The 57,210-nt window shown below is 45.5% G+C and overlaps 1 protein-coding gene across 2 annotated transcripts; it reads right to left on the bottom strand.

Moving 5' to 3' along the window:
* Positions 1 to 7,439: 7,439 nt before the first annotated feature.
* olfml2a (olfactomedin-like 2A) lies at positions 7,440 to 34,487 on the bottom strand. Of its 2 annotated transcripts, none has more exons than XM_048988834.1 (9): positions 34,180 to 34,487; positions 18,963 to 19,226; positions 16,326 to 16,433; positions 15,686 to 15,868; positions 15,101 to 15,359; positions 11,683 to 11,952; positions 11,373 to 11,558; positions 9,035 to 10,616; positions 7,440 to 8,956 (listed from the first exon to the last, which is right to left on the bottom strand). In XM_048988834.1, exons 1-8 carry the CDS (start codon positions 34,246 to 34,248, stop codon positions 10,012 to 10,014), a joined length of 1,944 nt encoding a protein of 647 aa, XP_048844791.1. In that variant the 5' UTR covers positions 34,249 to 34,487; the 3' UTR covers positions 7,440 to 8,956; positions 9,035 to 10,011. The 2 variants fall into 2 exon arrangements, with proteins under 2 accessions (XP_048844791.1, XP_048844800.1); XM_048988843.1 differs by having other exon boundaries at positions 7,440 to 8,742; positions 9,171 to 10,616.
* Positions 34,488 to 57,210: the final 22,723 nt, after the last annotated feature.

The following is a 57,210-nucleotide window of genomic DNA, read 5'->3' as shown; positions in this document are numbered from 1 at the left end:
AAGCTATCTCAGTTCCCAAAATCAGGGGACACCCTCTTCCTGTGCTGTGTGTGGATAACATAGCCACCCTAACTCGCCACACCCGCTACCTGTCAGTGCTTTTCATTCCATGTCCTCCTGGCTGGCAGTAAGTCCTTCCCTGCAGTAGGAGGCTGGTTTTCTCACTTATGACCTGGTCAGGAGGGCCGGACGCTTTGTGATGGATGTATATCGGCATCACACAGAAGAGGACAGGACTGCTGTCCTTTAGCGTTTGTGTTAATTAGTCACTAATTATGTTGTGTTCATTCTTTTTAATCAGAATTCTTGATTAAAATGTGAACATGCTTCCTGGTTGCGTAGACTATAGCCTCTGTTTTCAGAGTGACACTTAATCACATCGGTGCTATATTTGCATATATAAATGTATCCGTCTGGTTCACACTATAGGCAATTTTGTGGCAACATTTAGGTGTGGTGATGCTTTTATCCAGTCGTGTGTGCAGGTGCCACACAATTTGCTTAATCACAAAACAATCCACTTCCTTGCATATACAGTAATGATAGCTTCCCCTCAGTAGACATTATGTTACTGCACCAGGCCATGCAAATTGGGCAAAGTGGTAACGCTTTAGAATCTGGTGAGCAGTGTTGACACACCACAGCACACAGTGCACAACAAAGAAAGGTGTCCTCTGCATTTAACCCATATGTGACATCGTGACAAAGCAGGGGGCAGCTAATTCAGCACCCGAGGAGCAGTTCTTGCGTAAAACGTAAAAAAGTCTTACATATATACTGATCTCATGTTAGTTCATCATTAATGAATCATGACTCATGTTTTATCTCAAGCTGTTAGTTTATTTGTTACTATATCTGTGAATTATGCGACCCTTTGTGAACTACTGAAGGATCAGCTGAAGGAGCAAGTCATGAATAACACAAGTGAAATACTGATCTCATGATTGTTCGGCATTCGTGAACCGTGATGTGTCTTCTCAAGTAGCAACTATATTTGTTCATGATATTTTCATAACTTGTACTTCAGTAGTAACTGAGTTATTACTAAGTATTTGTGCCCCGTCAAGCGTTGTGATGTGGAGACCTGACGGAGCTGAGTGCTGCTTTTAAATGACGTATTACAGTATGTAGGATTGACATCACTGGGGATCCCAGCAGCGCAGGTATATTAAGTATCAGCTGTGTGTTCCATCCTTGCATTTGTTTGCTCACAGACAGTCACTGAACGTGGGGGAGGATCCGGCGCGGACAGCTGGAACACATCTGGCACGGCAGATGGGGGAATCTGAGAAAGCCGTGTCGATGTTTGCAATTAAGCGGCACTGGGAGGGCTATTAAAAATGAAAAGTGAACTATCGCCTTTGGGGGGAATGTGGCTGCCGGCGTCCTCGCGTCACACGAGATCTTTGAACGTTGAATGATTGCCGTCCTTACTGTGCCAGAAGAATGTTAATGGGATTTTAGCAATATTAATTATTTAGAAATGACTTTCTTGTAATTATGTTTTTTTTCTGCCAAGGAATATATCTTGTTAATAAAGGAAAGGAGGAGGATTCTATGTTTAAAATGCAGTTCTTTATTAGTTTATTGGGTAATGTGTGAAATGAGCTGCACCTTCATAATGCATTCATAGAACATTCATAAGCAGCATGTAAGGATACCTTAACATCCTATCTTAACAGCTTTAATATACATTAATTAATAATTAACATTATATGATGAGAAAATTATACCCATTTAATTGTATCATATTTGTTTTTAATTTAATTATAAATGGGGCGGCATGGTGGTGCAGTTGTTAGCACTGTTGCCTCACACCTCTGGGACCCAGGTTCGAGTCTCCGCTTGGGTCACATGTGTGTGGAGTTTGCATGTTCTCCCCATGTCGTCGTGGGGTTTCCTCCAGGTACTCTGGTTTCCCTCCACAGTCCAAAGACATGCTGAGGTTAATTGGAGTTGCTGGTGTGTGAATGTGCCCTGTGATGGGCTGGCCCCCCATCCTGGGTTGTTCCCTGCCTCGTGCCCATTGATTCCGGGATAGGCTCCGGACCCCCCACGACCCAATAGGTTAAGCAGGTTGGAAAATGGATGGATGTTAAGGTATGTCAGGGAATTAAGGTGCACGTCCATGCTGCATATGAATGTTCACTTCCATCATGAAGGTGCAGTTATGAAAAGCATTTCACTATATTTCCCTTAACTGAGACAATAGCTTACATGTGTCATATGGGCAGAGGTGCAAAGTTCAGGTCCAGAAAGTACAAATCCAGACCAAGATTTTCTTCCAACCACCCAGTTGAGCGTAACGAGTCACAGTTACAAAGTGCTCAACTGGTTGGTTGGAACAAAATCTTGGTCTGGATTTGTACTTTCTGAACAGGCAATTTCCACCTCTGCACATGCGTTTTCTAGGTGGCATTTTACATAAATCCACAAACTTTGGTAAATCCTTCCACTTACCTTCTCAAAATCTTGTTTATAAGTGTGTTTTCAGGGTCTATTCGTACTTGTACATGAAATGAAGCGTGAGATGCCTCATCTCTGATGCTTGTATAATGGTTCTGTGATTCAGAAATAAAATATCAAACGTGCCGTTCTTGTGACCAGCTGTGTCCCGCATCTGTTGGGAACCCAGTGAAACACACGTTACATTTTAATTTACGGGTGGTTTCAGTGGCGGGGGTGGCACGGTGCTTTAATGGTTAGCGATGTAACTCCACGGCTCCCGGGCTGTGGGTTCCGTTCCTGGCCCCCTGTGCTTGTAATGTTCTCCCTGTGTTTGTGTGGGTTCTCTTGGGGTGTTCTGGTTTCCCCCCACAGTCCCAAAGCACCTGTTTCAGGGGAATCCCCTATCTTAGGAGAATCCCTAAATAAATCATGATGAGTTTGTCCTGTGACAGACTGGTGTCGCATCTTCAGTGCACTCCAGGCTTCCTCCTTGTGTTGGATAAGCCTTGGATAAGCACTTATAGAGAATACATGGATGGAATATACTACTCTGGTGCTTCCTGACAGACTCTTCCAAAGACACTCTGGACCGAAACATCATGAGGCCACAGTTGGCCAGAAACCAACAGCATGACTGGTTTCGCCTTTTGTCTTGGGTTTTTGCAGCATCTATCCAAAAATGTTTCTCTGCTTAATATTACAGTAAAGAGGTCGGGCAAATAGACCTCGATGGAACCATATGGTTCTCAATATACTGTGGGACTGGGTGGGGTGGCGATCAGATAAAGGGAATTTAGTGTGTAATTGTTTGATGGATGAGGCAATAGCTGGAAACGTTGTTTAGCTTTCAGGTTGTGCTAAGAGACTGTTGTGCTTAATGCAGGTTAAGTGTGTTGGTTTCCTTTATGCGTGTTTTAACGCACATGTAAGGAAGGAAACCCCAGTAATCCTGACCAGGCTGAACGAAGATGACAGAGCCAGGATGGTGGGGCCTTTTAATGAATGATGATATAGAGATTTACCTCCAGAGAACAGAGCCTTCATTTTTTTCCCAATAGCATGATGTAATGAATGCAGTGCTTAATATCTGAGGGGCACGTGAGCGCTTTGGCATGTCGGCCGGCTCCTTCGCTAAGGCCCATGGCTGTAGCTGTGGACCCTCTGAGCATCTCAGATTTTTCCCTTGCCGCATGCTGCTGGTATCGTCCTGCAGCCTTTTCCGGCACTCGGTGAGGAACCCGTGTGGTACAGATCTGGGAGGCAGGGCACTGCAGGGGAACCTTTACGGGAGATCATTTACGGCAGCCGAGACCCCGCAAGCCCTATTACTCCAGCACCTGCCTTCCGACTAACTAATAATTACTAGCTTCTGTTTCTCGATTCTGAGCCTTAAGCCTTAATTAATGGCCACCCACCTTCCCTTGCTGGCTAGTATCAGGCATGAAAATCCTTACCTTACATTGTGCCGTACAGGTTTGTCGAGCTGAAACAGCAAGAGAAACAATAGAGTCTTATTTGAAGTTGCGAGTGTGGTACCTAATTCTGATTTTAGTTTAAATGCATTATGTTTTGGCAGAAGCGAGGTACATGTTTACTTTGCATGAACAAAACTCCCCGCAGCGATGGAGCCCGGTGGGATTGTATTACTTTTAGATGGTTTTATAGGGAGTGAGGGTGTGTGGGGCTGGGAGAAAAGCAGGATGACCTTCACATCCATCCTTTTTCAAATTCCCTAACAAATGTAATAAACAGTAACAAACAGGAATGCTTTAATACTGGAACAAATGGTAATACATTAACTGTACCTTTATAATGCGTTCATTTATCATTCATAAGCAGCACGTAAGTATTCCTTAACATGCCTTAAAGCATTGCATTCATAATACTTTCAATGAACAAAACATGACAGCTTTGATGTACATTAATAACGTCATATTATGATTATACGATTATAATGTGTGGTATTTATGTACATTGAAGCTGTCATGTCCTGTGTTACTTAAGGCTTACTTACATGCTGCTTATGAATGATATATGAATGCGTTATGAAGGTGCAGATAATGAAACGTCTCAGCAAACAAACGATATGCACTATTTGTACGGATCATGGCGACCTCTCGCCTCCAGGGCTGTGTGATAGAGTCGTCCCGGGCTCGGCGTGTGTGCAGTTTCCAAATTCCCCCTTTTGTTTACGCAGGTTTGCTCCCGAACAGCCTGGCTTAAGGCATTTGGTGTCTCTAAATTGCTCTTTGCGTGGGTGAGTGTGACTGGCCACATATGATTTATTAGCGGTTGGTCGTGTCTCCTGTACTGCCTGGGAGGGGTTCCAGACTGGATAGACTAACTGGAATAGGCTCGACTGGGATAGGCTTAGTGGAATACGTTTCCTGGGATAGGCTCCGCATCCTTCCAGCGGATAAGAGTTCCTGGGAAAATGAGCGAAATAAGCTTTTTATAGAGTTGCACCCTTTATTAGACTAATTGAGAGTCCTTTGAAAAGTAAAGGCTACAGACTTAATTATTAATCTGGCTTAAAAACAAAACTTACCTTAAAACTAACCATCAGAAATGTGCTTAATGTGCCCCATGCCTACAATGGAGGCATGTAAGGCGACTAATGTGTTGAAGCTTAAGGGTTGTGGCTGAATACCTCATGCAAAGCCCTGGGGGAGGTGGATCGGAACGCCCCTGTTGTGAGGTCAAAGGTCAGGTCAAGGTTAACGATGAAGTTAGGGCATTACCTCACCAGGAATGAGCACGTCTCCTCTTAGACAGCCCTCAATGTCATATGTGGGGCTAATTTAAAGTCGTCATTTAGCCAAGTTTCTTTCGTGCTGAAAAAAACTTGGAAGTGTGCAAGGCGATCATTTTGCAGTGGCTTTTCCCATAATGCAATGTGCTTGTCGGCTGAGGATCTGTGGATAATTAAGTGCTTTGTGCCTGTGGATGTTGTATTTTTTTCCATGTTACGTGGGAAGTTTAATGAAGCATCATGGGATAGCATGGATAGCACGACATAAAAGAGGGCCGTGAGAGATTGACCGCACCCTTCAAATAGGTCGCAGCCCCTATAAGATCACCGCCTGAAGACTGTAGCCTTTGAATTACAAACAGACGTGCCACCCCCCGAAATTTTCCTTGGTATTCACATACAGATGGACTTGCCCCTTCTAAACAATTTGAGTTCCTAGTCAAATATTGTTTAGTGGGCCACAGTGGGCGGAAAACTTCACCGACACCCTCAAGCACTGGATTCCGTGACAACTTTAAATTAAGGTACTACTGGGCAGAATTAATGATCATTCAGCGACTCTCTACATACGACTGCCCAAGATCACACGTATAAAGATGGTGTTTAAGAGAAAAACAAACCATTAGTGTAACCTGGGGATGTGGGAGCATTTATTAAGACAAACAAGCTTGTTTGTGGCATTTAAAGAGGTGAAGTTTCCATGAGTCAAAGTCGGCCAAAACTCACGGTGGCCCCATTGTCTTGTTGAGTCCAGGCTGCTTCTCACAGCCAAACGTTCTATCTTCCATAGTGAGATTTTGGGCCCAGCTTTGGTTAAGAGTAATAAATAGGTGATGTGTGCCAATGTAGAGGAAATTAGTAAGGGCTGGAAGTAAGTATTAAAACGGTAAAACTGTAGGTACCAATTCATGGGAGGTAGGAAGCCAGTGAGAGGCAAGGCAGTTTGTACGATTGTGGTTAAGCATCAGCATTTTGGTCAGACACTTATACCTCCGTGCATCACAGCATTGTCACGTTTCACTGTGTGATTGGACGGCCCGTGCATTCAGAGTGATGACTTATATGGGTAACTGTTTACCTCACAGTTTGTTATGCTTATTGATTAGTGACCTGTAGAGCAACCCGGGGGAAAATGGGGTGTAGAGCTGATATCAGAGTTTTGACGGGTGAACGTGTGGCAGCTGAGGATTGTTTTGGATGATGCACGTGGACCTGGGAACTAACGGTTCCTCGTTTGGACATGAGGGAAAGTGATCGCAAGGCAGCGGCCTGGACATTTACGAGACCCTAGAGGCAAAAAACTGGAGCTCTCCAAAATCGAAGGCAAGGTAAAGTGCAGTGATCCACCTGTGAAAGACGGTTATATCCAACCTCTGTGAGTGTGCAGGACAGAAGCATCTTTCCAGGTTTGTTGTGGGCAGGGGGAGTGAGACACCACTTGGTTTGCCCTGGTGGGGAGACCTGCACTTCTTGCCCCGCTGGAGCAGAAATACATCAACTCTTGATCTCGATTATTTACAGTAGTAAAAGAACATGGAATATGGGACAGTCTGACAGAAGACCTACTCCTTACGCAATACTGTTTCCAGGGAGGTTCAGCACATGTCCAAAGAATCAAATAAGCAACTGTGACTTGCTAAATATACATATTTTGGTGCAGTTTTACAGCCACTCGGTTTACTAAAAAACAAACAAGACTGTCGTAAGGTTTAAAGGCTGCGCTACGAAGCCAGCAGAAATGAGGCCAAGTTTGAGTCTTTTGAGACTTATGAATAAAAGCCAGGAATGTCCGGCCTGTGAGAGAGAGGCTTTTTAAGCTGGGCTGAGAAGGATCCCAAAAGAAGGGAAACTACGTTATAAACATCCCTCTGCTCCTGACACTAGACAGTTAAGTCAGAAAAAGCCTTTTCAAATCGAGTCTATTGGAAAGTCCCCCTCTGTAATCTGCTAAATCCCAACCCTAGCTGCCTTTCACTTTGACACTCACTCTCTATTGGTTAAGCAACCAGGAAGTGTCTGTATTAAGTGAGAGTTAGAGGAAGAATTGTTTCATAAGGCATAAATTGACGGCTTGCACACAAACTCAGGTTCCGATGCCGTTTCAGATGTGCATGATGTTCTGTGTTTCCTGCATATTTTCCTGCTGGATGTCTGTTAGCAAATAACATGTCTGCATATTCCTAGGAATCAGCTTTATTTGGTGCTTGCATGTGATGCAGTGATTATGACTCTGGACAAATTATCTTTAATCTTTACATTTATTCTCAAGACATCCAGAGTGTCTTCAGGCGCCTACAAGCCAGATATTTTACAAAAACACAAAACACAGAATATGAACCTAGGAAAGAACATGAACATTTCTCAATTGTAGCAAAATTCAATGTCTTGTGAAAACAAGAAGTAAAATATACATTATTTCTGTCAGTTATGTGTAGAAAATACGTAGCTAATAGCTTCAGGTAATATCTGGTGCCGAGAATTTAAATGACAATTTATGTCAGTTAATTGCTGAATGAAACAATTCAGTATAGGACATGTGGGAGTTTTAGAAAGTAATTGTTAGAGTTACACATGTTTTAGTAAAAACCATACCAACAAATGACAAGTTATTTACAGACACTATTTTACAAAATAAGACATTTTGAGAATAAAATACAATTTGCCAGAAATCAATTGTAATGTGCAACCATATATATATAATGATTACTATGTCTGCCATGACGTGTATGTTTGAGTATTGCTAACCGATTCTGAAGGAACATATATGAACAACTTCATAAAAATATGATTTTGGTGGCCAGATGATTAGGTACACCAGCTGCTTACCCTGAACTGTGACTAAGCATTAGAATGTCTGAGATTCATGCCATTTCGAACATGGTGTTATTGTGTCTGTGAGACATGGTGGTCCCTGCACCTCAAAAACAGCCACCTTCCTGGTTTTTGGGGACAATAAGCAGAAGCACATGGATCCCTCGCGGTGTAAGACCCAGGGTGATTTAAAAGGCAGGAGCCTAGATTAATGCTGTCTGATTCGCTGAGGACCGGCGAGGCAAGAGCAGGGCTGCCCAGTCCTGCTCCTGGAGAGCTACCACCCTGCAGAGCTTAGGTACAGCCCTAACTTAACACACCTGATTCAGATAACCAGGCCCTTCCGTTATATCTCAGTATGAGAACCAGCTTAACTTCAACATAGCCGACTCTAATACTGAGGCAATACTGAAGGACCTGATTATCTGTATCAGGTGTGTTAAGGTAGGGCTGTACCTAAGCTCTGCAGGGTGGTATCTCTCCAGGAGCAGGACTGGGCAGCCCTGGTGTAGAGTGTACAGAGAACCATCGAGGCAGGGGAGGATCTTTGGATGAAAACACCTAGTTAAAGGGAGACCTCAGAGGAGAACAGCCAGACCCTGTAAAGCTAATAGGATGTGCATAAAGAGCAGCTCAGTACAACAGTGGTGCGCAGTAAAGTCATCTCTGAACCCACAACTAATCTACCCTTTACAGTACTAGCTAGGTGTGTCTAATAAAGTGGGACCTACCTGGTACTAACTAGGTGTGTCTAATAAATTGGGACCTACCCGGTACTAGTTATGTGTGTCTAATAAAGTGGGACCTACCCGGTACTAGCTAGGTGTGTCTAATAAAGGGGTTCTAGCCGGTACTAGCTAGATGTGTCTAATAAAGTGGGACCTACCCGGTACTAGCTAGGTGTGTCTAATAAAGTGGGTCCTACCCGGTACTAGTTATGTGTACCTAATAACTAGTACCGGGTAGGATCCACTTTATGTGTGTCTAATAAAGTGGGTCCTACCCAGTACTAGTTATGTGTACCTAATAACTAGTACCGGGTAGGATCCACTTTATGTGTGTCTAATAAAGTGGGTCCTACCCAGTACTAGTTATGTGTGTCTAATAAAGTGAGTCCTACTAGGTACTAGCTAGGTGTGTCTAATAAAGTGGGACCTACCTGTTACTAACTAGGTGTGTCTAATAAAGTGGGTCCTACCAGGTACTAGTTATGTGTGTCTAATAAATAGGGTCCTACCAGGTACTAGTTAGGTGTACCTAATAAAGTGGATCCTACCATGTACTAGTTAGGTGTGTCTAATAAAGTGGTCACTGAGTGTATATGTGTACAAGATTCTCCACTAAGTCAGTATTAATGCCTCTACTTGTCAGTCTACTAAAGTACAAATATTTGTCACCCAGATGTAGCACTGAGCATCTGAGGACATTTACAGTTGATGCAAATAGCTAAAGGCACATGTGTTGTTGTTTATATGAAGCTATTATTTTAAACTGCTTTCTAAAACAAAAAGAGCTGTTGTGATGAAAACATGATCCACAGTTTGTAAACATTTTAACCAAACTTATTTGTTTAACTCGAAAGCGATGAGTTTGTTATAGACTTCATCTGCAAAATTGAAGCATTAAGGCTGTTTCACTCATAGTAACTCGCTTGGCATTGTGAAAGCATGCTGTAGCATGTGTTCAACTGATCCATTGTTGTCGACGTTTCTTGATTGCTTAGGCTGATAACGCTCTTGACTACATATCAACGTATAACAGTGTAGGGCCTTTCTGAAGAAATAACAAATCCAAAGCATCAAACTCTTTAAAAAGACATTAATTCAAGAACATGTTACATGCTGTAGCATAGTTCAAACAGTTCTTGTTACTGCCTTGACCCCCAAAAAAAGGATACCCAACAGTATTTAAAGACATATAAAGTAAAACTAGTCAGAGAATAAAAAAAGTGCTTGGTGAACAGACGGATTTGAGTTGCGGGACAGGAACCCATGTGGTGGTCAGTGACCCACAAAGACTATGCGATAGGTTAGCTGGTGCCCATTGTCCCATGCGTACAGGACCCTCTCCTTGGGGTTGTAGTCGATTTGTGTGGTGAAGGAGTACTCATTGGTGAAGGGTAGCCCGGGCTCCGCCTCGGTGTCGGTGTGCGTGTCGTACGCGTAGGACAACACCCCCTCCTTCTGATTGTAGACGTTGATGGCGTACAGCACGCCGCAGACGATAAAACAGTTGCCAAAGGAGTTTCGCTTCAGGCCCGTCCGCCAAGTGGTCTCCTTCCGCACTGACAGGTCCCCCGGGTCCAGCTTGCTAATGACGATGACCTCCTGTTGAGAGTAGTCGTCATCAGCGCTTGGGTAAATGACCCACAGGCCGCTCTCGTCCACCGCGAAGTCGATGTCCGAGTGGCCGCGCCACTTCCAGGGCGTGGTGTCTTCATAGACCACATCGTGCAGCAGAGTCCAAGCTGCCACGTAGCGCATCCTCAGGTCGTACTTGATGATGTTCTTGGTGAAGGCCCGGTTGTAGTAGAAAGCACCGTTGTAGACCACGTGACCAGTGCCAATCCAGTTATATGGAAGCTTGTACAGGTTACTCCATCGGCCTGGAGACAAAACCAGAGCTTTACTGTCAGAATCGGGCTATTCCTGATACCATAGAAATGCTCTGAAAGATGACCCAGTGTGGTCTGACTGCTTGTGTTCAGCATTCCTTACCCTCCTGTCATGTACAAGGTACACTTCATAATCTTCATAAAATATATTTTACCTTATTAAACAAACAGACTATCCCAGCTGTATTAATGGGTTATTGGAATAAAATGAGAGGAGAACTGAAGACTTAAAGGAATGCAGTTAAGCCAAGGAATGGAGAAATGATAGAGTGGGAACATAAGCAGAAGCACATGGATCCCTCTCGGTGTAAGACCCAGGGTGATTTAAAAGGCAGGGGCCTAGATTAATGCTGTCTGATTCGCTGAGGACCGGCGAGGCCGGTGTCTGCTCTAAGCACATGACCGCAGCCCATAGGAGTGCGTCCTCACAAGGTCGTTTCCGCATTAACCTCCTTCCCATATTTAGACAAAGGTCCCTGTGTAGTCTTCAATCTGCTGTGGCTTATTTATCTGAAAATCGCATTTTTTCCCCCCCACTAGTAAGACTAATCTTTGTAAAAGCGACATCCTTTCAAAATGCGTAATTCTTGCATTCATCGAAAAAAGAACTGAAAAAAAATGGACATCGCGAGTTATTTCAAAAATAATATTTGGGTATAAAGTCCACATATTGATATTAATACATGGTTGTCTTGCCATACAGAAACTGAACTATACAGATTTTGCATCCTCAAAAGAATGGCTCACCTTGCTGGAAATTCTCCAGGTTTCGGAATTCGACGAGGTTGTTGCCATAGTAATAGTTGGTGACATAGATCTTGGAGTCCTTGGCGACAGGGTCCTTCATCCAGGCTCCTTCATTGCGCCCATAGCTGTGCTGCTTTTCCGGCGGCTCCACGGAGGCTATCGTGCCCTCGCAGTCCAAGTCCTTCACTGTCATTGGCCAGCACCACAGATACAAAGTGTTAGAGGGTAGGTGAACGTTTCATTGAAGCGTTCATGGAACATGAGCTCACGGTAACGGTAAAGCAGAGAGAGCCCCAACCAGGTGGCATACCTGAGCGGTTAGGAACGACCCAACTGCTGTTATCGGAGTTGTCCAGCACCAACACTATGGTTGGCGCTGGTCTCTCGGGCCGGGCCGTGGTGGTCATGGTGGCGGACTCAGTGGTGCCGCTGGTTGTCGGTGTGGCTAGGGTGGTGGTGGTGGTGGTGGTGGTTGGCACCGCCTTACTGGCTTCAGTGGTCTCCACAGTGGCCTCGGAGCTCCTGTCGCCGGAGTGAGCCTCTCTGGAGTCATGGGCCACGTGGACTTTGGCCGAACCGTCTGTGGGACAGACAGAGAGGCTACATCAGTAAATCCCTCTTTGGCGTTTCCCTCCTCCGAGCCACAACGGTATCAGAGATTACAGCCTCGATTCTCCAGCCAGGCATCAAAAGAAACCCACCATTAATGAAGCGGACTTCCACATTGTGCTTAAACACCCCCCCCCCACCCCGTAACCCAGCATAGCCTCATTCTGTTTGCGCTCAGCATTCCATGGCTTCCTGGGATGCTTCCAGAAAGTTCTGAATATTTCTCCAAAGACAATGAACAGATCCTGGGGGCCAAAGCCAGTGGGCTCCTCCTTCCCTGTCCTCTGTCTACCTGCTTCGAGGTCTGAGAAGAGCACGGCTGCACCTGCGCTCCACACTATGCCGGCATGAAACTAGAAGCGTGGATGGAACAGCTCAGGACAACAAGGAAGGGAAGAGAAGTGCAAACACAGCGAGTGCATGAAGGACCATCCTGTCTATGTCCCTTGTGATACTGCCGTCAAATGAAGATCTCCTAGCAATTGTACATTTTACATTTTATTTAACAGATACTTATACCCAACGTGACATACAATTGTGAAAGCAGGGTCAGATAGTTCCTGGAGCAATTGGGGGGGGGGGGTCTAGGCCCAAGGAATGAAATCAATCTGTGGACCCTGGAATTTGAAACAATGACCTTCTGATTACAGAAGTACAAATAGTACAATGGGACACAAACCGATTATCCCGTTTGTCTAGTAATGATGTCTTCTTCAATTTTGATGGTCGTCATTGTCCTTGACAATATTTGTCGATATACGTATTGGCTACAGTGACATCCGGTGAAGGTGAGAGAAATTTCCACGGAACCAAAGAAACAAATATATCGTGATAGTTTCCTATCCAAATGATATGGCATACAGACCTTGTGCTTCAGCCTCGATTAACTCTCTGTTTTACTCTTACTGTGATTAAAGATGTTCACTATAGTTACTTTAGGGAGAAGATGCTCATTTAAAATATGTGAAAGAAACAAACAAAATCAGCCACCACACCATGTGACAATAGCGTGATGGACTTGTGGGTAATGGGTGGTTCTTTACGTCACAGTGGGTCTCTTTTGCTCACCTTATTTGTGATCAGAGACTGGCGGCTCAGCAGATGTTCCTACTGATGGCATTTACTTTTTGAATAATGTCACTTTACTCTGCGATGATGAGCTGGATGTTGTTTCAAAGGTTTAACTGAATCGCAGGTAATAGTAAAGATCAGGGCCGTCGCTTGGATTGAAAGACATCAGGGACTCAGTCCAGAGACCTAATCTGTCTGAGGGTCATCATATGTACCTCGCATTCACTCTCTCTGAAGTTACGATGACAATGGCACTGAAATGTCTTTAGGAATCAGCCCAGGAAGTATGAAATTCTCCAGCTGAGAACATGGTGGTTTGGAACATCTAAGGTAAACAGATAATTCGGAGCTCGTTCTGATTCATTGGGGGTTTAGCACTCAGCCTGTGATGTGTCTAGGTACGGTAAGTTGGATTCCCACTAAAAGCTAATCACGCCATTTTCTGTCAGCAAATCACTGCCTTGACCAGAAGTTTTTAAACTGGAATTTTGCTAAATTAATTAAATTAGAACCGTAATAATCGATTTAGTCTATATTACAAAAGGATGACCATGCGACAAAAATCATAAAGATGTCGGTTTGAAAATAGTTGGGGAAACATGAATAATTTGTAAGTGTCAGCTTCCCACTGCAGGACTGGCCCTTCGTTTGCTGGAATGTTCCTCAGAACAGACAGGAAACTGTGCATCTTTCAGAATGGGGGGATAGCTGCTCTTGTGAAGCTCTGAAAACAAAGTTGACATTCTATTCGTGTCCACAAAGAACTGCCTTAAGGCGAACACAGGAAGTCACTGGAAGTCTTCGCATGAAAATATGAGACTGCATGATCTTCAGCCCGCCAAATGTTTTGTTTTCAAGAACAGCTTGTCTTAAACTCCTGTTCAATAAATTTCAGTACTGTCTATTGTTATGAGCGGTTGTACTCATTGTTGTCTTCTAAAAACACAATTTCTTTTTTACGTTCATTTTACTTCTGCTTTCTAAAGAGCATTGAAATCCACCCTGTTTTTCCATAGATCGAGATTCTTTTCCGATGTCTCATGCGCTGCTGGATTTAGGCTATAGCCCAGGACTTTGATACGCATCCAGTGTCTCTAGTCATTCAGTATCATCCAAACCACAAGGGATCAACATGGTCGAGTGTACTTCCCAAAGCCATGCTACCATGGTGACAGAGTTCCTTGCAAGGTGTTGACAGTGGGACATGTTCAAGGAAGTTCAGGGAGGCCAAAGCAAATATGGCTGTGGGTGTGGGAGCACTGAAAGTGCAGGAGAAGGCTGGCATGAGCCAAGGAGATACTGAATCGCAGGATGTTGTGGGAACTGTTTTTGGGATGGAGATCTAGTTTCCATAATCATATACCCAGTGTATGGTCTCTCTAAGCCTAGACGTCTGTCCCAGATATGGCAGGACGCAAGTCATGAGGAACTTGTACAAGTTACTTGGAAACCAGAGTGTCTGGAGGAAACAGAGATAATGACAGAATGAACATGCAAAGTCCACACACACGAAACCGATAGAAACCAGGCCGAGGGCCTTGGAGGTGTGAAGCTCATCCTCGTATTTTAGGTACCACGACAAACTTGGCTTCATGTTCCTACAAGACAAAGACTGTCTGGAGTGTTACATTGAGTGGGGGTTGGGTACAGAGTTACTTTTTTTAAACAGGAACAAAATATTCAATGAAAGAAACAGTATAGTACACATAGTGGGGCGTCTACAAAGACGTCTGTGTGCTTTTAGAGATTCTAGTATCGCCACCACAGTCAGAGTGGGGCAGTGGGAGCATTATCAAACCCCAGACAAGTGCACATCTAACAGACTCTTCTTTCTCCTACTGCCACATTAGTTTAGTCTGGGATGAAGATGGTCTCTCTTCCTGGGTCTCCAGTTTTGAGTGATCCAGTTGACCAACTGCCCTTTCCGCCTTGAATGTGTTTGTAGTCCTTGCCAAATTCTGGGACATCTTTTGAAAATTCCAAAATATGCATGAAATGTCTGGGAAAAATGACTTTCATTCTGATGGCAACCCAGAGGTCCACCTTACCTTTGGTGCTGGAGCTGTGTTTGACGTCCCCCACACTGCCAGCTTTGTAGTAGGTGATGCCCCTGATGACCCCTGGCTGATGACCTGCCACCTTGGTCTTGTTCGTAGGGTCGGCCGGCTTAATGGGCTTGACTGCCTTTGCGGGCTCCTTCTTGGGTTTTGTGGGCTTCTCCTTTGCAGGCTTGGGAGGCGGATTGACTGCTGGGACCTTTTTGTTGGAGAACTTTCCAGTCTCCTTGGAGTTTCCTGCTGTGGTCTCCTGCGGGAAGGAGAGTTTGATGAAACTCCAACACAGTGATGTCATGTACCCAGTGCCTTTGTTAAGCCCAATATTTAATTGCCTCATTTTCATGTTCATCAGATGTTGGAATGATCACTGGACTCATCATTGTTGTGTAAACAGACTCTGCTCTACAAAGAATGTACTTTAAAGTGGTTATAAACTTAAATTTGCACTTTGAAGTTAAGGACCATACACAAACAGTAATTCAGGCTCCAAGAGCTCTAAATGAAGTTGGCTCTTTGCCTTTGATTGGTTCAAATATTTGCAGGTCAATGAGCTATAGCAGGGGTCCTCTGTAATACCTGGGATTTGCCGTCATGGCCTGCAGTGTCCTTCTGCAGTAGCTGCAAGCCCAAACTGGAGATCTCCTTCTTGATGCTTATCATGATGTCCGAATAGTTTTCATAACGCTTCAGCTGATTGGTCAGATTGATGACACTGTCCTTCACAAAGTCATTCTCTCTGGTCAGGTTAGTCTTGATGGTCTAGAAGGAGGAGGCCAGACATGGAGAGCAAATTCAGGTTTAAACATTGGGAAAATAAGCAAGGCTTCACTTGTCCTCTGACCTTCTCATAATGAAATGGCAGATTTAACCCCAAAGAGAAACCTGGCAGTTTACACATTTTACAGCTTAGTAAAATAATTTGACTACTGAACTGCATTTGCATGATAAACTCCAGTCTTCCGGCAGCAGTGGTTCGTGAACCATCTGTTCTCCTTCCTCCTGACTTGGCAGAGAAAACTACTCTGGTTTCTTTGCCGTATTTCACTTTTCATTTCAATTAGCAGCAAGAGCTTTGGACTCAATGAGGATTAAATCAGTTGCACAGCCGCAGCGAGCCACAGTATTTGGAAAGGCCATGCAGTATCGAGCGGCAGGAAATCGAGACAGAACCACGACCTCTGCGATCAGTAGCCAGAGAGCATTTCTCCCGCCTTACCTCCTCCAGGTCGTTCATGCGAGAGACCACCTTGTTCATGTAGGAGTGTACCTTCAGGAGGTCCATGCTGTACAGTGTCCCCTCTAGCAGATCCACCATGGACTGAAGCTGCAAGGAGAAGCAGGCAGTATAGGTGTTAGTCAGCCAACAGAGCCTCCTGCTATTGTACCCTTGGACAGAGTCTTTCATGGCTACATTTGGACAGACTAAAAAACATTAAGATTTCTAAATGTGGCTCATTGCTATCTATCTATCTATCTATCTATCTATCTATCTATGAGACATTAGATACACATGACAAATTCACAAATCACATCCACCCGTTCACATGTACATACACACACACACACACACACACACACACACACACACACACACACACACACACACACACACGTCATATGTATGTAAAACGAAATTCATAAGTGCACAGGAAGCATAAAGCAGCATTCATTTGCACAGGATTAATTTCCCTGCCAACTTTATACGGCCAGATAGGCACGCTGAATGCGTGTCAGTGATTTCCACGGTTTGCCGGTATCCAGTTTCGCTCGGTGCGTCTCTAATCCGCAGCAGATCCGATAGCAGCGTCGCGGGTGAAAAAGCACCATCAGTTCCAGCTCCAACTGCCGCTTCAGATCGTTACCTCAGTCATCTCGCGGTTCCCTCCTTTCCCAAGAATCTGTCTGGTCGATCAGCTGCCATCAAAATATTATCACACAAACCCAAGCACTGCTTCAAATGACGGTGTCCCAAAATCCACAGAATCCCGGTTACAATCACTAATCAGAATGCTATCAAAATATAGTCAAATCCGTACATTTATGTGAATCTCGGACATCGGCGCGTCCCCTTTTCCCACGCCCCGAGCTTCTGCCGCCTTTTGAGAGCCTTAGCGACAGAGGTCCTCGGGGTCCGTCGTCTGTGAACCTAAAGTTAGTGTCGACGTCAAAGAACCCCGAGTCAACATTTCCTGACATAAAGCTGCACCTAGGAGGAGACACAACCTTCGACCTTCTACCACTGAGAAAGCGACGCATTCAGACTCGCTGAAAGAATGTGCCAAAGCAAAATTAAAAGTGCCCAGCATCTTAACTGCCCCAAGGTCTTAATTGAAATTCAGTTTACTGAATGAATTGTGGGGCGGCATGGTGGTGCAGTGGTTAGGTAGATTAGGGTGGCGGCATGGTGGTGCAGTGGTTAGCACTGTGGCCTCACACCTCTGGGACCCGGGTTCGAGTCTCCGCCTGGGTCACATGTGTGTGGAGTTTGCATGTTCTCCCCATGTCGTCGTGGGGTTTCCTCCAGATACTCCGGTTTCCCCCCACAGTCCAAAAACATGCTGAGGCTAATTGGAGTTGCTAAATTGCCCATAGGAATGCATGTGTGAGTGAATGGTGTGTGAGTGTGCCCTGCGATGGGCTGGCCCACCATCCTCGGTTGTTCCCTGCCTCGTGCCCGTTGCTTCTGGGATAGGCTCCGGACCCCCCACGACCCAGTAGGATAAGTGGTCTGGAAAATGGGTGAATTGTGGTGTAATGTATTGTAATGCAATCTACAGCACCCCTGCCTTGTGCTCTGCGTTTTATGGGATAGGCTCCAGGCTTCCTGTGACTGTGCCGGCTAAGCTGATGGATGGATGATTTTACCACTCAATTCATTTAATGAAAATTAATTATTTAGTGAAAATAAAAACTGTACCAATAAAGACACGTTAGACATGTAAAGATAGATGTGTGCAATCTGCCAGCCGATGAGACCACCTTCATATGACGGTACGCAGCAGACTGCTGTGCGACACTCATCCCAAGAAGGACAAGACGACGCTTCACGCTGCATCATTCCAGGGTCACTTCTACATATGCGATTCCCAAAAACCGATTGTTCTGGATTGTTCCGCATGCTGAATGGGAAAACCGTCCTCCTTTTTGAGAAACAGTGAATTCACTGGCTGCAGTCAGCAATCACTTCCTCTAGCTGCTGGACAGTCTCCGCAGCTACCCCCCTCCCCCCATCTCACAAACACTCACACGCCGCCCTCATTTTTGCATACGAAAGTGTGTCGAAAAGCCAAAACAAGTACATCAGCATCTGCAGTCATCAGATTTCCACAAAGGACACTAACGTCAGAGCACAACAATGACGAACCGACTAAGATGGCTGCAACCCAGCGCAATGACAGCATTAATGTTTGGGGGTAGCGCAATAAAGCAGGAAGAACGCCTGAATCAACTGCATTGTTCTGTCTTCCATCAGGTCCATCATCCTCATCCGTCTATCAGTCCACCACGCTTTTACCCGCCTGTGGAGTTTCAGAGGTGTATCCCAGTTGAGCCCTTTCCCTGGAACCGCAGAAGAGTCATGTGCATTTTTGTGACTTCGCCCACATTTCCATGACTGACCCCTGGGCATATACAGGGGCGGGGCTTACAGGGGTACTGGCGCAGGCTGAAAGCTGACTGGCCTCCGGAGTGCTCCCTGCCCTGTCACTCACCGATTCAAAGCATGTCATTGGTTAATGACTGCCCCCTCTGTACGAATTATGGCCCAAGTCGGCACAAACAGAAAGACTGAAGCAGCGCTGAGCGCGAGCGCACCACACTCTCTCTGCCAGCCACCCCCCCCCCCCCCCATCACCTTAAGCAGTTCAGGCGCCTGCTTCTTCAGCTTCTCCATCCGCCATTCATTCTCACAGGGATTGAGCGAAGACGGCGGAGCAGTGCAGGAGCACCGGCAGTCCGACCCGGAGCTGACCGTCTCCACCGCGTAGAAGTCCTCCGGACGGGCGCTGCCGCTACGCAGCCGGCTGCAGGCATCCCGGCTCAGGGGCCGCATGACGCACTTACAGCGGCAGTCGGAACCTTCCGAGGTCATGCGCACGGGCTCCGTCTCCCCGAAGATCTGCAAGATAAGCAAATTCATTAGTAATCTTTCATCCCTGTGTTACTCTTCTGTGACTTTTTCTTACCTATTTATACGCCTGGATATTTTTTAGGAGACATACACATCAAGCAGTGGTTCAGCAGGAGTGACCCCCCATTCATATCCTTAATCCGACTACCTGACTCTCCGTATTTGAAATCCCTACTTTGGAACATTACTGTAATACTCCATACTGTGTAGCCCATTTATGTGGATCTGAAGTCCCAGCTGATGCTCTGGTAACTCAAATCTATTAAAATGAGAGTTTATGCTCCTCTGTCAGAGTTCTGTTCCTGAAGTGATTCCGTAACGTTCTGTGCTTTATATTACATTTAATTAGCAGAGGATTTTGTGCAAATAAACGTACAAGTGAGGCAAAGAGCACATTACAAGCGTAAGTATAAGTGAAGCTGAAGCATTAGTGCAGCTCGGCTGAGCTTCCAGTGAGTGACCAGCTAAAGCAGGACTGGGGCAGGAGCTACAGAACATCTACCAAACAAAGAACAAACCAAGCAGGACTATTCAGCGACCAAGACAGCAACATCAGGAACATCGAGGGAATTACCGTCTTTTTTCATAGCATCATTCCATTTAAGTGACATTAACAGCCTCTGGCACGGGATTCCCAACAGCTGTGAAAAGCCCTTCTTAGATGTTCCACAGAGTTCCTGCTTACGATTATCTGCTGGGAGTGGAAATCCCGAAGCGGGACTGTGCGCAAACATGGCAACGGAGCGTCCGTCTCTTTATGCGCCACACGGCCGCGGATCCGCAGAGAAACGGGCCGCCGTTACCGTTGCAGCGGGGGGGCTGAAGGCCTGCTGTTTTTACCAGACGCGGTTCCAAGGATGCAAACTCTGTTTCCGTAGGAATGGCTTAACACAAACAGAAACGGAGCATTCAGTGTGATCATAACTCCCGCTGTAACCGCCCCCCCTTTGAAGTGAGCCCCCGTGTGCCAGAGTAGTCACCGAGTCAGACCCGCGGGCGGTCAACTCGCAGCCCCGCCAGGATGGTGCACCGAGCCGGCTGCCACCATCCTGTATTCTGCCCGTGGCCTGTACTACGAAGTGGGGTTACTGCCTTATCGGGGTAATTTGTCGGATTTAAGGTACCACAGTTTAAATGGACTTCATATTCGTTCACTTACATTTTGCCTAGACCACCTTAAATCCGACAAGTGACCCCGATAAGCCAGTAACCACGCTTCATAGTACAGGCCCCTGGATCGACATGTATTGAAGAATAAATTGTTTGGCATAATAATAATGAACTAATAATCAGAGACCCTGTGTAGTGCCTAAACCTTTTATAGTCATCAGATACAAAGTGGAAAAAAATTACAAAAATTGGGAGATGTGGTGCCTTAAATAAATATAAAACGAAAACAAAATATCACCAAATATTTGTGGCATGGGGTTGGGGAGTGGCAGAATCACACGCCCAGAGTTTGAGGTTTGAATGTTATCCATGCACTTAAATAAACAAGTGTTTGTAAAGAGCGTATTTGTGTGTGTTATGTACAGATTATATTTCGCGGGCCAAATGGATGGATGGAGCTAAAAGACAACAGTTAACAAGCCAACTAAACAGCAAGCTAAAGAGGTTAATGACCCAACATGGCAACCTTAACCCCCACCCTGCCTTAACCTTAACCGTAAGTAACCAAACAAAATACGAGACTTTTGGCATTTTTATTTTTTTGCAGTCATAGAGTTTTATGAAACTGAGCTTCCCCTTGTGGGGACTAAAAAAATGGTCCCTACAGCAACAAAATATATATATATATATTTTTTTTTAAATCACATTGTGGGGTCATTTCTTCCCCACAACATGATACTGTATCTACATGACACACACCCTGTCATCACTCAGCTTCAGGTTATCAAAGCGACACAGAGCAGGTGCAAAGACGTGGGTGGGAGAGTCACTTGGGACATGCTATTACCAGACTGAGGCTCTGAATAAGGCCGTGTAATTTACACTCTTGCTGACACCTGCCATTTATGCCATTAAAGTAACTTACAATTAAAATCGCTCCCCAACAAAGACCCAGAATTCCCTGTGCACCACATTCTTTGTGTTTCCTGTACATATTTCGATGTTCATGCCTGTGTTTAGTGTTCATCTGCAAGAAACCCTAAGAGGCTGCAGATGCATCCTTTGTGTGTGATTACCAGTTGGGTTCTGCCCATGGGCACAGCTCCCAGCATCAGCACGAAGGTCTATGCATGTTAACAGCTCAAAACCGGAGGTATTCCTGTCAGGATCGGTCCCTGACTGATGTCTGTTCCCTGTTTGGCCAGCAGGTGTCACTGGCCATCCCGCCTCTTGTGTGCTCCCCTGTTCCCCAGGCCACCGCATGACTTGATGGAAGCTGTGTCATCCAGGGTCCCCATTCAACATTATGGTCGTTGGGTTATTTTTGTGTTAGTTGTGCAATGGTGTATTTCTCTGTGGTTCCATGTTTTGCTCCCTGTTCTGTGTTGCAGTACTGTTCATTACCTTTGTTATCCTAGTCTGCCCTAGTGTTTGATTGCCCTCACCTGTGCTTTTGTTCCCAGTGCTTATTACTGCCCACACCTGTCTCTTGTTGGTCCTCGTCATGTCTGAATTTAAGTACCTGCCCTTGCTTTAGTCTTCAGTCGGATGTTGTGGTTGTTCCTGTGTTTGCTCCGGGTTATATGTACATGCTGTGTTAGTTGCTGTGTTTGTTCCTGTGTTACTCCCTTAGTTCTTATTTCCCCCCCGCCCGTGTTTAGACCCTCGTAGTCTCTTGTTTTCTTGCTTTTCCCCCCCTGATCTTACTAATAAAGCCCCTGATCTGGTAGCCGCACCGTGGACCGTCCGACTACCCAGCATGTCCCCCCCTAACGTGTCTCACTTAGCCCCACAGTACCGCTCACCCTGACGTCCTCCTCTAGGGAAGTTTACAGACCAGCCCACATGTGCCCCCACTTGCAGAACCGGTGGAATGAAGCCCAGGTCAGTCTGAACTTAGAGTTCAGCACTCAGCCACCATTATGTTACAAACATGTGGGGGGAGATACACTGTATCACTGTATCTAATTTCTTATACATTTATCATTATCTTTCTGTACTCATGCAAACCAGCATTTCTAATGAAGCCTTTCTCGCATGTGTGCACCCTGTGGCGCACTGGCATCCTGCCCAGGATGTTTGCAGCCTGATATAACACATTTTATCCCAAACGGTGTTACTATAGTAAGAAACGTGTATTTAATTCCTCAGTGACTGATGCAGCTGTTGCCATGCTCTTTCTTAATTTGCTAAATCACACTCTAATAATTCTTAAAATCTCTGGAGCTTAAATATACTTAAACACATTTTGCACAGTGTACAAACATCTGACTTGTGACGCAAAGACGCTAATTCATCTGCACACAGCTGTCCTTGGAAAGCCCGGAGTGATTTACACATCCCGCGGCCTCATTATATTTATTATCTTTTCATTACACTTTGTCTGCTTTCACGGCTGGGTGTTTATTGTGACAATTATAGTTCATTAAGTCAAGAGTATCCTGGCTGGCTCTCTATCTGGCTGGGATTTTGCTTTTAGGTCTGGCTCCTCATCCAGTAAACCTGCCAAAAAGATATTAAAACACAATTACGAACATGGCAAAATGATCTTCTGAGCTTGTTTTACTGAGGAAGGTTAGGGGTTTGTTTTGGGGCACGCCTCCTGAACGGTCACTTGTAGCAGTTCCTGTGGGATCAACCATACTTTGTTGTCAAAGGACACCTTTGTGGGAGAGCAATCTGCACTACCATAGCCTGCTATGAGGGGGGTCCACAAGTGGTCGGCCCGCTTGAAAGGACAGAGCCTTCCTAAGATTATGGGGGCTGCCCCCATGTACCCCCCTACCTTCAGCCCTTATTGTGTAATTACCCGAATGAAGGGGATCAACCTAAAGAGGTCACGCTCTGAGGTCACGAGTGGGGGTCACGTTTCGTTTCAGGTGACTGACTGTGACAGCTTGTCCGCTGTCTCAATTACCCTCAGTCTGCAGTGGGGCTAAATACTATTTCCCTGTGTGTGTGTGTGTGTGTGTGTGTGTGTGTATGTGTGTGTGTGTGTGTGTGGGGGGGGGGGGTGGAACTAATATATTAATTGTGGAAGCAGACCGGTGAAGCATCCTGCCTTGGCAAAACCGATCAGGGTCAAGAAATTAGTTGAGTTGACGCTGCAGTGTGATGATAACGATCTTCGCGGCGATTCAGGAATTAGTAGCTTCCTGTCAGTAAACGAGTTTCTGTTAAAGATATTCACAAATTCTGAGCAGCATTTCAGTAAATAAAAGTGCAATTGCGAACAGGGGGTTTCTCCATTAATGACATCACGTAAACAATAGTCTCCATTTATCATTCTGCGAGATCAAGATCTGTGTCTCGTGCTTCAAAGTGGGGCAGGTTTTCCACAGGTTAGCAGTGCTTGAAGAACTATTTGTCATATCTATTAATTTGCTAATTTAGTTTCCGTTGCAGTTTTGTGAATTACTTCTGTCGACTCAGAAAAACTACCTCAAGCAGTCAAAACTTTATTTACAATATTTGAAGGGTTTTTTTTTCCAAAATTTGAGTGTTTCCATTAATGGATTTTCAGTTTGCATTTTCAAAATGTGAAAGCTGGATCAGTGGAAATGCCTGTAGAGAAGCAGAGGCTTTGAGGGCGCTGCTTGGTGTGAGCCGGTGCGTGAGACTGCAGAGCGTCTGTGTTGTGTTCTCTGGGCAAACAGCCAAGACTGGCATGTCCACTTTCAAAGCAGGGCAAGCCATCAAGGTAAACAGATCAGCGATGTGACGAGACGCTCATTACTGCAGGAATGCAGCTGCCTTCGGAGGGAGGGTGCTATGGAAAGATGCATGCTTACAGATTAACATCCCGCGTGCTTTCAGTTTGTGAAGTCAGCACCCCCGCCATCACCCCCCCAAGAGGAATGGGAGGCAGGTCCTGTGCCATGTCAACCAAAAGATTCTCTTCATGGGCATCTTCAATCAAGGCAACTTTCAACATACTCTTACTCATACTTAAATGATCTCATTTTGTTACGAGCCAGAAACACTTTAAGTGCCTGATTCAACAACACAAAAGCAGCCCCCAGAAATTTACAGTCTCTTAGGCACACGTCTAGGTTGCCCTTTGCTCGACCCACTGGTGTGCATAAGATTCTCAGACCTGGCCCACTTTCCCTTGTCTGCAACCACGCCGGTCTGAAGCAAAACAATTTTAAGAGGCTTCAAAGGGTGTGGGATGCAAAATAATTACTCTTTGCCCTAGTGTACTGAACAGTACAGGAGAACATCATCTCAAAAATGTTTAGTTATCCAATACATAACTGAACATGCTCTCATTGCCAGTTTTCCATGATATTTTGATGATGGAGATGTGAAATCGACTGTCGATCCTCAGCAGTACGATCCGAGGTTCAGATGTCAGAGTTAGGATGTTTCCCTAACAATATAATAATGATCAGACCCAGTGACTCATTATTAACAATAAGAACGCGCCCGTAGTTATGAAACAGCATTGCATCCGTCTCCTCGGCTCTCTGAGAAACAGCTTGTGTAAACTTGTGGAAGAATTCGAGGCTGTAAAAGGCTGAGGTAAATCACATGGCTGACCTAAAAGTGATCGCTTCACTTAGGCAAGGAGTAAACAGAATGACAAACGTCATCTCGAGGAAAGATGGTTCTGAGGTTTGGTTCGTGCCCAACAGTCCCCTCCCCTGCCTTTCATTTGCCATCTATGGACCAATCAGAATGTTTTTTTGAGGAGAAACCCCACCCCTTTCTGCTATGAGACAGTATAAGATCACTGCCTGGCAGTAATAACAGTCTAATGAGAGCTGAAATAAACACCCTCAGTTCTCAGTAATCATTAAAGCCCTTGACAGGGCCCCATAAGCCAGCACCGACCCACATTCCTTGTCCTGCGCTGTGTTTTGTCACTTGGTGCTAGTTTGTCTTGGCCACAATTAGAAAACTAGAACAAATGCAAACAGTGACTGCATGAATCTCCGGAGCTTTCCTTTAACTCCCGCTTGTAAATCATCAGTGAGATCTGGACGCCTGCCTGCACTCTACAGTACATATCACGCCCCCGTGCTTTACGATTAACTATATTTACAAGCAAGCGATCCTGCACGCTGACTGCATACTCCGCCTTGCCGTAGATGTGCCTTCTACAGGACGCACTTTTAATCGCTTTGTTGATCCTATATCATCACAAACTCGGCGAGCATTTCCACCTACAGAAGCAGGACCTTGCAGGCGTGTCCGTGGCGATTCTGTCTTCTCGCTTCCTTCAGGCTGCGGTGGAGCTTCACTCTGTTCCTACATACTGGGTAATTCAATCATGTCATTAGGAACAGGCCTGATCGTCATCCTCAGACCCCTCACCCCCGTTGTCTTCTTGGAAGGCTATTTATGTAGCGCTCCGGTGGGAGGGAGCTGCCTCTTCATTAAAGTGCTGCTTCACTAACGTCGATGGTCGTAGCATTTCCGCATCAGAGTGTAGATACTGACCCTGGGCGCAGACTGTCCATCTGTGAGGGGGAAGAACGTCCGTCTTCCCTCGGCACCTTCAAGACCCGTGGTTCTCAAACCCGGTCCTCAGGACCCACTGCCCTGCTTGTCCTCCAGCTATCCCTGCCCCACACACTACTGATTACCTGGATCAGGTGTGTTCAGCCAATCAGAAGCTGAAAGACAGCTGGGACTTGTGTGTGGGGCAGGGATAGCAGGAAAACAAGCAGGGCAGTGGGGCCCGAGGACCGAGTTTGAGAACCACTGTCCTAGAGACTCTGTGCTTCATGCCATCACATTCACAGAGATTCAACTGACTGGGTGAAACAAAACCTTGGTCTGGATCTGTACCTTCTGGTCCTGAACTTTCCACCTCTGGTGGTTACCTGACGTTTAGCCGCTTAACATGTTTTATATAGAAATCTATTTTTTAGTCAAAAGAAATCCAAAACCTACCACCCCCAAGTGCACCTTCGCGGAAAAGGAAACACAGAATGACAAATACAGCCAGTAAAGCATGTTGCTGTGATAAAAGGCGAAATCGAAGTCTCTGCCACATAGAAACGCAATAAGTCTTATGTCCAGAAAGCATTTTAATGCGCGGTGGAGGATCAGAGCGCGTGTAATCCCACAGGAATTCGAGCACGGCACCGTGGAGATCATAAAGCGGCAGCCAACCCGATACGGGTCACTGATCCGATGGCGGTCTCAAATGGCGACCGGCTGTCCGTATGTCAGCATTCAGCAGGACCGCTCCCCCTCTTAGGACCGCCCACCTCTCACCAAAATTTACATTCAGTTTGTGTCAACGCTGCAAATGCAGGAACAAGGTGCTCTGACTGTGTTTCAGTTCTGAAGAGAACAGCGAGGTCAGTGAAGGAACCCACAGCGTGAGGAACCCAAACTATTTCTTCAAGGGCAGTAGATCGAAGGGCCATGAATGTTCAGATGATCTCAAACTACCCTGTGGGGGATCTCGGTGGACTCCTTACACATTTTTTTAGTTGATCAGACTTATCTTAACTCCTGAATTAGGAAGCTCCATGTCCTGCCAGAATGTTTCACTGGAATTTGGGTCTGGTCTATCAGGGCCTATCTGTGCTCATTCATCTGGACATTTCCGTGCCATTTAGGATCATCATCCTGCTGTGGAGATCCACCTTCTGCTCGGTTTCAAGCCACAGATGGGAGGCCTTGATATCCTTCTGCAGCATCTGCCGACGCAATGCAGAATTGATGGTTCTGCCAATGACAGAAAGCAGCTTCAGCTGCATGCTGGACAGTCTGGAGAAGGCCGAAATGCCCCAAAGCACTTCTCATCAAAACCCAAAAGTTTGACACCTCCCTGGACCATCCGTGCAGTCTGTGGTGTAGTTTGTGGTCAATCATTTCATTGTGGTCTCATCCAATCCATTACAACCTCTTTTGTTCAGTGTGTCTGATACTTGGATCATGAACATACATTTTAATAAATGCTTTTATATAAAGCGACACACTACTTTTAGGAAAACAGTGACCAGTCTCTAGTCTTTTAAGGGTCTTGCTCAGGGGCCCTATTGTGGCATCACTCTACTGACCATGGGATTTGAACCACAGACCTTCCACTCACAGACCCAACGCCCCATCATGCTGAAGGATGCACCACCTCCAGAGGATCAGTAAGCACAGCCTGCAGAATCTTTGTCCATAGATAACCTGTTTTTTCCGGTGGTAAAAGGTGGCCTTATAAGTCTCCATTTCAAGACATCAGTGGAGCCCCAATTTCTGGACCCATGAGAACCAATAAGCTTTTGTTCGTTTGGCCCGATTTAATTGTCGTTATTTTGATTACATCTGTCTGGTGCTGGAATGAGAAGCTTCGCTCAGTGTGGTCTGTCGCACCAGGAAAAGCTGCCTGATTTTTTGACACCCAATACTAAAATTGGTTATTTTTATGATATTTTGGGTTGGTGTGGTGGCACAGTGATTAGATCCTGATTAGAACCACCGGTTCGCACCTCGAGAACGGGGGTCTCTGTTTTCACTATGGTTCCATGTTTGTGGAGTTTGCAGGTTCCACCCATGTCATTGTGGGGCGCTTCAAAATTCCCCCTATAAAAACATGCTACGATCTTTTAAAGGCAGGGTTACTACAAATCCCAAAGATAGACAGTGGTGTGTGAGTTAGGACCCTGTGATTATGATTAGAAGGCCATTAGTTTGAATCCCATGGTTGGCTGAGTGATGTCACCATAAGCTCCTTCAGCGAGGTGCTTAACCCCCAGTTATTCCAGGCACTGGCTGACTCTGCTCTCTCAGTTCTACATTCTACATCTACTACATCCGCTACATAAAATATCATTTCCATAATTTAAAACAAGACAATGATGATGAGGTTAAAGAATTTCATTCACTCTGCTCTCTCAGTTCTACATTCTACATCTACTACATCTGCTACATAAAATATCATTTCCATAATTTAAAACAAGACAATGATGATGAGGTTAAAGAATTTCATTATCATCAGGGCCTGCGATGGGCTGGCCCCCCATCCTGGGTTGTTCCCTGCCTCGTGCCCGTTGCTTCCGGGATAGGCTCCGGACCCCCCGCGACCCAGTAGGATAAGCGGTTTGGAAAATGGATGGATGGATGGATTATCATCAGGGCAAGCGATTTTTCTCTGTGAAATGTAGTGCGATACGTTTTTACAACTCTGCCACTGAGCACGGTGTAAGTGATGTACACCATGGAGAAAGACAGGAAACTCACTTTGGGGAATGGGTCATGCAAGAGTTATTTAATGTAATTGTACAGGAATTCCAGCGCGGGCCAGATGAAGGTTTCTGGTAGACAGTGACCTCAATGAAACAAGCAAGCAGATTTAGAACAAACTATGACAGACGAGGCAATTCGCAAATTAAAGAGAAGGCAAAAGAGCACAAGGAGTTGAGATGAGATAGTGGTAGAAACCATGAATATGATACAATATGTCATATGGGCGTTTCTATATGATGTCACGTCACACCGAGTCCTGGGATTTAAAATGGTAGTTAATCAATGGCTTCTCCTGACCAGGAAGTGCGTAGGTAGCTGCTAATCGCTGACAGTCGTGCAGCATATTTGTTCTCCGCTCTCTAATTGCTTCATTTGTCACCATGGAAATGAGTGATGCAGGAATGGAGTCCATCAGCAGCAGCGTAGCCACTAAGAAAGCTGATTAAAAACCTACAAGGTTAGAACCTGCAGAAGCTTCTGTGTCACACTCAAAGTAGGGATGATTTCACACTCAGTACAGGAGCTTGCAGGAAATCCACGGTTCATCCTGCAAAATGGGTGGTACCACGGGGCTCTACCTCATCTCCTGACCTTTGACCTTTAGAGTGAATCCACCAGGGCCAAGGGGACCCAGCCTCCTCCTCTGTGTCCTCACCAGCAGAGCGGTCTTGGTCTCCTGTCTCTACTCCGTTCCAATGACCTCACATCACACGCACAATCAGCCTCCTCTGCTGCAGCTATCAGAGAGACAGCAGAGCCCCCTGAGGACCCCCCCCCCCAGACTACGAAGCTATATTGCTAATGTCAGATTTTGAACTTTATTCTGGGTTATTGTTGACCTGAGACACACACAAACACACACACACACACACGCGCGCGCACACTTCAGTCTGCGGTTGTTCATGACGCCACAGACATGCCGGGACTGACACGCTGTCATCACTGTGATAAATAACGCCAACCCTCCTCTCCATTACTTCCAGCTTTTATGGGCCGAGAAAATAGACTAAATAAAAGAAACACACACATACCAATACAATCAACAACAGAGAAATAAATATGCGCAAGACTGGTGGTTGCAGAACGCACTACAATAAGAGTTTAAAAGCCTGATAAGGTCCATTCGGTGCTCTCTGAGTCTCTGTTCTCGCCTGTAGTACCATTATTTGGGGGGGGCACTAGCTATCATCATACAAAGTGGCTCTGGAGCCCTTGCTGTTATCGGCGAGGGGAAGGGTATCCTTCACAGCAAGCGGTTTGCAGTCTGCCGGATAAGAGCACGTCTTACGAAGGGGGTGGGGGGCAGCGGCGGCGGCGCAAACACAAGCCGTGACTTGTTAACCCCCTAGGTGCTGTCACTGACCAAATGGTGCAATAAAAACCATTGTCACAAGAGTGCAGCTTCTTCAGGGAAACTGAGGGATGATGAACTGACCAAACTTGGAATGTGCTAGACACACGTGGTCTTTTTATAGAGGAGAATAGGAAGCGCGATTTCCTCTCTCATAACTCCAGGCGACTCGGAAAATCACCACACACGGAACTCAGCCAGGTGGAATTGTGGGTAACGGAATGCAGGCGGACCAGGAAGAGTGCGTTATGACGGATTTGACCTCTGACCCACGCACATGCAGAACCAGCCATATTGTCCGAAATGCATAAGCTCACGCAAGCAGCCTGTGGTCCATCTCATTACCTCTCCTGCTGTCCTCACTCAGCCACCCCGCCCTCTGTGCTCTGATGTCATGGACAGTCTCCATGGGAACAGAGCAGCCCGGCCACTGAATTCCCCGAAACACGATCCACGGGTCATGCAGACGTGACCGTCATTCTCCCCGGAGGTGTGGACAAGCAGGTGCCTCATTCTTCCATTCCATTGCTACCAACGACCAGCAGGGGGTGTGGCGGTTACGACACTGCGCTACTTGTATTAATCAGTCATATACAACAATTAAAAGGTATGCAAGCTTTGAGTGAAATGAGCATGAAGCTCTGTGAGCATAAGAGCTGAGGACCAAAAGGGAGCCAAGCGACTGACAAATCGGGACACTATTATACATGACAGAGAATCAACTGTCTTACTGTCTATGCATTTCACTCTCATCTAACTGCCAATGGCTGTGGAAATATTTCGATCTGTCTGTCATCCAACCACTAGGTCAGGACCAGGTCACACAGTCTATTGCAGGCAGTGCAGGGTACAGTGCTAAGGTTCATCCTGGATGGAGTGCCAGTCCATCACAAAGCACATTCACACCTAAAGGCGACAGACACCGTTAGCCAGCCTGCATGTCCTTGGACTGCTGGAGGAAACTGTCAAATCATGAAGATAACATGCAAACTGCACACAGAATGGGGATTCGAACCCGTGGCTGGAGAGGTGACCACACGACCATTCCTCTGAATGGTGGCAGCAGCGTTGTGCGTCTTGCTAACCCCTTCAAACGCCTGTTATAAGGCAGCTTTTCAGACTCGCTGGTGAAATTAACGGTGACGCAGGCCGACAGGAATGCCGGCCTTGATGCACGGCTCCCTGATGCACGGCTCCCCAATGCACCATTCGGGCCATATTAATAGAGGTAATGTGTGCTGTAGTGCGCTGCGATCTGCACTCTGACCCCACTGTGAGCTGGCATGCAGCTCCTCTCTGACAGCATCTGCAGACAAACTGAGCTATTGTACAAGTGAAATACACTGACAGCACATGCCTGCGGAGGACTTTTATAAAAGAGCTGCTGAATGGGGTTATTGATTGGTGGGGCTCAGCACCAGTCCATTATTTCCATCCATCCATTTTCCAAACCACTTATCCAACTGGATCGCGGGGGGGTCCGGAGACTATCCCGGAAGCAATGGGCACGCAGGATGGGGGGCCAGCCCATCACAGGGCACACTCACACACCATTCACACCTACGGGCAATTTAGCAAGTCCAATTAGCCTCAGCATGTTTTTGGACTGTGGGGGGGAAACCGGAGTACCTGGAGGAAACCCCACAACGACATAGGGAGAACAGGCAAACTCCGCACACATGTGACCCAGGCGGAGACTCGAACCCGGGTCCCAGAGGTGTGAGGCAACAGTGCTAACCACTGCACCACCATGCCTCCCCAGTCCATTTTTTTATTTATATTTTTATTTATATATGCACGCCTTGGTTCACGCGTCCATCCCTAAAGTCATATGTCCGTATTACAATGTGAACACGAATGGATTCTGTTACATGCAGAATGATTTATATAAGGGAGTGCAGAGGTCCTTCTGTGATGGAGATGTTTTACAGGAAAGCTCAACCTCTCCGTAATTACGGACACTTTTGTGCCTGATTTAGGATTCGCGACGCCCAAGAAAAATCACTTATCCAGTACAATCCAGTGAAACACTTCAGGATGCAGATGGCAGAATTAAATTAAATTCGTTTTTATATATCACCACAATAGCTGCTCCTGGGCACTTTCCACGGTATGTGAGGAATCCATCATTCGTAGTTTGTCCAGAATGGTGCGAAACGCTAGGACTCCAGTGTGGACTCCAGTGTGGACTCCAGTGGGAGAATGACCCACCAACACCCAAACACACACGCGCATCTCATGTGTCACCATTTGGTTATTAGCCTCCATTTCATATCTAGCCATCCTCAAAAAGGGTGACAGAAAGCGTGGGGGATTAGGGTGGGGATGCCCTGGACAGGATGCCAGTCCATCAGAGGACACATGCAGAATCACACAGTACGGCCAATACAGAGAGCCCGGTTCACCAAAGCACACATTTTATGGGCTGCAGGGTGAAGCCGCAGTACATGGAACAAACGCATAGAACACGCAAACGTCACACAAAGATACTGAATCCACTGCCTGAGAGAGGCATGACTACAGCACTGATATCTGAGCCTCCATGTTATCCTGCATATTTACACAGCTGATGTTATTTTATTGGACCAGATCTGCATCTTCTGGGACATGGACTGTCGATTGTATTTATTAGTGCTGTTCCTTAGCAACCAGGACACTTATTACCCTGTGGGTAACAGTTAGGTAATATACAACCTGCGACTCCTGCTTTACCTCATGGCACTTTAACCATGGAAATAAATGTAAATAAAAAATACCCAAGTTATAAAAACTATACTCCCCCACGATAAAATCACCCCAGGAGTGTCATTCATTGCATGCGTTTTCATTTGAGGACTGAAATATTGTAACGGGATTTAAAACCAAAGCGAAAAATAACAATAACATTGGAAACGAGACGGTCTCATAAATCAGGGAAGTCGGCTTTCAGCTCATAATTACATTACGTTACAAAATAGTTATTTTATATAAATGAGATGGACAGTAGGAGATTGTATGATAATAAGATCAATACTCCCAATATTCTAAATCGTGGGAGAAAATGGCATCATTTTATCTTTTTAGCAATATTCTGCTCCTCGAAGTGTAATCAGCTTTCAACGAACATTTTCATTCACATAACAGTTATTAATCCCTCATGTGCATTAAACTTCTTCGATTAGGGGTTTGAGTCTAACTTTTTATATTAGAAAACAAGTCTGGCCACATTATAGGCTAGTTTAAAACCCTTAGCAGTGCCAAGAAGTATACAATAAATTGTAAAAGGCGAATTAAAAATAATGTTTGTTTGCACAGTGTGATAATGGTAAATCAGTTTAAGCTTTACTGGAATCCAGGGAAATGAATCAATTAGTCAGTACCCGATCGGCCAGCGCTCGTCAGTCATCTGGAGACGTACCTGCCTTAAACCGAGTTGTTGTAAAAATATCCAGCTTTTATTTAAGGCTGAATTATTCCAGCTGGCGACGTTACGATAGATTATGTAGCGACAGCTGCGCACAGTTGAAATATCAGCGCCTTGAAAGCACTTAACAACAGAGACAACGGGTGTAAGTGAAATACCCTGTACGGTGGCACAAAGCCGCCGTTTCAATCTCTAATTTGGTTTCTTTCGCACCGAAATGTAGCGGTGGCGTTTACGCGCAGCGCAGCCGCCAACAAGCGAAGCGCAGTTACACCGACCGACCACATGCAAGACAAGGAGCCACTGCAAGGAGCCTAAATGACAAGGACTCGGCTCTCTTTGTATTAGGCTATTAGTATTGCTGACTTGAATAGTTTTAGACGTGTAGCCCATGTCCGATTTCTGAGAGCAATAACATGACCTGTCCCCATTTAAAATTATTTCGTTTCAACACAGGGCCACAAATTGCCAATAAAAGTCCATTTCAACACAATGACTGTTTTGCAACACAAATCAATGCATGCTATTTTTGGGGGTCAAGGAATAAGTTCATACGCAGGATACCAATGAAATTGAAAACAATGCGAATATATGTGGTACAATTTACAAATGAATCGTCACGCAAACAAATCTGTCGCCCCCTCAAGCAATTAATGCACATTTATATTTAAATGCAATTTAAAAGTAAAGTGTTTTGTATGCAAGTCATATATGAGATTTTTTAAATTTGGACTTCTGTCTTATTACAGAGCAATTAGACGTGTTAAACCTAGAAAATAAAGTGTCGACCATTAATATAAAGACCCCCGGATTGCCAATAAGAAACGCGCAATGATAAGACTTCAGGTACTTCTCGAAAGCGGAGACACCAGACTCACCTTATTCTGCGCGGCGGCATATTGGGACAGCAGAAAGGCGCAGGCTATGGTGCTCGTATATCTCCACATCTCTGGCGGGGTCACTCACTCAGACAGGCTGCAGCTGGTCTTCCCGGTCTCCCGCTTGTCCTATTAACGGGGGCAGCCGTCCGACACGCTAAGGATTCATTGCCTGGAAGAGAATCAGCGTGAGCGTGAACCCTGCCTCGACGCAAGAGCCGGGTAACACCCTGTCCGGACGGTGGCTGCAGAGAAACACCCCTATCCTGTTAGCCTGTTCACACGTGTGGATGAAGGAGCAACGCCTCCATTACTAGGGACATCGTAAGTACGTCACTATAGTGGCAGATGTAGGTAACAACAAGCAAATAAACAAATCAATAAATAAAATATTTGCCTACTTCATTTCCTGAGTTTCATCATTAATTTCAAATTATCACCAATGTGCTTGTTACCCTCGGAACATTTGTAATGTCTAATTATAAATGGATATAATTTTTATGCAACTCATATAAAGATTTCCTTGTTAGATTAATAAGCAGGTGCAACTATCACAGAAACCTGCCAAAAATGAATACACCGAGTTGCTGTTTATTTCTACTCCGTGACCTTATTTGCACAATGTTTGATGTTTTCAGAAGATTGAAAATTGCATCTAGATCATCACATTGTATTATGTTTTTGTCTTAGTTTTAAAATTCCGTTACGGGACAAAATTGTAGCACATGTTCCGCGATGGACTACCGCCATCTGCTGGTGTACTCAAGTACTGAGGCGAAGAATTACAGGCCGTGTAGCTAGCGGACTGCGAATTACCTTATGAAACTTTAAACAGTGTTCTAATTATACTTACAGTTAATGTTTATGTAATTAGCCAAAGCAGCTGAATCTACTTGCAGTAAGTAGTGGTTCCTCATTATACTCTGTGCTTGGCCAGTGATTGTCCATCTTGTCCATCCCGGGCCGAGGAGTTTACCAGGCCGGGGGACACCCTGGACGGGATCCCAGTCTGTCTCACATACAGGGGCAGCTTGGACATCCAAACTGACCTAACTGCGTGTCCTTTGTGTGTGAGGAGGAGCTGAAGTGCATAGAGAATACTTCTGTGACAGTGCATGAAGATGCAAACTGCACTCACAGAGCCAGGCTGGGGCCCTGCTCCCGACCGAGACAATGTGCTGCCCTAGAATGTCTTAATGTTCTTCAAGATTGATTTCAGTTTAATTAATTTTTAACAAATTTCCATTGCAATGTCCACTGAATTTAGAAGGTTTAAGTGAACTGACCTGTGTGTTCTACAGTGTTATTCACATTGTCGGGACCTGTGGTCTGTGACTGCAACCAAAAAACTAAAAATGCCAAAAGTGTCGTATTTTGTTTGGTTACTTATGGTTAAGGTTAGGGCTGCGTAGGGGTTAAGGTCGTCGTGTTGGGATTAGAGTTTTCCTCACAGAAATGAATGGAGAGTCCCCACAAAGATGTAATTACAAGCCTGTGTGTGTGTGTGTGTGGTCCAGGTATACATTACATTATGGGGATATTTGGTCCCCACAATGTGATCAAAAACGTAATGCGAACACAGCCTTAATGTTCTTGCATTACTTAATGAGCAAGAACTAAAACTATTATAATTAAGATCTAACCAACCACTTGTCCACTGCACCCAATTCCCACTAAGCTTCTTAAAGCATCACTGGGAGTTCTGGTGAGACCTATAACTGCCATACTGATTGCGGCCCTGTAATCAGGCGATGTTCCTGAACAACTTAAGCTAGCAGTAATCAGGCCACTACTGAAGAAGCAAAGTTTGGATCCATAGGAGCTCAGCAATTACAGACCTATCTCAAACATACCATTTTTGTCAAAAGTTCTGGAGAAGGTAGTTGCTGCTCAACTTCACTCATACTTGGAGACAGACAACATACTGGGTAGTTTGCAGTCAGGCTTCTGTCTAGAACACAGCACTGAAACTGCCTTAATTAAAGTTGCAAATGGTACAGCAAAGGCAACTGATGCTGACTGTGCGACTGACTGTGCGACTGTGCTAATGCTCCTGGACCTCAGTGCAGCCTTTAACACGGTAGATCATTGTACCCTATTACAAAGGCTTTAATTTTAGGTCTGATTTTGTGGAACGATTATGAAGTGGTTTAAATCATATTTGACTAATAGTTTTCAATATGTTTAATTGTCAGACACCTGTGCTCTGTTTTCAGTGTCACTGGTCAGAGATGAGGTACCTCAGGGCTCAGTTCTCGGCCCTTTATTGTTTTCTCTCTACATGCTGTCATTAGGAAACATAATGAGAAAACACAGCAACTATCACTCCTATGCTGACGACACCCAAATATACATTTCAGTTACGCCGCATCTATTGTCACTTTAGCTTCAACGAAGTCAAGAGCTGGACGGCTGAAAGCTCTTTATCACCAAACGCTCAAACACTGAGGTCCTGTTGTTTGGTGATAAGTCCGTGGATTGGAATGCTATAATCCCCGCACTCCACTCCAAAGGGCTGAATTTTTCCTTCAGCAGCTCAGCCCGTAACCTAGGTGTCATCTTAGATACAAGCCTCTCATTCAAATCGCATGTGGATGCAGCATCGAAGGCGACTTCCTACAGTTACACCGAATCGCCAAACTGCGACGATTTCTTACTATTCAAGACACAGAGAAATTGATAGATACATGCCTTTGTATACAGTAGGATAGACCACTGCAATGCTCTGTTATCTGGCACACTGCACATTAAATACCTTGCAGTGTATTCAAAATGCAGCAGCTCGAATTGTCACCAGGAGCAGGACATTTGAACACATAACCCCTGTTCTTAGTTCCCTGCACTGGCTTCCTGTTAGGTTCAGCACTGACTTCAAAGTTATCCTACTGACATACAGTATAAGGCACTTAAAGTTCCCATTGTCCACTTGGATCACAGAATGCAGGCTTCCTTGTGGTTCCACATATAAATAAATTAACAGTGGACAGTAAAGCATTCCACTACAGGGCCTCTACATTGTGGAATGGTTTGTCAGCCTATTTTAGTGATGCAGAATCAGTCTGTCTTCAAATCTCAACTGAAGACCTATTACTTCAGGTTAGTTTACTCGCAACCTGACACATGACTCACTGTAACTATTAATGTGTCAATGCATGTTCTGACCATCCATGCTCTCTGCCTTCCTTCCCACATGTCTGGATGGTGCCCAGGGTGGGAACCATCTGAGCTGGAGTCCTGGTTCAGTCCCACGGAAGGGTGAGATCCTGGATGTGACTTACAAACTGTAACGTCGTGGGTGCAGCCTTCGGTCTGCCGCCCTACACAGGCTGGCATGGAGAACCGAGTCATTGATGGACTTTGGCTTGACCTTAATCACAGCTTATTCTTAGCCTTTACCAAACATGTCCGCTCTTTTCTGTTTTGACTAATGTCAGTACGCCCGGGGGGGGGGGGGGGGGGGCAGCCAGTTGACCTTGGACCTCCAGCGGTTTTTTCTCCTTATTTGGGAGATTTTGGTTCCTTTCCTCTGTTGTCATCTAGCTTTTTCTTTCTTTCTTTCTTTCTTTCTTTCTTTCTTTCTTTTCTTTGTCCTCCCTTTTTTTGTGTTATTCTGTTTTAAAGATGTAGGGGCGTATCAGAACACACCTGTGCAAAGTGCAAAGGGGTGATTCTGTTGTGAAAGGTAAAGTGCTAAGTAAAAATAAATAGAATTTAATTGAATAACACATAAGAAGAGAAAATTACCAAAATGTACGCAGTCCACGGGATTCATTTTGAGAACATTTTTGTGGAATTGGTGAGTTTTTGGAATTTAATGTAAGTTCGTCATTGGATTACAATACTGAGTTTTGGTCCCCAATACAATAACATGTGATGAGGAAGCCTGACATTCGGATCAAATGAAGGGTCTCAGCTCAAGCACAACAAAAAATAAACAGTAAGTTTGCAAATACAGTCTTTCCATGTTTAATAAACGTAAACAAACAAGACTCAAGATCGTAAGCCTGATATACAGAAAATGGTCTGTTTTGGAGACACATACAGTATTGACTGAAACCTCAAAGGATTTAGTACAGTCCTCACTAATTTCACGGACTGTTCCTGGTACTGATACCATAAGGACTAGTGCGAGATTAACGAGAATATAGGGGGCGGCATGGTGGTGCAGTGGTTAGCACTGTTGCCTCACACCTCTGGGACCCGGGTTCGAGTCTCCACCTGGGTCACATGTGTGTGGAGTTTGCATGTTCTCCCCATGTCGTCTTGGGGTTTCCTCCGGGTACTCCGGTTTCCCCCCACAGTCCAAAAACATGCTGAGGCTAATTGGAGTTGCTAAATTGCCCATAGGAGTGCATGTGTGAGTGAATGGTGTGTGAGTGTGCCCTGCGATGGGCTGGCCCCCCATCCTGGGTTGTTCCCTGCCTCGTGCCCATTGCTTCCAGGATAGGCTCCAGACCCCCCGCAACCCAGTAGGATAAGCGGTTTGGAAAATGGATGGATGGACTTCAAACAGTTACCCTACCCCTTTTCAGTATTTTATACAATTTTTTAGAATCGTGTTTTCTAATATTGTGATTTTAGGTTTGATATTTGTTTATTATGCCAATTCTTTTTCCTCTGCTTCATGCTGGTACAGTGCATAATTGTACCGTAGGATCCTCTGTGGTGGATCTCACCTGCTGTGGATTTCACTTGTACTGCTCAACTCAGTGACAATGGAAATGTAGCACACATACTTGGGTCACCTTGCTTTGTTGTTTAACGGGACAGTTAAAGCCGAGGTTCCGGTAATCAGTATACCAGATAAACACATTTACTAAAGCAACTTCTAGACCTAAATTTCATGGATATCTACAGATGGCACTAAAGTTGGTTGCAGACCTCTCATGGTTTAGGCTCAGCGCAGGTTTGTATGATTATAACAGGAATGCATGGCTTCCAGCAATGTCTAATCAATGTCTGTCAGAAAATGAGTTCTAATTTGTACCTTTGCTTGTCACTGGGGCTGTACCCTTAAGGGTCTGTCAATTGTACCCTTAGCTGTAGGTAAATATACCTTTTAGTCTAATTTAAGGTACAGAAATAGCCTCCGAAGTACATCCCAAAGGTACAAACAACATTATTGTACCCACAATGGTACAAAAATGTTCCCCTGTAGTCCATTTCTGTATCTTAAGAGGTACAATTACATACAGCTAGGGTACAATTAGCAGACCCTTGAAAGTACAGTGATAAGCAAAGGAAGAAATTGATAGTCTTTTTTCCTTACAGTGTAGGTCTATATAATTTTTGTGCTAAAGTGACATCAAGAGGGGTACTTGTGTTCGACTGGATGGTATTGATGTCTCAGAAATGATCTAATTATGTTTGATGGCCCCTCTGCCAATAATACGTTATTCCCGGCAACAACATCTTTGGATATGTGGTTGATTCAAACGGACATTAGATACTCCGTTCATGCACGTTGCTTTGCGGACTGTTGGCACTATGGTGTAGCAGATTAACCGAAAGGTATAATCAGGAAATCGACTGGCAGACGGTAATATTTCACATGTTAGTATAGCCTGCCGCACCATTGCCGTAATATGCTGATGACGCTGTGGTGATAGTAGGGTACTTGGGGTGACGGAGAAAAATGTAAACGTCTCCTAACTTAAATTCACCTACTATGTATAGTGTACAAGAAAACTTTTCCGATTGATGTGATTCAGATATATTCGTCATGAGCGTTAATGTTCTATCGGCGGTTTTAAACATACTCGGACCATAATATTACGTTACTGGTCGATAAATATAGTCAACTTTTCGATGTTTCAAGGTAAGGTAGTTAGGGCATCCACACATTTGAACAGATTTCTGTGTTTTTAATCGCGCATATTCAAAGGCATGAAAATGAAGAACACATTCCAATAAATGAAAAACAAAATCTACATTAATTTTGGTCTATTGTCGTTCTTTTGCCATTTTAGGTATGGACCCTGCGTAGGACAAGTGGACACAGAAAATGGATGGATGTCTGGATGGATGGATGGATGGATGGAAAGGTATAAATAAATCTGATGAATTTGCGTGTCATATAAAAGAACTGGCTTAGCACTAAATTACATTTCGTAAATATATTACGTACATTCATCCTTTCTAAAAAAATGTTTTTTCAAAATATGGATGGCATTAGCTTCTGTAAAAACGTGACGTAGGCTACATGAAAAAATGAAATACTCCGAATATCGGCGTAAGACTAAGTAGTTTGATCATATCATAACATAGAAAAGGGTGAATGATATGTAATTATCGGCCATTTACAGTTTAAAGGGTCTTAGATTAATTAAACGGACTAGCGTTTTTATTTTAAGTTAAACGGGTGTAAATAAGACGTGTAATTTAATTCGCGCTATAATTTATCTAGAATGTTTTGTAAGTAAATGCTGATCCTCGTGACTCCCGAGTTTTGTTCCATCGCCGTTCGCAGTTAGGCCTAATTAACGTTGATTAAACCTCTGATTGAAGATAAGCACTATTGAAATCATGTTAGAACAATGCTTAGTTAAAAACAATAATCATTTAAACGCTGCGCTAAATCGAATTAGTGAATGCCTGTGTTTGTGAAAGATAAAAAGCTGTATTTTCATCCTTAAAATTAATAACAGCCTGTATTATAAATTAAAGTATTCACAGATTAATTACTATCACTATTGTGGCTGCTGTGTTGCTTTAATATAACAATTTATGAAACAAAATGTATCATTATATGGATAAAAATAATCACATAAACGATAGCTTATGTATACTTCAGATACATTATTTTAATTCTTCATAGGTCAAACAAACAATATTACAAAGTAATTACGAATGCGACCTGAATGTAGAATATATGAATACTGAGGGAAATATTTACAACGCGGCGCGATACATCTGTGGTGTCCTAAAGAAGATGAACGGGCGATAAAGGCTAAAAAATGTACATCATGAGTTCAGTAAAAGCTGTGGTCAAGGCGACAACAACAACAATAGTATTGATAATAATAATAATACTACTACTAATAATAACAATTAAAATAATACTAAAAAGAAGAACAGGGACACAGAATGAACACACACACACACACACACACAGTATGTGTAGCTGGTGGACCAATGAAACAGATGGGTAAGGTCCTACATTTCCCACAATGCCCCTCCATTTCAGCCAGAGATAAACGTCATGACGCGAGTGCTGGAGGGGCGAAGGGCTGTTTTCGTAGATGCTGGAACGTGGGTAGCCGTGTGTATACTGACAGCGGTGGGCATGGAGCGGCGGGGCGTCCATTGAGCGCGTTTATTAACGGCGTTTTATACGAGTAAGATAAGAGATCACAGGGGAAAAATAACGATAGCAGCTGAGTTGAGACGCGCACAGAACCCGGCAAAGAGGATGGAGGTAGAGAACAGGGCAAATGGGTTCGAGTATTCAGAGAGAAACAACGTGAAGTCCGTCAATGGTAAGTCCCAATCCCTTTTCGGTTTCATTTGTAATGAATATTTGATGTAAATAGCCATACATCTCAGATGAACTAAAATTGCTCATTTCCGAAACGAGTGCTCCTGTTTTTTTATGCGAATAATTTATTGTAAATATTTTGACCCGTAATCCATTTTAAGTAAAGTGTGCATGTATTTTGTAATTGCCAAGGATGGTGATTAATTTAACGCGATTACTTAAGATACTTGCCAAAATAATATACATTATAAACCCCAAAAATCTAATTTAATCAAAATCGAAATGTATGTTGAATATAAAGAGAGGTTGTTCAGCGCATCTTTGGTTATTAAACACTATCAAACGTCGGACAGATGAGTGAAAAGTGCCGTCATTGACCGATGCCGATTAAGGATATCCTGGAGAGTCATAAAGGGGATCTTTTCCCTGTTTTTTGGGGGGCGGGTGGGAGCAGAAGTTGCGTTTGGTTAGCGGAAGAATTGGAATGTTTTTATTTGGAGGTGGGTAGTCAGTGGTCGTCAGGAGATCGTAAAAGCTGAACTTTTGAACTTGGGAGAACGGCTTGGGGGTATTATCACCGGATCCCCCCTGTCCCTCTGCGACCAGAGTCCCAGCACAATACATAACCTTTATTTTTATTATTTGCAATTCTAAGGAAATAACAATAATAATAATAATTGTACTATTAGTTGTATAGAGTAGTAAGGGTGATATGTAACGTTAAAGCTTAACCAAGAGCTTCGTCTATGCTTGTTCAGTATAGTATTAATACTTAATTTACCGAGATTGCAAGGGCACTACTGAACAATTACGCAAAGTGGTGCGCATTAATCATACCTTGCGCCCGACTTTAAGTTAAATTTCTAAATCAGTGTGATGTACTTATTTTCCCAGGGAGGTCTGTGAGCAGTGAAGTGCTTAAACGGCACTCCCCCCCCCCCCCCCCCCTTCGTAAAACGAATGAAAGACCACTCCTTGCGTTTACACTCACACAATCCCGCAAGTCCGAGAGAGAAATAAGATTTCATTGTTAACCAGCAACAGATATTGCCCTTTGTTTCGGCAAAGCGACGGATAGTGCACGGCTGTTTCAGGCGCAGGCGCCTGTGTCGCGTATCATGTCCATCTGAGTGAATCTCAGCTTCAATGGTGCGGCTACGAAAGGAAAACAGCGCTTTGATCTTGGGCTAAAGCGAAAATAGTCCGTCCGAATTTCCATTACCACTTCTGTCCCCTTGTTTCTTAAGACATTCTAATTAATTTATGAGACAATTGACATTTCTTATTTTTTTAACATTTTAATTAGTACTGGTGGAGTTTACTATTTTTTTTTCTCAGCATGCACAATTTGTTCGATTAAAATTGGGAATCGCGTGTGACAACAGAATTGTTCTTGTATGCATAATTACATATTCAAAAAAAATCAATATTCTGACTTATTATGCGCATAAGGAAATCTGCAAAATAAGCATTAACAGCACTAAAATTTATTAATTGTGGTAATTGATTATTTTTTAAATTTTTATACTGGCCATTGGTGTAGATTAATATATATTCAAGCTACGTTTTTAAAATATAAATGCATGGTGAATGTTACTTTTAAGGAAGTTTTGACAAATTTGACGCTTTAATGAAAATGCATGCAAAATTGTATGTATACAATGTGGCGTAATTGCTTTTAACGAATAAGGCAGCTAATACTGTTTGCAATGGTTTAATCTGCTCTCCTTGTGGAAAGTTTATTAGCTCCTGTGTCCCGCTGGAATTCGAGCAGCGTCAGATTTACATGCGGTCATTAGTTCAAGATGCGCGGTCCATTCAAATGTTAAACACACAAACGTTAAACCCGAACCCGCAGGAAACCGCTAAAACTGAAACTCTTTAATGTACTTTTTTTTACACATTTGATTTTGCAGAATAAATGCTATAATTATACAAACTTTAATTACACTGTACATGCAGGCCTATGTTTGACGTAAATCATTGCAGGATATGTTAGCATAAAACATGACGCTTAAAAAATAAAAGAGAAGCTACGTACTGAACACATTCGTGGGGAATGTATAACCAAACGGACTTGTATCTTTTTCCATTGTGAACAGAAATTATTTTTTTAGAAGCTAAGTAGTGAATTTAAATATAATATATAACTGTGTTTTTGTCCTTTTGGGATCTTAACTTCTGCTGATTTGATGTTAATCAGTCAATTTATTTGTTTATTTGCACAATTTAGGTGCTGCAAATATTGCCATTGAAATTCAATATAACATAACTCTTTATGGTTTAGTTTTAGAGATTTGGTTTGAACTGGTCAAGCAATTTACAGTGTGTTTATCAAATGATGAAAACATATTTTTCATGAGTTGTTTTGGACATTTTCAAAGCATATTTTTTACATATGTTGTGTTTCTGTCCTGTAGGTTATAGATACTTGTATTGCTATGAAAATAAATTTTAATGAAAATATCTTGATAGTTGATTGTGGCGAAATGTTTGTTATTTATATTTGATATTTGACCCTGATTATACCTGAGCTTTTTGCGGAGGTAAATTAGGGTTTTTTTTCATTTAAATTTGATTAAATTGGTTGGATTTTTTTTTTTTCTTTTAAAAGAATTCTCAAGTTATTCCTTCTAAGTTTGTCTTATTAAAACTGAAGGTGTTTTTTTTTTTTTTTTTTGGGGGGGGGGGGGGGGGGGGGGGACCTCCCATCCTGTTTTTTTTTTTTTTTTTTTTTATCTCCAGAGGTTGGCTGGCAGAAGGTGAAGATTTAATAACCGGACAGAAATGCTCAGCGTTATCGCCGCCTTGTACTGGAAGCATGTCGTCCATTATATCTACAGGGATAATTCAGGGATAATTCACCAACTTTTGATCTTCAGGAGATTTTAAATGGATGTTGTACAACAAAATTGTCTGCTTTAGCTGTTCTGACTAAGGTAGTTTTTTCTGCTGACTAAAAGTAACGGCCCCTTCCTGTAAAGCGTGGCTGTCCCCCCCCCCGGCCGTGATGATGGTCCCCAGTGGGATCTGCTGGAGTCCCTCAGCTTCTGGCAACTTTCTCCTGCCGCTCCCCACCCCCCCCACCCCCCCTCGTAATTGCAGTTTGTTCTCGAGCTCGTGTGCAGGAATCCTTCCACCAAAGGCAAAGCTTTGCTAAGGTTTTAAATCGGATTGAGATCATGGCTCACTGCTGAGCAGTTTAACACTCTGGTTTTTCCTTGTTAACCATTCTTTTGTGCTTTCGGATGTGTGTTTTGGCTCATTGTCCTGCCAGAGGACCTACTACCTAGTTATTACATTTTAATTGAAAATGCCCCGCAAATCCCTTAATTTCAGGATTCCCTTAATGCTTTGGAGGTCTCCAGTGCCAAGGTAGCAAAGCAGACAGAGCCTTAAGGAGCCGGCAGAGTGGTTTATGAAGACGCCTTAGTCCTTTTCTTACAGGGCCTGTTGTGTTATTTGTAACGAATCGCTGACCTGCCAAAAAGCTCAGTTTTTCTCAGAAAGATTTCGTTTTATCTAGATGAGGCAAAGATCAGTCCGACCTTCTCTGTTTCCTTTGGCCATTGGTCCTCCTTGGCCTTTATCCATGATGACCTTCTCGGTTAAGCTCTCCGGTGTCGTACCTGGAGTTTTTTTCAACAATTCACACTAACCTCTGAACGGAGACCTTGGCAGATCCATGGGCAGCAAAATCCTTAGCATTGTGAGCAGCAGGAGCAGAGATGCCGAGCTCTCTGGAGATGACCTTCTGAACGAGGTGCATCTTCTGTTCGATAATACTTTCTCTGATGGAATGGTTTTGCGCTTAGTCGTCACCATTGCGAAAACGGAACATGGAGTCGGAGTAAATGCTGATTTAAAGCCTTAATGGAATAAGGGAAATACATCTTGTATGACATTAATTGCACAGCTAATGAGAATCCAGTTCTTCCTTATCAAACCGAGTACATTTGTGCTAAATGGTGTCACTTAACACTTAATATACAGTTTCCACAGTTTTATCAGACTGAGTGTATAAATGCTGACCCCTTTTCACGCTTTCCAGATGTTTCGTGTTGTATTCCAAAAACCAGGGGGCGTACAGCAGAACGGTAGATGTGTTTTCCAGTAGTGACTGATATGCTCACTGTTCTGATGACTGACACCATGTCATTGGCTGGAATTAATCCCTGCTCCCTGCTGATTGGCTGCATGCAGGGCTTTTTTGTCCATTCGTTTTTTTTTTATTCATTCAGTGCCACTGAATGAAGATGACACATGCAGTAGCATGAATGGAGACAGGGGCTAAGCGACACAGTACCTTTGTGTGTGTGTGTGTGTGTGTGTGTGTGTGTGTGTGTGTGTGTGTGTGTGTGTGTGTGCGCGCGCGCCCCCATGCATCAGCGCCCTTTAGGAATGAGATTGGCAGCTGTTGCGGATGCTGCTGGTTGGATCCCATACTGTCCCATTGCCCACCCAGCAGGTGTGTATGTGGGTGTGTGTGTCTGGGGGGGGTTATTCTTGTGGGTGGAGAAGTAGGAAAGGAGTCCCTCCACCCTTGCTCCCCTGCTGGGCTCATGAACAATGATGGAGGGGTACAGTAGGGGAAGTGGGGGGTGGATAAGCCTGGTGGGTTGGCCCTATTCCTGCTGCTTCCTGTGATGGAGTGGCTGTCAGTCATCAGCTGCCCCCCCCCACCCCCCGATCCCTTCACAGACCAGCACTTTCACATCTGGAGTCCTGCTTCACCGTTCAGGCTTTCTCACTCTCCGTGGTTACAATCCTTTCTCTGGACAAGTAAGCACACACCCCCCCCTCCATGTCACCCCTCCCCCCAGCCTCTGGCCGCACTTTAAACACAGAGATCTGTACATTTTAGATTATTTGTGCCACTGTTGTTCTTCAAATGCAGTTTGTTTCCTGACATTAGCACTTCCTTGGAAAACATCCTTGCTTGTTTGATGCCCTACAAGTGCTGCGGATGTTTCTGCTCTTGCTGAGCTGAGGGTCTGAGTCCCGGCTCCTCATTGGCCTCATGCATAATTGTGGATTTCGCTTTGAACAGAAGCCTTTTGGTTTTTACCGCAAACCGCTTACCTCGTCCCACTTCAGAATGCGTGCAACACTCTTCCTGGGCTTCAGACCGCCACCCCCCCCTCCGCAGTGTCGGAGGATGAATGATGAGTGTGTAATTTGTGTGTGGGGTGGGGGGCTTTTAAGTAGAATCCCTTGAGGGGGTTGTGCAACTGGACACATATGGTGTTGGGCTATGCCAGGGGCAGACATGTTGGGTGTCGATGTTGGTTTTTTGGGGCGGGGGGGGGGGGCCTCGGAGGAACCACAGCGGAAGTTGCTAGAAAGGATGACAGAAGGTGAGGAATGAGCATCCGATCCTGACTTCCTTACATGACATGGTTCTTGAGAACCCCGAGCACGGAACACGCCGGTCTGAAAGGTGACGTTCTCTTTTATGGGGTTATTTTGGATGCTGAGACGTCTTCTCTGTTCCGCGCTTTAGAACGTCTGCGCCGTTTGCGATGTTGCTCCTGTTATTTGAAAGGAAGGATGACAGAGGTGAAGACGACGGAAGGAGACAGGAAGGCACCTCGTCTGCGAGGAGCGCAAGTCCAGCGCGACCCGATCGATCCGCTCGGCCATCCAGGCCCTGCACTGTATACAGACAGTGGCGTTGCCTGGCAACGGCATTCCTCCGCTGATCTCGGCGTGATAAGACCCGCTTCTCGCAGGGAACACTGACTAATTATGTTAATGTTGGCTCTCGAGGGGCCCCACGGTCATCTGCCGCGAATTCCCCATGGCGATTTCAGCGTGGCGACGGCGATGTCCGTGCATGCCACAGCTAACAGCCATTCCAGTGCTAATCCTCAGGGCCTGGGGGGGGGCGGTTAAAGCCGGGAGCCCCATTTTAGCTGTGGGCCACGTTGGCTGAAATTGATCTGAGGAGCGGGACGGCCGAGTCGGCTTTACTATACTTTGCTTGGATAATAAATGGGATTTTCATATCTTTGTGAATCTGCGGTTCTGCGCTGTTGCGGTTTTGGTTGATGGCGCGTTATCTGACCCTTCCTGCAGTCTGGGTCAGAGTTACGGCCTCCACTTGATCTGTAGGACAGGGAGTCATGAGCCAAGGGGAAGGGGAGCCCCTGCTCTGCGGACCAGCCCTGCTTTAGTGTTACCCCCACCCACCCACCCCCAATAGAGTTCATCCCAGATGACCCTCTGGGTGAGAAGAGCAATAAAGGAGTGGTATTGAAATAAAGGAGGTGGGCTTGGGGTGTTGGGGCTTTGTTGTGGGTGGGGGGAGGTGTCGCAAAGACCTTGAGGAAGTGTTACAGTAAGCAGGCCAGTCAGTACAGTGATGTGGCCAGTGTGAATCCCAAAGGGGCCTTTTGTCAGTCTTCTGTGATATTCAGCAGGTCAGGGAAATCCACCGGTCGTAAAATTCTCCAATCAGAGTTTGATTTTGTATGTCGGGTGGGTGGGGGCCCATGTGAGGCTTTTACAGGCCTCAATAAATCACCGAACTTGGTCTGTAATTGTGCCCCCCCCCCCCCCCCCCCCCCCCCGGCAGTATTGACAGTGGTGCCCAGGTTGCCGGTTTCCCACTTCCTCTGGCCGTAAAGGCACCCGCATGCCCGCCCTATGGCTTTGATATGGGTGAATTTGCCACCCGGCCGGCCCCTTCACCGCCGAGGTTATTGAGACGGGGGGCTTTGGTGGGGGGGGGGGGCTGGAGAAACACGGGGAATCAACGTTCCACTTCCCATGTTCATCTTGCTGATGTGTGCTGCAAAGCATGCTGGGTAAACGCTTCCCTGGCTAAGTCACTGGTATATTTGAAGTATGCAGTTCCTCCCTTGGCCCTGATTGCCCCGGGCTGTCGGTCCCCTGTCGCACACAGGCTGCTCGGCTTGGCTCGGCTCGGTCCGGCCCGGAGCTGCGCTTGTAAATCCTTGGCTCTTTCATGTTGAAAGGAAGATGGTCCTTTAAGCTTGTCATTCACTCTGGGGGAATAGCCCCCTGCCCCACCCCCGGTCACCCCTGCAACTGCCATCCCAGATTAGGGCTTGACCTTCTGGTACAGATATTAAAAAGGGACAGTGTAGGTAATCTTAGTTCTTACATTTGTAGCTTAAATTGCCCACTGAACCAACATACCTCAGGATCAAGTGACAAAATAAAGCAATATAAAACATAATAAAATTAAAAAACAACATTGCATCGCATGAAGAGTTATCAAACTGTTCTTGCTCGTTTCTTCCGGAAGTTCCGATGGCCCCACGTTGACAGTGGCCTGCCCTCTGTCCCGCTGTGAAAGCTAATGACCATAGTTCCCCAGTAGGAGGCGGCGTTGTGAACTTGAATCCTCACAGCTGTCTCAAAGAAAGCACTGTGCATTGTCAGCCAGGAGGGATGGTTGGGGTGGGGGTGTTTGTGAGCGGGTTGGGAGTGGGGGGACAGAGCGGACATTGTGCTCTGTGGTGTTACGAGGTTGCCGTGGGTCAGCAGCGGGGGTCAGGGTGGTGACCGGCGAGCAGCCGGTGGTGGTCCAGCGTGATGGGGTGTGCTGGCAGAGCTCGCTAATGGCGGCTCGCTAATGCCGAATCGCCATTGGATGCTCCCCCTTTTTTTAACATGCATTTCCTGCCGTTGTAACTCCCAGCTGGAACTAGGCAGGTAATCACCAGACTGGGGGGGGCGTAAAGAGCTCCAGAACACTTCCCATTCAGCTTATCGTTTCTCTGACCAGAATTTAAATCATTTTCACTAAAATAAAGGATACGTCTGTTTCTCTTCTTGCCAAAGTATGCCAATATTTATAAAAAAAAAAAAAAAAAAACGCAGTCAACTAAAGTCAAGATTTCCCAGGTCGACTGGTTGATTTCATACTCGGTTTTCTACTAAATCCAAGATAAAGTTTGGAAAAAAATGTTCGGGAAGTTTGCTGCAAAATCCCACAAACAATAGTGAAAACTCTGTGTAAGTGTAAGATGGGTGTGAGGCCCCTCTCATCAGGTCAGGGGGTTACACCCCAATGGCCGAATCTCAAAAGCCAGATATTGGCTTGAAATTTTGGTGCCTTTATTTCCTATCAAAATAAAACATTTTAACTTACTACATCTAGTAGCTGTTGAGTCTTTTTTAATTTGCTACTTCTATGTTTAATTGTTTTTTATGTTTAATTTCTTTTATATAGCCCCCCCCACAACATAGTCACACTAAGGGGTTTTACATGGGTGTGTTGTGATACATTACAGCATTATTTGTCTATTTTGTACTGTTTACCTTTGTCTTAATTTCTTACTGTGCTATTGCCCAAAAAAAAATCCTCCCTCAAGTATCTAACCTAAGTGATATTTTTAAACATTTTTAGTTTTATCTTGAGTTGAATATTAACCTCACCTGTACAGAAAAGTGAGCTTCTAGTGACCTTCTGATAAAGCCAAGTGCTCCTACTCAGGTACAGATGCTGCTGTAGCACGTAGGGAGATATTTGTTGTCGAATAATTGAGCTGTTCAGTGAGTCCTTTGATCTTGGCTCCCGGCCGGAATCGTGGGTGATATGTAGCGTCTCTGAGTGCTGCTGTATCCAGATGTTATCTAACCACGATTACAGCTTCATTACGTGAGCATCAAGATTCACCAAATGTTTTGTCCCTTATCTGAAGCTCTGCTAATTATCGCAGATGTGCCATTTAATTGCACTATATGATGTTGTACAGCCCGATCAAAAACACAATGGAAAGCATTCCAATGGTGCATTTCTCCGTGCCTGTGGTGTGGTTCTCCACGTGCCGTGGTGTTGTTCTCTGTGCCTGTAGTGTGGTTCTCCGTGTCTGTGATGCATTTCTCCGTGCCTGTGATGCAGTTTCTCCGTGTGCCGTGGTGTGGTTCTCCGTGTCTGTGATGCATTTATCCGTGCCTGTGTTGTGGTTCTCCGTGCCTGTGATGCATTTCTCCGTACCTGTGGTGTGGTTCTCCGTGCCTGTGATGCATTTCTCCGTACCTGTGGTGTGGTTCTCCGTACCTGTGGTGTGGTTCTCCACGTGCCGTGGTGCGGTTCTCCGTGCCAGTGACGCCTTTTTCCGTGCCTGTGATGCAGTTCTCCGTGTGCCATGGTGTGGTTCTCCGTGCCTGTGATGCATTTCTCCATGTCTGTGGTGTGGTTCTCCATGTGCCGTGGTGTGGTTCTCCGTGCCAGTGACACATTTCTCCGTGCCTGTGATGCATTTCTCCGTCCTGTGGTGTGGTTCTCCATGTGCCGCGGTGCGGTTCTCCATGTCAGTGACGCATTTCTTCGTGCCTGTGATGCAGTTCTCCGTGTGCCATGGTGCGGTTCTCCGTGCCTGTGGTGTGGTTCTCCATGTGCCGTGGTGCGGTTCTCCGTGCCAGTGACACATTTTTCCGTGCCTGTGATGCATTTCTCCGTGCCTGTGGTGTGGTTCCCCACGTGCCACAGTGCGGTTCCCCGCCTACCGCAACACAGTTCTCCACGTTCCATGGTTACTCACACTTAGAAGGCTGCTTGTGACTCTGTGTTTCATTTAGTTTTTTTGCTTTTTTTTGAGTTGGGTTAGTGGTGGTTCAAAGCCCCCACTGGTCAGGGACAGGATGCAATGTTGCAGCAGCAAAATTGCAGTGCCAGTGTGTAGCAGGGGGGCTTGGGGTGACTGGGCCCCCCCCCATTGTAATCCCAGTTAGTTGGCTGAGCGTCTCCTTGTTTTTTGCTTAGTGTGGTTGGGTGACTCTCGTTCAGGTGTGACAACGCATAGATTGTAATCTGGGGGGGGGGTGTCAGAATTTATCCTGGTCCAGGATGTGATTTGAGGCTTGGCTTCGGAGGAACTGCAGCTGCCTTGTTCATGGGGGGTTTTCAGCCCTCAGTCGGGTGCTGAGCCATGGAAAATGCCGTTGGTTTGGTGGGTGGGTTTGCAGCCAGCAGGCCTGACCCTGCTTCATCTCCATGTGTGGTGGAGGGGAGGGGGCTCGGTCCCCTCCGTCAGGTAGCTGCTGACCTGGCCTCTCCTCACCGCCTCTGTGGAACATCTGCCACTTGGGGGGTTTCTAAAGCTCCTTCGCTACACTGGACCTCCTTAAAGACATGCATCATTGTCTCCGGCAGCCCTCACTGCCCTCGCCCCCCCTCCCCACCGGCCCCCAGACCCCAGCAGAACAATGTTAACGCTGCCTGAGGTCAGTCCCAGCTGTGATGACATGGCCTTTTTTTCTGAAAATGATTAATCTTGTCCAGTAAAATTCTGGAAACAGGGTTTCATTGAGGCCTCGTGTTTGCAGTGTTTCCCCTAAAGTCTTAGAAAATGAAACTCGAAATCGCTGTAAAGTCCATCCATTCCTCCCGCCCCAGTGTTCCTTTGTTTTGTTGTTTTGTTTTGATATTAAATTGTTCTGGACCTTCTCAACAAACATCTGATGCCGACCTTTGATCGAAAACTTTGAGAACCTCTGGTCTATAATCTTTTTTTTTCTTCCAGGATTCTGTTTGAGTACTGAGTACTGTGTACTTCTTAAGTTACTCGCATTTACAGTCTGTGCCCCATGCCTCTATCTTCTATTTGCTTGCTTCTGTAAGCACAAGTATTTCCCCTCTGGGATCAATAAAGTTCATCTCATCTAATCTGATCTTACCTGGAACTTAGACTGGTGGGCTGCTGGTTTTGCCGGCATGCGGTTTTGCCGGTGGGGGTGTCACAGGCTACATGCGGAGACTTGTGGCGTTTCTTCCCCTGAGCTTGTGACCTGTTTTTTTTTTTTTTTTTTTTTTTTTTTTTTTTGTCACAGTCCGCTACAGTTGTTGCTTTATGGTGGATAAATGTGGGACAGCATTTGCAAACTGGTCAGCGACCCGGCGGTGTGGAACATCTGAATTTGGGCGTTCCTGGTAAACGTGTTTATACATGCAGACCTGTGTGTGTGTGTGTGGGAGGGGGTGCTCAAAAGTGCATGGGTATATGAAATAATGGAAGTGGCGTTGAGCCTGGGGAGGGGCCACTCGGCGTCACACGGGTGCATTGAGACACCTGTGAAACCTGAGTTTGGTGCAGACGGAGTTTCGGCCATGTGGGGCGGGTACACAGACCCTGCTCGTGTGACAGCACCTCTCTGCTGATCAAGCGGAACTGCGGCCATCTGGGCTAGCCGTCCGTGGGTGGGGGGGCGAGGCACATGGGTGGCCTGGTGAGGCGTACAGGGTTACGCACCTCTCTGCTGCAGCATCACGGCCTCCTGCTGTGCCCCACCCGCCCGCCCCCCCCCCAGACAAACTCAAACTGGATTTTATTGGTTTTACTAGTTTGTTGTTTTTCTTTCTTTCTTTTTGATTTATCTGGAACATTCCATATCCCACCAACACCGTCCCCCCGTCGTTAAGAAGCCATACAGACACCGACCCCTAAGATCATACCTGCGCTGAATACCAGTGTCCTTCGCTGCTGTTCCTCGTCTTGCGCAGGGAACTGAGATTTGCAGCTGCTTTGACAGTCAGTTGTCGCGGTCGCAGCTCGCAGTGTTTCGGCGCTTATTCCCCACAGCAGGGATCTTGAAATAGCCTGGGATCTGCTGCCGGTGGTCGTTTCCGAGTCATGGTGTCGATCCCGGTGCGTACGGCCCCGCCCCTCCCGCCAGATTTCCGGCACCTGGCCGCGTTGGGAATTGAAGGCTGCCCAAAAGCACCCTAGTTCTGGAGTGTCTGAAGATGCCAAGTGCTAATTAGTTGGCATTTTCCTCCTCAAAGATCATTCTAGATTGTTCTGCAGCAGAGATGTGTCTCCGTGGTGCACAGATTGCTTCTCTTGTTTGCTGACCACTTGTCCCTAACCTAACACCCCCCTCCGTTCAGTGAGGGGGCCCGAACGACCCTCCCCCCGACTGCCACCCTATCATCCACACGACAAGAAGGTACTTCACAAGTTGAAGGATGCTGCTTCTGTTAGACCCACAATGCATTGCAGCGTCGGAGCTAAAACCTCTGTGGGCGGCCAGTCTCAGAGGCTAAAGGACGACCAAGGATGGAGCGGCCTGGATCACGGAGGGGAGGGTTTAGGCAACTTGTTCTCCTCCCCCCCCCAGCGCTGAGATGGAGACATTATGTGGAGCAAAAGCCGTAGGCAGGCGAAGAAAATGTTTTTGCGGCTATTTATCTGGGTAGGAAGTGTATATTTGCTCAGAAAAAGCACACATTGAATTAAAAGTAACACAATAAAAATGTAAATGAGAATTTCTTCTCTTCTCCCAAAAGTCACTGATATCTTGGATGATTAGATGAACAAACCTCTCCTCACCTTAGCCATTCTGTGTATTTTTTTTTTCTATTCAGTTGAATAACTGAATGAAGTGAATTTAGTTACATTCCTTAATGTGCTATTTATTAGCCAAATAAGGTGGGCTAGTGGTCAAGTCAAAAAATACATGGTGTATTGGATGGTGACAGCAAACTCTGGGGAGTTTTGACTTTAGGAGAGGACTGAGCTGAGACAGACATCATATCATAGATTTACTTCAACATGTAGATGATTTAAATGTCATTTTCTGTGACCGGCTAAGACTTTTGCCGGCGTCTTGCGTTACAGGAATCATCACTGCCCTGCTTCTTTGGCCTGGCTGAAAAAGTGGGGGCAGGATTGTCCCTCGAGTCCCAATCTGTTTCGTGTCTGTCCAGGTTGCTGGTTCAGATTCTGTGTTCAGCAGAGTGATGTCACCGTTGGGCCCTTGGGCGACGCCCTTAAGTCCCCATTGCCCAAGGAATCGGCTGACCTTACTGTCTCAGCTGTATGTCACCTTGGATAAATGTGTTTGCTAAATAAATAAATCGTGTTCCGTGGCTGTGTGTGGCAGTTTTACGTAGCGTGATTCTCCCTAAGCGTTTGCACGTTACTTGACCTCTCTGACTCCATGTTTGCTCGCGGTTGGGGGGGGAACAGATGCTTCTGTCCAGAGAAGTGTGTGTGTGTGTGTGTGTGTGTGTGTGTGTGTGTGTGTGTGGTGTGTGTGTGTGTGTATGGCTTACAGCTCCCCCCCAGGCAGAATAATTGATGACTGAGTATGTGAATGAGCGAGCAGGTCGGGGGCTCTCGGGCACGGCGGAGCAGGGCCGTCGCTCCCGGCAGATGGCCGCGGATTTGGCGGGGGAGCCTCGGGAGGGACGCCGCTGCACGGCACGTGGGGGGCTAAGGGGGGCAGAGTGGGCGTGTGCCGAGCTGATCTCGTGCCCCAGGGATCAATCTTGTCTCTTGACATAATTGTGTGAGTGTTCTCCGGAACATTGCGCGTCGGGGGTGCTATCGACTGTGTAGATCTGAGTTGAATCAGTCAGCGATTCTGTCCTGCCGACGCCCGCAAGGTGCTTTGTGATGATGATGATTTCCCATAATATTCAGGAAGACCTCCGAAATGCAATGGGGGGCCCTGAAAATGAAGGGACCCCCGGCAGCCACTGCTAAGTCTGTGCTGGAGTGTTACTGCAGGAGTGAAGATGGGGAAGGAGGTCTGGATCATTGGCGACAGCGATCTGCTAATTTGGGGAGCTTTACTGAAGGGCTCAGTGAGTTTTGTCTTGACATCGCAGCACAGTGTGCTGGGGTTTTAGACCCCATGATGCTCTGGGGTCATTAATTTATTATTAAAAGTCTTAGTCTGACTTGTGATGGTTGGTCGGTAATGAAATGTATGTTCATCACCAGCTCTAAAAAGTATGAATTTGTGTGATGAGGGAAAATTGGGGCGATCGGCCAAACACGAATTTGTGACTAATAAAAATAAGGAATTGTGTGTTTGCATTAGTTGCTTTTTAGAACAAGTGTGCCCCCCGCCCCCTTGCTGTACGCTTAAAAGTTTAAAATGAAGGACTCAGTATCGGTCTAAAGGATCATTCAGGCGAAAGGGAACTGAGACGTTATCGCTGCTGGGACCGTCTTAAGCAGCCCGCTGCAGATGGACTCTGTGGAGAAGTGTACCCCCCCCCCCCACCTGCCCACCCCCACCCCCCCCCATGGGGAATGAATGGGCAGATGCCGGTTTGATGATTTAATTCGGATGGGGCCTGATCCGGCTGCACTCAGCGGGGGTTGATGCGATTTGCAAACAACTGGGGGCTCAAAGTGTGTGTGTGTGTGGGGGGGGGTTTACTTTAGTCAAGCAGCTCCAGTCACCCCCCCCCCCCCCCTCATTCTTCTTACTTAACCCCCAGGGGGCCTGAGAGGGCAAAAGATGGAGTGATTTGGGCACAGTCAGGTGAGTGACGTGTGCCTGCACGTGGGGGTTGTGGGGGGTGGGGGCGGCTCACACAATCACTCCCGTCACCATGCTGCCCCCCCCATCTCACACAAAGACCAGCAGGACCTCCTCTCCATCTCTCACTTTCACTGAAATGCCACCCCTCCGCCTAAAGAATTACCTTCATTTCCGGCTCGGTACTGGACTGACCAGGGATCAGCTCATCCGTGCTGCAGTTTGAATAGACATTTACTTGCTGTCACCTGTTTCTTGTTGAAATCCAGGGTTCTCATTCTGCCACAGGCCTCGCAGACTTAATTCTGCTATAATTACGTGAAAAAATACGGCCACAGGATGATGGACAACCGTACTTTCTGATTGGCCAGTTGCAGGTCACATTTTCCTGTTAAACCAATCACGGAGGTAATGGAGGCGGGGTAACGCACGCCACCAGCCCGCCATACAGCCCAGAGGTTGCCAGATTGTGCGACTGCGGGGAATATTTTCCCCGCGCACGCAGCTCTCCCACCCCCTAATCTTTTCTCTCCATCTTCTCCTCCTCCTCAGGCTTCTACACTGACCACCCCCTGGAGACTGACCAGGCTGACGGAATAGGTGAGTCCGCTCCGGCTTCTGCCAAGTGTCCCCCGGCAAGCTGCCCTCTCAAGCACCATCCCAGCTGCTCATACAGGGATGATGTTTTTGTTTTTGAGTCTTAAAAACTGGTTTGAGTCCTCATGACCGTTTCCCTTCTTTTGGAAGTTGCTATAATATTATTATATTATATTACTATACTTATAATTACATTACTGTACGACAGTAATAAGCTCGTACTAATCATATACATGTATGTATAGTATGTTTATTAAACATGCTGCTGTATTTCATAAGCACAACCAATTTCTCTACCTTTTCTATGTCTTTTACATTCTTCTTTATTTTTTTGATACTTCACATTATTTTTTTGTCTGCTTTTATCTTTTTTCCCTTAAAATTCACACTCAAAGCATCGCTGGGGAATCACACTCATTGAGTTTCTTTGTAACTTGTTGCAGTGGCAGTAATAGCGTTCTATCCCGCTATTTTGTATAGTAACAGTACTGACTCAGTCAGAACAAGCACGTGGCGATTAGTGTGTGACCATATTCTCCCTGGTTGACTATTGCCCCCTAGTGGTGGGGATAATGAAAAACCTGCAGACCTTTTTACAGTAGGTGCTGTTCAAGTGTGTATGCGTGTGTGTGTGTGTGTGTGTGTGTGTGTGTGTGTGTGTGTGTGTGTGTGTGAGATCCTTCACTTCCATTCCTTTCATGCCAATC

Source organism: Brienomyrus brachyistius, chromosome 2 (assembly GCF_023856365.1).
Source record: "Brienomyrus brachyistius isolate T26 chromosome 2, BBRACH_0.4, whole genome shotgun sequence".
Classification (NCBI taxonomy): Eukaryota; Metazoa; Chordata; class Actinopteri; order Osteoglossiformes; family Mormyridae; genus Brienomyrus; species Brienomyrus brachyistius.
Note: the sequence above shows the minus strand (reverse complement) of the source record. Positions and strands in the feature narration are given on the sequence as shown.

Excerpts from the sequence above, each read along its gene's own strand:
- olfml2a (XM_048988834.1), bottom strand. The coding sequence starts at position 34,248 with ATGTGGAGATATACGAGCACCATAGCCTGCGCCTTTCTGCTGTCCCAA. Across the intron at positions 16,434-18,962 it reads AGGCGCCTGAACTGCTTAAG|CTTCAGTCCATGGTGGATCT; the intron begins GTGATGGGGGGG and ends TTCTCCTTGCAG. Across the intron at positions 11,953-15,100 it reads ACACAGCTCCAGCACCAAAG|ACGGTTCGGCCAAAGTCCAC; the intron begins GTAAGGTGGACC and ends TCTGTCCCACAG.